General features: G+C 36.8%; 1 protein-coding gene across 1 annotated transcript; it reads left to right on the plus strand.

Moving 5' to 3' along the window:
• Positions 1–12,208: 12,208 nt before the first annotated feature.
• On the plus strand, positions 12,209–56,552 carry MYOZ2 (myozenin 2). The gene is made up of 6 exons (XM_004386806.2): positions 12,209–12,346; positions 12,914–13,002; positions 29,524–29,693; positions 37,100–37,229; positions 43,204–43,387; positions 56,119–56,552. The coding sequence occupies exons 2-6, from the start codon at positions 12,927–12,929 to the stop codon at positions 56,351–56,353; spliced, it is 795 nt and encodes a 264-aa protein (XP_004386863.1). The 5' UTR covers positions 12,209–12,346; positions 12,914–12,926; the 3' UTR covers positions 56,354–56,552.
• The last annotated feature ends 15,537 nt before the right edge of the window (positions 56,553–72,089 follow it).

Raw genomic sequence — 72,089 nt, forward strand, 5'->3', positions numbered from 1 at the left:
GGCATAGTGAAAAAACTATCGCTAGCAAAACTTTGGCTGCCTGGAACCTCCCAGTCCCAAGCTCAAACATCTTTAATATAGTCTAGTCTGTATAAAAGGAAAAATAGGAGAGAAGAGCAAGAAGACTGGGAATACAGTTGCTGCATGCTTGTAACAGCAAAGAATAGAAGCAGCACCTTGTTGTTGTACAAACTCTCAACATGTTGATCATGGTCATTATCCAGCTTGGCCAGATTTGTGTTTTGACATCTAAAAAATCAGATTATTATCTCCCTTTACTTTAGGGTAGTTATGAGTTGGAATCAACTCAATGGCAACTGGTTTGGTTTTGGTTTTCCTTTGGTTGAGAGGGGTGGAATTGAGGTAGACATCCACTCCCTCAGACTGAAAGTGACTTAAGTAAGTGCTTGATTAGACTGTAAGGGGGAAAAGGAGGGAAGGAGATTCTAGGATGCCTTACAGAGGATTCTAGAATGATTCCTGGCTTGGTCAGCTTGTGGGTGGTGATGCCATATTTGGAATGAAGAACATATTTGAGAGGAACGATAATAAGCCGAGTTTGGGACATGTAAGTGTTGAGCTGTTTGTAGGACACAAAAATGGAGGTTCTAGTAGTAATTTGTAAGTACAATAACAAAGACCAGGAGAGAGATCAGGATCAGGCATTTAGGAGGTCCACTTGTGACTTCCTCAAAACCAGTTCCAATGAACTGATGAGGGCACAGCTTCTCTAAAGCTAATGATTTAGGGAAATTGGCATTTCTAGACCTGCCCAGATCCATGTCCCTGGTAAATTTATACTGGTGATAGCATACTGAAATACCTCCTGGTGGGCCACCACTTGTCCCTGATGCCAAACCTCAACACACACTTCCTACTGAACTTTGGGTGTCACGTAATTCCTTTCTATGAAGATTTCTTTCCATTGACTGACCATCATAGACTCACACCTATCTGGAAGTATACCATCTCAAATCTGAAATTATCAGAATTTTTGTTGTTTTATACATTAGTATTGTTTCTCATTTATCTCCAAATAAGTTCAAGTTTCGTCTTTCAAAATACACACACTCAACTTGCTTTCCTTTCTAACAAATGAGCTCTCCCCTTTAGTTCTCGATCAGTCCTTTCATATGCATAGTTTCCATATGATGCCTACATTTTCTATCCACTCATTCTTGTCTTAAATCCTTTCTATCTGGGTTCTGTAACCACCTTGTTACTAAAGTGTCTCTAAATTCTGCCAATGGCCTACTTCTTGCCAAATCCAATGACCTTTTCCATATGTCATTCTCTGTGACCTCTGTGCAGAATTTGACAGTGCCTTAAAATTGTCTTTCCTCTTGAACTTTGCTCTCCTGGTTCTTTTTCCTTTTTACTTTTTCTTATTAACTCAGTCATTTATTCAGCAAACATTTAGTAGTCACCAAATTTTTACTCTTACAATGTAGCATAGTTTAATGAGGAAAAAAATAGGTGAGTTGGGATTCAGGCAAATTACATGGTGCATCAGTAGATTAGTGGAAGTTTGTATGGTGAGCATAGGATCAGAATGAGGACAACACAGATTTTACACAATGCAGATTTTGTTAATGACATTAGGTTCTGGTACACTGATAAATCATCCCCACATGTGATGTCCGCTAATCAAGTACACCAGCCCCTTCACTGTTCATTTCTGGATGCTTTATTTCTTAGCAATCTCTCTTCTAATCATATATGAATTGACACCACTCAAGTTATATCCAGGTCTTTCTCCAATTAAGGAACCATTCTATTTTTTTCTACTTGTGTGACCCTCACATGAACCTCTCTGTCCTCATCTGTAAATGAAGATCAAGCCATTATTATTTAGAGTAACTGTCTTAGTCATCTAGTGCTGCTATAACAGAAATACCACAAGTGGATGGTTTTAACGAAGAGAAGTTTATTTCCTCACAGACAAAGTAAGCTGAAAGTCCAAATTTAGGGTGTCAGCTCCAGAGGAAGGCTTTTTCTCTTGGTCAGCCTTCTTCTCTTCAGTGTTCCCCAGACTAGGAGCTTCTCTGTGCAGGGACCCTGGTCCAAAGGATGCGCTCTGCTCCCGGCACTGCTATCTTGATGGTGTGAGGTCCCCCTGTCTCACTGCTCACTTCTGTCTTTTATATCTCAAGACATTGCCTCAGGATACAATCCAATCTTGTAGACTGAGTCCTGCCTTACTAACACAACTGCCAGCCATCCTCCCTCATTAACATCATAGAGGCAGGATTTACAACATATAGGAAAATCACACAGTACCAGGAATCATGGCCCAGCCAAACTGATACACACATTTTTGGGGGGACATAATTCAATCCATGACAGTGACGTCGTATATTTTAATGATATAATCCTTCACATGATTATACTAAAGTTATATTTTTGATGACAATAATAGAATAATAATAATGGTTAACATTTATTACACACCTAATATATGCCAGGCAATGTCTAGGAGCCTTGGTGGCACGGTGATTAAAGCGATCGACTGCTAACTGAAAGGTTGGTGGTTGGAAACCACCAGAGGCTCCATGGGAGAAAGATGTGGCAGTCTGCTTCCATAGAGGTTTACAGCCCTTGGAAACCCTATAGGGTCACTATGACTCAGAATTGATTTGTCGGCAGGGGGTTGGTTGGTATTAAGCACTGTGCCAAATTCGCTTATTTAAGCCATGCAACAGCCTCATAAAATCAATACGATGATTATCCTTATTTTATAATCACTTTACAGATGCTCTGACGTATGATACATGGCTGTGAGGTCCAGCTTCCATCACTAAATCTCTGGACCATACATTTCTTTTTAAAAATCCTCATAATTTATTTAATGAACTTTTAAATGCTAAGTTTGTATGTAAGAGAAGGGGTAGATTTTCTTGCAGGTGAGATAACTGTCATAGAAAATGTTTCAACAAGCTATAGGAAAAATACAGCTTGGCTAGAATTGTGAAAGGAAATGTGACAAATTCTGAATAAATGCTGGGATTCTGCAAGCAAAGGAAAAAAAAATGATTTGCGGGTTTCCTTTGGCCACTTGTTTCTTAATATTACATCATATAAAACTATTTCTTTCCAAGTTCCTAACCCTATTACGTTAGAGTCTGTCCTTGACAAGCCGGTCTTTAGGCTCCGCTGTTTTCTCCCCAACTTACCCTAAGGCTCAATTTAAGAGTCTAGCAGGAAGTGCTTAAGTAAAAGAAATAAGTTTAAAAAAGAAGACGAGTAAAAACATGGGGCTTACACATAAACTGAGTATTTTGATAGGGTTGGATTTGATACTTATTTTTGGCAATGAAGGTGGTAAGTGTGTTTGTGATGGTGTGGTACTCAGGCCAGGAAAGGAAGGAGAGGTCTGCACAGCAAATGGCACATGTTTCCATTTGTTTATGTTCAGCATTTTAATAACCTTAGTATTTGCACAGCTGAAGGAAAGAAAAGCACCCTGAGAATAGACACCATGAGGAACTCTAGAAGTTTGCAAACCAGAAAAACATTAGTTGGAAAACAGCCGCAAATGTGGTAAGTTAAAAAATACCTTGGCCAAAATAAACCTAGTGTCAGGATGCTAAATTCCAAAGGAAATCAGTAAGGAGCCACACTGAAATAATTATTCTGACAATCTTCAACTCTGCTTCTTTATTTTTGTCATGAAGATATCATTACAGAGATATTCAGAGAAGTTAAGGAAAACAGAAATTTCTGCACAATATAGTAAAAACTGAAAAGCCTTTAGATCCGACAGAACCAATTTTTAATTCCATCTCTGTACCATACAAGTATGATGCTTTGGTGATTTGACTTAGTCTCTCAGAAGCTCAGTTTTCTCATCTGTAAAACAAGTGCCAACTATGGTTAGTAAGCATTAACTAAGTTGTTGTTAGTTGCTGTCGGTTGGCTCTGACTCATGTCGACTTTATGTGTAACAGAATAAAACATTGCCCAGTCCTGCGCCATCTTCATGATCATCGTTATGTTTGGGTTCTTCTTCCAGCACTATATCTAACAATATTCTGTTGTGATCCATAAGATTTTCAAGTCACTATGAGTTGGAATTGACTCGACAGCAATGGGTTTGGGTTTTTTTGAGTTTAATTTTTGGAAGTAGTTTACCAACCCTTTCTTCCCAGTCGGTCTTAGTCTGGAAGCTACACTGAAACCTGTCTACCATGGGTGACCCTACTAGTATTTGAAATACCAGCGGCATAGCTTCCAGCATCATAGCAACACACAAGCCACCACAGTACAACAAACTGACAGTTGGGTGGTATATTAGCTAAATAGTGGCTGTAATCGTTCCTCTTACCATTGTTGTTACCCTTAGGCCTTTATTGTAAGGAGACCAGTTGCAAACTCATCTATTTTGCCTCGTGCTATCCCACCTTGGCTGGTAGGATGATCACCACAGCACTATTTACAGCTATTCTTTTCTTCCTATGGCCTGGATAAGAGATCAGTTGTAAACTGAATCCTCCCCAATATAGGAAAATAAAAACCATGGAAAAAATGCTCCTCAGACGGTAGGAGGAACGAAGTCTTAATACATGTTACAATATGGATGGAGCTTGAAGATATTATGCTGAGCAAAATAAGCCAAATACAAAAGGACAAATATTTTATAACCTCACTTTTATAAAAAGACAAGAAAAGGCAAATGTATAGAGACCAAAGTTTTTTGTTTTTTTTTTTTTCTTTATTGTTGTAGTTTAAGTGAAAGTTTACGTTTCAAGTTAGTCTCTATCATGGATTGAATTATGTCCCCTAAAAAATGTGTGTATCAATTTGGCTGGGCCATGATTCCTGGTATTCTGTGATTTTCCTATATGTTGTAAATCCTGCCTCTGTGATGTTAATGAGGGATGGGTGGCCAGTTGTGTTAGTAAGGCAGTACTCAATCTACATGACTGAATTGTGTCTTGAGGCAATCTTCTGAGATATAAAAGACAGAAGTGAGCAGAGAGGCAGGGGAACCTCATACCACCAAGAAAGCAGTGCCAGGAGCAGAGTGAGTCCTTTGGACGAGGGGTCCCTGCGTGGAGAAGCGCCTAGTCTAGGGGAACATTGATGAGAAGGCCAACAGAGAGAGAAAGCCTTCACCTGGAGCTGACACCCTGAATTTGGATTTTTAGCCTATTTTACTGTAAGGAAATAAACTTCTCTTAGTCAGCTGGTGCTGCTCTAACAGAAATACCACAAGCGGATGGTTTTAACAAAGAGAAATTTATTTCCACACAGGCTAAAAGTCCAAATTCAGAGCGTCAGCTCCAAGGAAAGGCTTTCTCTCTTTGTTGGCTCTGGAGGAAGATCCTTCTCATCAGTCTTCCCCTGAACTTGGAGCTTCTCCACTCAGGGACCCTGGGTCCAAAGGACGCACTTTGCTCCTGGCACTGCTTTCTTGGTGGTATGAGGTCCCTATTCTCTGCTCGCTTCCCTTTCCTTTTATCTCTTGTAAGGTAAAAGGTAGTGCAGGCCACACCCCAGGGAAACTCCCTTTACATTGGATCAGGGATGTGATCTGGGTGAGGGTGGTGTTACAATCCCACCCTAATCCTCTTTAACATAAAATTACAACCACAAAATGGAGGACAACCACACAATTCTGGGAATCATGGCCCAGCCAAATTGATACACACATTTTTTGGGGGATATAACTCAAACCATGACAGTCTCTTATACAAAAATATATACATACATTGTTATGTGACCGTAATTGCTCTCCCTATAGTGACAGCACACTCCTCCTTCCCACCCCTGATTTCCCATGTCCATTCAACCAGCTCCTAACCCTCTCTGCCTTCTCATCTCACCTCCAGACAGGAGCTGCCCATTTAGTCTCATGTATCTACTTGAGCTAAGAAGCACTCTTCATGAGTATCATTTTATGTCCCACAGTCCAGTCTAATCTTTGTAGAGACCAAAAGTTATTAGTGGTTACCAGGGGTGGGAGGGAGGGGAAAAAGAGGGTTAACAGTGATGGAAAAATCACATTGATTAAGGTTATTACACAGTCAGTTATTGTCATTGCTGTCAATAAGTTGTACACCTGTAAAAGCTGAATTAGCAAAAGTTGTATGACAGATATATTTACAATGACAAAAAAAAAAAAAAAAGACCAGCTGCTGAGGCTGCTATGTGTAACCAAATACTTCATAGGATTTAGTTCCTTGGTTTGGAGGTTTAGGGTCATGGTTTCATAGTACTTCCCAGTTAATTGGCCTAATAATGTGTTTCGTGTTTCTGTTCTACCTTCTAGTTCATTGTGTAGTGGCTGGGGTCTTAAAAGCTTGCAAGCAGCCATCCAAGGCACAGCAATTGGTCTCTATTCACCTGGAGCAACAGAATAGGAAGGAGAGTCAGGAATAGGAGGAGGATATGGAATGTGTGGCTAATTGCTTCAGTGAACAACTGCCTCCTTTGCCATGAGACCAGAAGAACTGGATGGTGCCCACCTACCATTACTGAACACTTTGATCAAAGATTTCATAGAAGAATTCTGATCAAAAGGGGGAAAATTCAGAGCAGAATTTCAAATTCTCATGGGCCTTAGACTTTCTGGAGCCATAGAGGGTGGATGAACCCTTGAAACTATTGCCATGAGATAGTCTTTAAACCTTAAACCAAAAATATCCCTTAAAGTCATCTTAAAACCAAACAATAGTTTAGCTTAACTAGTAAAAAATGCCTGCCTTGAGCATTATGCTCTTTTAAGAACTATCTATTTGGGATCAAATTGACAGCAGCAACTTGAAAGATTAGACAGGAACTCTAAGGCACAGTGAATTTATGTTAATGAGGGAGGAACAACTTAGAAAAGGAAATTAAGAATGGTGTACAACTTGAGGAATGTAATCAATGTCACTGAATTGTACATGTAGAAATTGTTGAATTGGTGTATGTTTTGCTGTGTATATTCTCAACAACAACAAACTAAATAAAATCTAGGGAAAAAACAGAGAATGACAAGTCTACCTACAAATGGGGAGAAAGTATTTACAAACCATAAATCAGAGAAAGAGCTGGTTTCTGGAATATCTATAGAACTTTCAAAGCTGAATAGTAAAAATACCAAGCAATCCAACTAAAAAATACACATAAACAAACATTTCACTGATGAAGATATGCAAAAGTAAATAAGTACGCAAAAAATTGTTCAACATTATTAGCCATTTGGGAAATTAAAATCACAATGAGCTATCAGTGCACACCTAACAGAATGGTGAAAACAAAAAATATTAACAGCACCAAATCCTGGTGTAGATATGGAGAAAGTGGGTCACAAGTACATTGCTGGTTGGAACATAAAATTGTACAGCCACTCTATTAAATTGTTTGACTGATAAAAAAATAAAACAAAAAAATATGGAAAACACAGCAAGCCAGTTAGCCATTAAGGAGAAAGCAAAGGGCTTTTGGCACAAACCAAAACTCATGCTTCCATAGACAGCCTTACCAACTATGAGTAGTTTACGCCACATTTGTCACCAAACAGATTATTTTCTCCCAGAGTTAGTACCATATCTGAACCCCTGAAGGCTGGTAAAGAACTGATTGTCCTCAGATTTACCACTCAACGCTGGCTTGGCAGCTGCCCTGTTTGGGTTATCTGTGTATCAGTCCAGAGCTAAAGCTCAATGAGGATGATGTGTTGTCTGCCCACCTAGCAGACAGCCAGTTCCCACATCCTGGGCCTCCCTGGATCTTGTCCTAATCTCTAACTGCCCACAGCCACCTAATATAGACTATAAATGGGACAAGGAGAAACACAGAATTAAAAACAAACACCCAGTTAGAAGGTCATTGTAGACCTTGTTTACCACTTGGCTAAAGTGCTCATGTTTACCATTGGCTAAATAAGGCCGCTTTCCGTGGGTCTCTATGGTGTGGATTTTTATTAGGCAGTAATATGGCAGCAAAATTTACCATATTTAATCTTTTTTTCTCCTTTAGCAAATAGTGAAAGAGCTGGAAATGCAACTGTGGCTAGCCCCAGCAGAGAGAATAATGTGGTTACAGGGGTAGTGAAAAATGCTGCCAAAAACTTCCTCCTCACTGACCTCCCAATGCACAAAGTTCTACCATTATTTTTGGATGTCGTTGTTAGCTGCCATCTAGCTGGCCCCAATTCTTAGTTACCCACGCACAATAAAATAAAATGTTGCCCAGTCCTGCACCATCCCCATGATAGGTTGTGAACTGGCTATTGTGATCCTTAGGGTTTTCATTGGCTGGTTTTTGGAAGTTGATCTTCAGTCTCTTCATCCTAGTCCGTCTTAGTCTGGAAGCTCCATTGTAACCTGTTCAACCTTGTAGCAACACACAAGCTACCACTGACAAACAAGTGGCGGCTGCACATGAGAAAGCAAAAATTCTACCACTGAACCACCAATGAGTAGCTTCATCTTTCCTCTCTAGCACCAATTAGTTTAAATACGCAGGGCCTTGAGAAAGATAAAGTACTGTTGCTGGGTGCTGTGGAGTTGATTCCAACTCACAGAGTAGAACGGCCCCACAGGGTTTTCTTGACAGATTTCTTTATAGAAGCAGATCACCAGGCCTTTCTCCCACAGAGCCGTTGGGTGGGTTCGAACTGCCAACCTTTCTGTAGCAGCTGAGCTCTTAACCGTTGAGTTACCAGCGCTCCTGATAAAGTACTACGTGGCTTAAATTAGGGTTAGGAAAAAGCCTCAAGGACAGGAATGATTAGTAGGACAGGGTAGGAATTGAGTCCCTGAGGTAGTAGAGCAGTTCTGAGGGTGGGCTGGTGGGGGCTGAAGACAAAGGGAGATTGTAATATGACAAATTCGGGTAAAGTCTTAATTTTGTCTAGGGCCAGATCTATGTGCAGATGAAACAGAAATGTGTTAACTATGAATCAATTAAAAATTAAAATGCATTGGCTTTCAGACCACCTGAAAATGCTTTAAAAACAACCACTAAAGTTCTGTTTAAAGTTCAACATTTGTGTCATGAAACACATGGAGAGTATACAACTGTCTTAAAACTACAATACCAATGATTTGTTCTCAACTTTTGTTCTGAACAAATTACTTAGAAACTAGAAAGCTAGCAGGAATATATATCAATGAGCTTTAAAAATAAGGCAAAACAATTTTAAAGTATAAGATATTTGAAAAATAGACAAAAACAAGGAAGATCTTGCATTCTTTAAAACTTTAAAAATATCTCCTTTCATTTTGGAAACAAAAATTAACATAGGAATTTATGGTCTACTAAAGACACTATTTCAACCTTTAGAACTGTACATAACATAAGATGAAAGAAAACATATGAAGATGACCAAATACGATTTCTGAATATATTTTTATTTTTTACTGAATAAAGCAGTTGATTGTTCTGAATTTCTAAATCCTTTCATAATTCAGGAATAATAATAGCAAAAGGAACAATTAATATTTATTAAACTTTTACTAAATATTGGGAAAGTCTAAAATTGTAAAATGTCCTTATCTCTATGTGTCTATATCTAAGGGATCTTGAGAGGGAATTTAAATACATTGACTTTGGTTAAATGGTTTCTCATTAGTAACTAACTAACAAATTCAAGACAAATATCTGCTCAGAAGCAAGTACAGAAAGTCATCTTAAACCTACCATCTACTACCCTGTACTATCAATACTATGATCAGGCACCAAAATGTATAATCTATTTCAATTTCATACAATCTAACTCCCTCCATAAGTGGACACCACCTTCCCATATTCAAGTGACTATTCATTTATTACAATCTTATTTTTCTTCAAGAATTTGACATAACAGGAAGAGAATTCCAAACCCATGCCAAATCTTTAATACATTCCACAATTAACCTCTGACCCACTCATTTTATTCATGAGTACTGAGTGCCTTAGGAAGACAGGCCTGATGATTTACTTCCAAAAATCGGCCAATGAAAACCCTATGGATCACAAGGGTCTGATCTGCAACAGATCATGGAGATGGTGCAGGATCAGCATTTTGTTCCACTGTACATGGGGTCGCCATGAATTGGTGGCCGACTTGATGGTGGCTAACAACAATAAGCATTTACCAGCATGGTTCTAGGTGCTAAACATACAAAGAACAAGTCTTCATATTATTAATGTTTTAGTAGAAAAAAAACAAAGATACCAGATAGATTATATAAGGAGATAGATGATAGATAACGTCAGGTTCTTGTAAAAACTGAGATGTTACCCAGTAACCATTATTTCCTTCTCCAGAAAGTTAACCCCTTAATTTTAATTGGGCAAATGGCCACCCAGAATAGAAACTACATTTCCCAACTCTCTTGGGCTATTTATGGCTATATAACTAAGTTATATAGCCAATGGGCCAATGGAATGTAAGCAGAAGAGGTATGACTACTTATTATCAGGATGTGTTCTTAAAGGGAGACAGTGTGCCTTGCTCATTTCTTTCCTTTTTCCAGCTGGTTGGAATGTGAGCATGCTGACTGGAGCTGGACCAGCCATTTAGGTCCAAGGGTTCTGCATGTTAAGGATAATTGAGCAAAAAGAAGGTGACTGAGCCCCTGATGATTATGTCATCCTCCACCGACCCAGGGTTGCTTACCTCTGGACTAAGTTTATGTGAGAGAGAAACAATCTACTGTTTTTGCAGTTTTTCTGTCACTCCCATTTGACCTTAATCTTAACTAATATACAAAAGTATGAAGAAAAATGAAGCAGAGTAAGGGAATAGACATTGGCACAGTGTGACATTTTAGACAGGATGATCAGGGAAATACTTTATGAGGAATTGAGAGTTGACTCCTGAATGCATGAGGGGATGCTATGTGGGTAGGGGAAAGCGTGTTTCAGGAAGTGGGAAATAGTAAAAGCACAAGCCCAGAGATGGGAACATGCTTCTGTGTCCAAAGACCATCAAAGGGGCCAAAGTGGACTACCTTTCAAATCTCTTATCCTAGCATACCCCCAATAGGAATTTTTGGCTCCAGACCTTATAGAGCTGGTCGACTTGAGTCTCTTCAGCAAACATAACCCATTTATGAGTCTAAGTTTTCACTCAGATAGGTTCATGGCTCAAATGTCTAATTTCAAAATACCTGTCATTACCCTTTGTTGTTGTTGTTAGGTGCTGTCGAGTTGGTTCTGACTCATAGCGATCCTATGTACAACAGAACAAAACACTGCCAGGTCCTGTGCCATCCTCACAATCGTTGCTATATTTGAGCCTATTGTTGCAGCCACTGTGTTAATCCATCTTGTTGAGGGTCTTCCTCTTTTTCGCTGACCCTCTACTTTACCAAGCATGATGTCCTTCTCCAGGGGCTGGTCCTTCCTTATAACATATCCAAAGTATATGAGACATAGTCTCACCATTGGGCTTCTAAGGAGCATTCTAGTTGTACTTCTTCCAAGACAGATTTGTTTGTTCTTTTGGCAGTCCATGGTATATTCAATATTCTTTGCCAACACCATAATTCAAAGGCATCAATTCTTCTTCAGAATATTACCCATTCATTCTTCTTCAAATATTACCCATTTTTCTGAACCTAGCAGAAATTCTCACTCCTGCTTAAGGTCTGGCTTTAATGATCCAACCCACATTGCTTTCTTTCTTCTTGAAACTCCATAGAAATTACTTTCCATGCTGTTCATTTTAATTATTAATAATCTTACTTAATACCAAATCAACAAAACCAAACCTATTGCCATCAAGTCGTTTCCAACTCATGGTAACTTCATGTGTTACAAAGTAGAACTGCTCTGTAGGGTTTTCCTGACTATAATTTCTATGGAAAATCATCAGACCTTTCCTCCATGGTTTCGAACTATCAACCTTTAGGTTAGTAGTCTATCACAAACTATTTGTGTCACCGAGGGATCTTGTTTACCTAGTGCTATTCTGTTCTAATTGATGCGTGTGTCTATTGCCTCCTCAATTCAACTGTCAAGAGCATAGAGCTATATCTTTTAATAACTTTTAAATCACTTATAGCTACTATCTCTTCAAACAAAAGGTGCTCAATAAAAACCTATTGTATATCCAATGAATGATCATTTCATTTAACCACCTCACAAATTAGAAATGCAATGGAGAGAATCTAATCTTTATTCCTTTCTTTCGCCAGGAAGATATGAGTAGTTGAAGTATTTGGTGCTATATATAGTCAGTTGATGTCAGCTGGATGCCAGTCTTTTCAGAAAGGCCCAGTCCCCAGTTTGAGTCAGATCTAGGGACCATGCCGTCCCAGGCTCAAGGATAAAAACAATCAGGCCCAAGCGCCATCCATTTTCCATCTCCGGAGTCTTTCCTACACAAATTGGGATTCATCCCTGCTGAAAAGCAAGGTATAAAAGTAAGGTGAGTATAATGTTTCCTAAAATGTTTTATTAGTCAGTTGTCCAAGGAGGTTCAGAGTTGGGACTCAGAAAATGGGCATTCTTTTCTTTAAAGGGCAGCTGTTGGTGCCAGTATTAAAATGCCACCACCAAAGAATTCTAGTTTAATCTGGTGTCTTTTCTTTATTCTTACACTTGCTGGAAGTGACATACTGTGATGCTGGTACAAATGAAGACCAGCAAGAACTAGGAAACAGTGACAAATTAATATAAATGTGGAAAAGAGAGCGGGAGGGGCAAAGGAGGCCAGCTATTTCACTGTTTCTTACTGCCTGATGATCTTCGTGTTGATGTACAGATAGGAGTGGGTCTGAAACTCCGAGTATCAGCCTATGTTCACTGTGATGTTGCCTATGAATGAATAGCAAGCTCTGTCCCTAGACAAGGAGTGCAAATAAAAATCTTTGTGTAAAATGCAACAATAAATTCTTCCTAAAGCACAAAGATGCTCTCTCTCAAGAGGGTGATTATAAAATACTCCAAATGAGTTCCTCATATCACCTCAATAATGTTCCTTGATTTTTAACAGGGAACAAAAAACCATGCTATCCCATAATACCATGGTGAAGCAAAGGAAACAGCAAGCATCAGCCATCATGAAGGAAATCCATGGAAATGGTATCAATAAAAATCCTTCTTCGCATTAATATAGATTAGATCCTTTCTAACATTATTTAATATTCTATAGTTTACTTCCTCTAAAACTCTTGCTGTTCTGTCATAATTAAGCTGGAGTGCTAGGGAGTGTAGAAACGCCTATGGTGTCTAATCCTTTTGTAGTCATCCTTTCTCATTTGACAGCTATTTTCAGATGAACAACTGCTCTAAAGGAATGAAGCAATCTGACAGCTGATGTACATTCTGTTTGGCTTGTCTTTCACATTATAAGTTAATATCATTCTTGGTTCTTTTTTTTTTTAAGATAGGTCTCATTCAATCTTATCTTCATTGTCCATCCCACTGGTCCATCTTGACTTCTTTCACTTCATATTACACAAATCACTCGAAATATGTTCTATTCTTCCTTCTTTTAAAAAAACTGTTAAGTTGCAATTCATATTCATTGCTTATTTCCTTAACCCTGAAATCAGTCTTTATATGCAGTCATTAACATTGATTTACCTAGGCATTTTTTGGGGGAGACGGTGGAGGCATGGAAAATCTACTTTTAATTTCCGGGGACGTAGAGAATGTTTTTGTAGTGTCAAAGCATTTTGCTAAAAAATAATAATAATAATAATAATATGAATTAGATGCAAGGTGTTCATCCACTGGGTCCTTTTCTTTGAATTCTACCAAATAACTCTAAAAAGCAAAGCTTTTTACATTGCTTTGATTGTTAAAAAGTAAGTTCAACTCTGTACATGAGCCAAGGGCTATTATCAATTTTAAAAGTTAAGAAGAAGACGATCCAGATCCTTTTAAGAGCTGATTTGAGCCATTCCAGATATATTTGTGGGGATTTTCAGGTTGCCTCCTCATTTCCCCTCCACTGACAAGGAATGTGACCTTTCACGTTAACAGAATTGAGATCTAGAGGCGTGAGATCTGGTGGGGGCAGTGGGGACAGGGAGTATATTTTTTTTGTGTTTCACCTTCCAGGAAGCAAGCTGAATAAAACCAATCAAAGTCGGTTTTAGATGCCCTTCTGTCCCCATACACACAGTATAGTCTATCTAAAAAGTCCTACTGTTAAGTTTTCTTTTTTGGAATGCAAAATTACCATACTGAATTCAACTTTGTTCCCATGTTTTACTGCGATATCAAACTAGCTTGGAATAAAATGAGAAGAATTCTGAACAAGATCCCAGAACTGAATTAATACTAATCCAAAATTTCAAAATTCATGTTTCCTTTTAAGTATTATTTATTCATTTTGCTTTTTAATTTTTGTATTTCCTGTTTCAGATAGTTTACCTGAAAATTGCGTTTATAGTTTTCCTCATCAATAAAGCAAAAATCAGATAATTAGTCTGATTTCAGACTAAATTGTTTACATTAAGACTGGACTTTGGTTATCATTTTATAGTTGCCAGAACCATAAGCCTCATAATTATAATCAAGTAATACATTTAATTCCCAGTCTAAATCAGTTGTTGGATTCTAGTCTATGCAGGTCCTGACATAGACCCATAAGGGTAGAATAGCTTTTATTTAAAAAAAAAAAAAAAAACTGAAAACTGCTATTTTTATGAAATACTAAGATAAAATATTATTATATACTTGGGGGCAGGGGGAAGCTACTATCTCACCACAGCAAGGTCTGGCCATGTAAAGTCTGTGGAAGCACTCCCTCCCAAGCCACTGGAAGACTTCCAGCCCCTTTAAGTAGAGTCACATGCTTTGCCTTTGTTTGGATGTCAAGTATTCCAGATAATGCAGGGATAGTCACAAAGTCTTTCTTAATTGCTCTCAGATAAAATGGTTGTCGCACTTTCTGAAACAGCTCAAATGTATCATTTTCCTCTCTTATTTCCTCTAACATGTTGTGTAGAACTGCGTAAGGCATGGCATTTAGAAATCTGGAGCTAGAAGGCAGGTCGTTGTTTCTAATGATGCATGGACTTCAGAGACATCTTTCTGGAAATCCTTCAAACTCATAAGCACATCACGGCAGTAAACATCTGGATAATTTAGAATAAAGCATGCAACTGTTTTGATCTTATTTATGAGACTCAGTCAAATTTGGACTGGATTGTTCTTCTTAAAAAGGAACTTACAAGGATATTTTCAAACCTCTTTTCCCATCTCCCTCTTCACTTATGTATCACGACCTTTTTTCAGTATTATAACACCATTAGATAATCTTTGAACCTTAAACTCTGAGCTGAAACTGGTCTCCTAAAAGTACCTTTTAAGTCAAACAATATCCATTGCCATCGAGTCAGTTCTGACTCATGGCGACCCTACAGGACAGAGTAGAACTGCCCCATAAGATTTCCAAGGCTGTAAATCTTTACAGAAGGAGACAGCCACACTTTTGTCCCACAGAGCTGCTGCTGGGTTCGAACCGCTGACCTTTAGGTTAGCAGCCAAGCGTTTAACCACTGCGCAACCAGGCCTCCTTCAAGTCAAAGAATAATAAAAAAAAAAAAAAAAAAAAATCCATTGCCAAGAGTCGACTTTGACTCACAGCGACCTTATTGGACAGAGTAGAGCTACCCTGTAGGGTTTCCAAGGAGCGCCTGGTGGATTTGAACTGTAGACCTTTGGTTAGCTGTGGAGCTCTTAACCACGCCGCCACCAGGGCTCCATAAATCAAAGAATAGTCTAGCTCAATTAGCAATGAACATTTTATCTTACCTTTATAGAATTATCTATGTGCAATCAGTTTTGACAAGCAGCAAATCCAAAGGTCAGACTGGAAGCTATGCTAAGGTAAATCAGTAATTGTTTTTCAGGACAATGCTGTATGGAATCCTGCACAACCACAAATTGTTTCTTTAATTCTATTCCGGCCCTGTTTCCATGGCAATGTATAATTACTAGTGATAAATTGGAGTATAAAAATCTGTGAAAGATCTTTCTTCTTTGGAACATTTTTGACTCTAGTTGGAAATGTTGCTTCAGTTTGCAAATCATATATCAAATAAACTTCAATCAATTTCTATTACTGGCTTAATATCATTTTTGTTTTAACAGTATTAACTAGATAGAATGAACAAAAGGGTGGATAATTCTCAGCTGCCATTAAGTTTACCCTAAATTGTTGCTCATTATGGAACCACTGAAGCCCTGCTGGTGCAGTGGTTAAGAGCTACGGCTGCTAACCCAAAGGTCAGCAGTTCAAATCTACCAGCTGCTCCTTGGAAACCCTATGGGGCAGTTCTACTCTGTCCTATAGTGTTGCTATGAATTGGAACTGACTTGACGGCAATGGTTTGTTTGTTTGTTTATGAATTCATTATGATTTGGTGTTAGGAGTCCCTGAGTGGCACAAATGGTTAAGTGCTTAGCTACTAACTGAAAGGTTTGTGGTTAGAACCTACCCAGAGGCGCCTAGGAAGAAAGTCCTGGCAATTTGTTTCCAAAGGTCATAGCCTTGAAAACTCTATGGAGCACAATTCTACTCTGTAACACATGGGGTCAACATGAGTAGGAATTGGCTCGACAGCAACAAGTATGATTTGGTGTCAAATTATGTAACAGAAGCAAATATACCTCAGTTCTAAAAATATAAAAAAGTATCCCCCAGTATTGCTCTCAGATTTACTATCCTCATCATCATATCACGAGCATGGTCATCATCATCATCATGATCAGTATTAGGATGGTACCACCAGATGTCTTATGTTACTAGTGTGACACAAAGCTTCTATGCTTTATACAGAAATAGCTGAAGCATAGTTGCTGCCATCTAACAAAGTGGTATTCTAAAAGACAGGCAAAAACATTTTATCATTATCTGTGCATGAATTAGGTGTAGGCACAAGAAAAATGGCCTATACTTGTACTCTATTCACTAGCCCTATTCAATTTAGTCTTGAACCTGTCCATATTCTCTAGCCCCAATCACGTTCCTCTCTCAGTAACTCATTTGAAACTTGAAGAGTGAAGGAAGAGGGAGAGTTAGGGAAGGCTAAAAGGATAGGAAGTAATAAGTTAATAGAAAAAGAGAAGAGGGGATTAAGATTGGAATAAGGAGAGGCGCTCTAGAACAATTGGCACCTGTCCAGAAAGGGTGGGGAAAAGGAATTGAAATTAAAATAACCATAAGAGAACCGGGAGTTTGGTGTCTCCTGACCTCATCCACAGCTACTGCTGACAGTTCAGAATAAAAGCTTCACCAACAGAGGAGACCACGGTGCTTTATAAGGCTGCTTCAATCACCCTAAGTTTTCCCATCTGGGCTTTGGGAAGGATTTTTTTGGTATGTTTTCTTTCTTTCTTTTTTTTTTTTTTCCTTTTCATGACTGGTCAACAGCTTTCCCCAGCACATAGAGAAAAATGGGGCAGATTGTTTTTGTGATTTCAGGAAGAGAGTTAGACTTTGTGGTCTGAAAACAGGAAACCCAGGTTCTAAATGGAGTGCTGTTTCTGATACCATACCAGGAGAGGTGGATTCCAGACTAAACATCACATTCCTCCTCTGAAAATGAGGAAGGCTGGGTTCTCTGACATGTCCAATTCTAAAATCCCATGATTCTAATTTACTCTGCTATATGCCAAAGTCAGACATCAGTTTATTTCACTTCTCCACCAATAATAAAGGAAATAATATTGATGTAAGTAGCAAGCACACTCTGAAAAGCAGAGCATGAAGTCTAGACTTTCAGATGGGTTTGCTAAGACCTCTTTTATTTTTCCTGTATAAGCATCTTAAATTGTAGTTAATTAAGTCATCAACATCAAAATTAGGACTCCAAGAAGGCTTATCTACCTCAGATCAAGTGCAAAAAATTTGCATGAGAAAAAGGACTTAACCTAAAGGTTAAGTGCACCAATTTTTTTTGTTAGTTTTCTTTAAACTTTGACATTAATATTCTTATTATGGAGGGAGGAAATAGAAGAAATAAGATCAAGCTGGATGGGTGTGCTAGAAAAATTGAAATGATAATTACTGTGGGCGTGGGCCCCCCCCAAATATCTAAATTTATCAAGTGGGAGTTACCAAGTATAAAGATGATTCTTCATAACTCCCACTCACATAATTGTTTACAAATGTTAGATAACATGCATGAGAGGGGTGGGGGAAAGAAATGAATTACATGCATTAATTTCGGGCTATCCTTTAAATAACTTTATTTTCCCTTTCTTTGACTGAACCAGAAACTCTTACATATTCTCCTGGAGCCATCATTTTAATACTGAAATTTCTTGTTTTGATATATAGTATTGGATATCTTTATGAATAGAATGCCCAGATAAAGGATCATTCGCATAGAGATCCAATGATTCACAAATGCTAACTACTCTTGAAAACAGCTTTGTAAGTAAGTTCTCTGTAATGTTTGGAAGAATTATTTTGTGATGCTTTGATGAAATCTTAGTGACCTCAAGTGAGCTTCTAGCCATGAACTAGCTAGAAGATGACTTAGATTATAGCCCTTGTGTTTGCGGTGGTTTCACTGGCCTTGAAGAAAAGAATAGTTTTTGTTTTCTCTTCAGGTTGTTTAAATTAAATTGCTTATTTATCATATTATATTTTGCTCCAAGTAGTTAAGACCTGGTTGAAAATGAACATACACAACAGTTAAGACTATGACTAAATTAAATCTTGCTTATTCCAGAAGGATCAGGGTACAGAAAGGGATAGAATGCTTTCACGATATTTCCTTTTATGTAATACTTATAATAAAACTTATTTACTTACCTAACTGCAGAATTCTAGCTACAGATGTGATTCTATATTATTGAAATGACACTCTTCTAATTTTTAGTATTATCTTAAATTTATATGGGACTTTTTTAAAGGAATGTATTATGGATTGAATTTTATCCCCAAAAAACGTGTGTTGACTTGGGTAGGCTATGATTCCCAGTATTATGTGGTTGTCCTCCATTTTGTGATCTTATGTAATAATCCTATGTGTTGTAAAACCTAACCTCTATGATGTTGATGAGGCAGGATTAGAGGCATTTATGTTAATGAGGCAGGACACAATCTACAGGATTAGATTGTATCTTGAGTCAATCTCCTTTGAGTTATAAAAGAGAGACACAAGCAGAGAGTAGAGGGACTTCCTACCACCAAGAAAGAAGAGCCGGGAGTGGAGCACATTCTTTGGACCTGGGGGTCCTGAGTTCCCTGAGCCGACAAACTCTTAGACCTAGGGAAAGATTGATGACAAGGATTTTCCCCCAGAGCTGACAGAGATAGAAAGGCTTCCCCTGGAGCTGGCGCCCTGATTTCGGACTTTTAGCCTCCTAGACTTTGAGAGGATAAATTTGTTTGTTAAAGCCGTCCACTTGTGGTATTTCTGTTATAGCAACACTAGATAACTAAGACAGAGGTGATTTTCCTATTCTGTGTCTCCTCTCTGTGAACTGTTTGGAATACCCAGCCACCCTAGAGAGTAATAATTCATCACATACTTTGTGTTTGAGAGAGAGGCAGAGAAAGGAAAAGAGTGATGTTAAGGAGCCCTGGTGACATAGTGGTTAAGAGTTATGGCTGCTAACCAAAAGGTCAGCAGTTTGAGTCCACCAGCCTGCTCCTTGGAAACCCTATAGGGGAGCTCTACTATGTCCTGTAGGGTCACTATGAGTCGGAATCGACTCATCAACAAGAAGTTTCTTTTGTTTTTTTTTTTAAACATAGTAGAGGGTTTATTAGTTATACCTCTTAAAATTCTGTTGAAAGATATTAATGATTTAAGTTTGTACTGAGTAGAAGTCTATCAGGTTTAAAATCATTCTCTTGGTCTTTATTATAATAGTTTTATTAAAGAATGTGTGTGTGATAAGTTTTATTTCCAGAAAAATTAATAGATGAACTACAAAAAAATTAGAGCAAGGAAAGTTTACATATTTTGTTTTGTTTGAAAAATGCTATACAGTCAGATTTTGTATATTCATAGATTTTTCTAAGCATGTCATCAGTTTCTAAACCTCTCATAAGGCCCTCCAGAAAAGTAGCAGCAGAGAATAAGGCTAAATTCTATTTCACACCAAATTTGAAACTGCCAACTTTAATTCTACCCATACTATTCTGTCATCTTAGTTTTATTTTTTACCTTTTTCACTCTAATATGCTCTAGATGTACATATTGTAAACAATAGTAGATGATTCTTCCAATTTGTGTAAGTTTGGTCGTGTTATTTCTAAAATGTTATTTCTTAAATGTTTATAGATTCTCACAGCTATTAAGTGATAATATTTTAATTAAGAACACATTTTGGAAATGTTTATAAAATAATCTTAGAACCAGAATCAAAGGAAAGAGATATGAAATAGGAAAATAAAGAATCCCAGATAGGTTTCAAAATCAACTTTTTTTCTGTAGTGACAATAAACATTTTATCAACTGTATATTAGACTAAATTAAGTTTTAAAAATTCACAGGTTATTTAGTGTGAGAAAGGTTATTGATAGTGTTTTGGTCTTTTCAGGCATTATTCAAAATAAATCTTCACTATCATCTTTTATGTGATATGTATGCATTACGGAGCAATGCATGTTTTATGAATTTATTCAGTCCACAGAGGCCAACTATTTATAAACAGGCAGAAGAGTCCTGTACAAGAGCACAGAAAATCTCTTTGCTAAGTCTTCTAAGTAAATAGAGTTGACTACCCTAAGCAAATAAACCTCAGCTAGCTTCCCTTCAGTCGTTTTGCCCATTTTACCAGAATTGCAGTTGCCAGTGATCATGGGGAAACAGTTTCAAAATAATTTTTATCACAATTATTTGCAAGTGGGTATCTTTGCAAACTATGTATGACATTCAGTGATGCAACCAAATATGTAACTTTGGCAGGATCAAAATTTCAAATAAAAAATGCAGGATTACCTGTGCACACATTTTATAGCATCAAATATCCTGTCACCAGCAGATCATTGCCTTATTTCTTCCAAATTATCCAACTCTGATTGAGAGTCTTCTTTCCAGAGGTACTTTGTCTATAATTCACTCATCCATCACCCCAATTAACTATAAATTCTTGTAAGTAGGGATTTTTGTTTCATTTTTATATCCCTGGGACCTAGTAGAGTCCCCAGCACGTTGTAGATACTCAATAAATATTTTTGAAAGTATTTATTAATTTCTTCCTTTGCACATGGAGTAGTGGGAGGGGGCAGAGAATGAGGGCTAACAATAGCCCTTCAATGATTGAGCATAAAGACTTCTTTCTTGTTCACCCTTTTCTGTTCTCCTTAACTGCCTTGAACAACGAACAAATGGATTCTGGCAAGCAGCTCTGGAAGCAATATAGCAGAACTCCAGCTGGGGAACACAATGTGGGGTTACAGTTGTATGCATGGGCTGGGCCTGTGATATCTTTCACTTCTAGTCAACCATTTTGAAAGGCTCCACGTATATAAAGCAATCTCATAAAACTCAACCCATCTACCTGTTGGGGAAAAGCGGATATATCCCACTTTATAAACATTTGTCCCTATTTCATGGAGATATTTTGCTCTAATAATTATTGAGAATTGAACAATTGAAATCTAGAGTTGGTACTTAGATAAGTAGATTATAATAAAAAGATGAATGGATGGATAAATCTTTGTTGGCTAAATATTAGAATACTAATCTATGAAATAAATGTGAAAAAGTGTGTTTCCTTTTGGAGGACTTTAAGTCCAATTTCTGCTCATATGAATACACAATGAAGTAAGGTTTGAAGACAGAACTGATCTCATTTTCAAAGATCACTATTCTCCAAATAAAATGAAAATTTCTGTATGATTTCTATTAATTACAATATGGCTCCACAGTATGAAAATGGAAGAAAAGTACATTCAAAAATTGAAATAATTGTGCTTGTTAATGTATGTTTTCACATTCTGATTTAAGTATTATACATTTGAGAAAACTGAGAAGAAATACTGGTAAAAATTATTTAATATTTCTAGTAGATTAAAAATTGTGAGTTTTTGTGGAAATTAATTTGATTATGATCAAGACCCTAAAGTTATGTCTGTATTGCTCTCTAGTTAGATATTAAGCTACTTAAAAACAATCATTGATTTTCTTGAACTAGCAGCAACATTTAATAGATTAATTCCTATAAGATCTTAATTCCTATAATTAAACGAAAAGTTCTAGATCACTATAAATGACACCAATAGGAAAGTATGCCTAGCAATATTATTTTCAATAGATGATCTAATATCACAGAGACAACCTTTTAAGCCATGAGAGCAAGGATATGTACCCTGAATAAGACATATCATTTATCAGGCATCAAGAGTAAACACACAGTTAAGGCTCTGCGCAGGGGTTTGCAATAAACGACAGGGAACAGCTGAACATGGATTGTATGTGCTCAGTTGACAGCATTCTTCACTCTTGAAGTTTAAGTAATGAAAGTCATCATACATTAGATTCTCCAACTCATACAAATGGTTCTGGAACTCCTGATCCAGTTACATCATAGATTTAACTACTGGAAAGGAAAGAAAATAAATCTTGAAGAATTTAGTTTATGTCTTTGTTTATGCAAAGAATGTTGACTTAACATATTCTTGGCACTGATGGAAGCAATTTAGATGTGTCTAGAAGTATGCGTAGTGGTTAAGAGCTATGGCTGCTAAACAAAAGGACGGCAGTTCGAATCCACCAGGCTCTTCTTGGAAACTCTATGGGGCAGTTCTACTGTGTCCTATAGGGTTGTTATGAGTGGGAATCTACTTGACAGCAAAGGGTTTTTATTTATTTATTTTTTTTGGAGTAGTGTGCCAGTAAATATTTAACAACCAGATCATCAGAGAGGAAAAAAATACCTTAATTTGTAGAATTTGCCACTTTTCTATGGTGTAATTTCAACTTACCATGGTCAATCTCAAGTTACCAACATGGAGTCACTGAATGCAGGGTTGGGAAGAGATGCACGGTAGGATACTATTATATATTATTTCCACCATACAGATATGATACATGTTAATAACCTTAAGAGCATAGATAATAGTAAAAAGTAGTAAAAGAATGCGAGAGTGATAAGTTTTGAGTATTTGTTGCTTTTTAAATATAGTTAATTATTATGCCTATATAATTTAATTTTTATAATGGTTGTGTTGGCTATGTTTGACTTCCAGCTCACAGAATTCCTGAAAATTTATCAGTCAGCTCTAGCGATCCAGTACAAGCCAGCTCCAGCACATCACTGGATTTAGCATCCAGTGCTTCTGGCCCCAAACCAAAACCCAAACTCGTTGCCATTGAGTCAATTCCGACTCATAGGGACCCTATAGAACAGAGTAGAACTGCCCCATAGGGTTTCCAAGGAGCAGCTGGTGGATTCGAACTGCTAACTTTTTGGTTAGCAGGTAAGCTCTTAACCACTGTGCCTCCAGGTTCCCTTCTTGCCCCAGAGATTGACTATACCTTCAGATGATCACTCAAACTATTACCTAGGGAGGGAGAAAACTTAGGCTTAAAGGAGATGGAATGGAATCTGAAGAATTAAAAAAGAGGTTGAGGGTTGGCCAGTTATTTTGAGCATCTTCTTCTCCTTTTCCTTTTTGCCTTATTTCTCCTCTTTGGTGGTATAAATATACTAGTGACAGTGAATTGTACCAGCTGTTTATTTCCTTGTATGCCCAGCCATTGAGGGCAGGTAAGTTCCCCATGGCTCTCATTGCACATCTATTCCTCATAGCAGCTGGAGTAATGGTTGTAGTGCTTTGCTAAAGAGGAGTAAATGTGCCTTATGAACCCAAATGAGTCTGTGGCCAGGGGCATATACATTTGTTTATACTTTTTCTGTCTTCTCGCTTTGCTCTTTGAGATCCCCACTCCTAGGCTTCTGGGCTTGCCTTCCTCACCCTTCTCTTTGACTTGTATTTCAATATATCTTTTAGATCTAAATTAGTGGAAAGATTTGGAGGAAATAACTATATTAAGTTAGGATGCTTTTGTTGAAATTAACAGAAAACAAAAAATCAACTAAATTGTATAATAACAGGAATTTACCAGATCATAAACTAAAAAGTTCAGAGGTGATCTGGTAAGGCTTGATCCAGAGGCTCAAATATGCCACCAAGGATCTGGTTTTTCTCTGTCTCTACTCTGATTTCCTGGGGGTAAGCTTCATCCCAAGGCTGGTTCTATCATTATCCCAAGAACTTTCTACCGGTTCCCTGGGCAATATACTTGTTTGTTTTCATCCAGCAGGAAAAGAGAGCATCTTTGGCACAACACGCCCAGAGAAAATTCCTTATATTTACTCTCACTGGCCTAGGTCAGGTCACATATACGTTTGTGAATCAGTCACAAAGGTGATTAGCTCCTCTCAAACACACTCCAGAAGACTGTTGTAAATCTCAGGGATCAGGGTGATGAAATTCACTTAAGTCACATAGTTATTTCAGAAATGTTGGTGGAGCCAGCTGATACTGGGGTCATTAGGAAAAGGGAAGGTATACAAAGAACATGTTCTCAAATTTTTGTCTTGGGACCCAGAAAGTAACCTTATGTCACAGCTTGAAATTTAGAACTTATAGAAACTGACATGCAATTACTGCTTCCTAGTCCTTCTATTTTCATTTAACTTCATAATGACTCAAATTACTCAAACTGGTAACCAAAAAAAGGAGGAAAAGTTGCCTTCGTGTTTTGCTTTGCTTATTGAAAACCTTTGCCATCTTAATTGTTAGGAGAAAGATTCCGTTACTATGAAGACTGTTATCTCTGCATTAACTAGTGGCTGCTTGCTTTGGGACTTCTGTATTTCCAGAAAATGTTCGGTAGAAAGGTTTTCAGGAAAAACCCAAATTTGTTTTAAAAGATTGACCCGTTGCCATAGAGTCAATTCTGACTCATAGTGACCCTGTAGGACAGAGTAGGACTGCCCCATAGGGTTTCCAAGGAGTGGCTGGTGGATTCCAACTGCCAACCTTTTGGTTAGCAGCCAAGCTCTTAACTACTGTACCACCAGGGCTGCTTTAAAAGATTACTTGTGTGTAATTCTAAAAAAGGTTTGATAAAGAAAATGTGTAGATTTTGATTTTCACTGTTAGTGTATTTTGTTTTTGTTTTGTTTTGTTTTGCATTGCTAACTGAATATTTTAATGTGTATTTAAAGGAGATTTCCTCTCCCAGATATTATACCAAATTATTATAAGCAATAATGTGTCCCATCTATCCTTTGTGATCTAAAGAGTGCTTGCTATTTTGATTCCAGAATCATAAGGGTGAAATAGCCCATCCCTGTCACCCGTGTATGTTGAGGAATATTCACAGACGCACTGAAAAATAACTCAGTTTCTCCTTTCATGTTCCAAAAACAGTGACAGAGACTCCAACACTTGCAAATAAGCGAAGATGAATATTCCCTATAGAAACTGTTGTAAGCTACCTTCATTTACTCTGTTCTGTTCCTCCTATTCCTTTTCCATAGGCTATTCTACCATCCCTGGAGATTGTAAAGCAAGCCTTTTGGCGGGGGGGAGGAGGAGGAGGAGCATACAAGGAAGCCAGACAAACCTGATCTGCATTGCATTAGGAAGGGTTATAAATTTTTTTGTTTGTTTGTTTTTTTAAATTAAATTTTTATTTTAAGATCATTACAGTTTCATACGCAAGGTAAAAAAAAAAAAAAAATGCAACGCTATGCCATGTACGTTTTACCCAGTTTCCCCCAATGGAAACATGCTGCAAAACTACAGCACAATGTTACAACCAGGATGCTGACATCGACACAGTCAAGACACAGAACATTTCCATCACCACAAGGATCTCTCATGTTTCTCTCTTACAGACACAGCCAGTTCTCTCTTGCCCACACCCTCTCCTTAATCCTTGCCAACCACTAATCTGTTCTCAGTTTCTATAGTTTTTTTTATTTAAAAATGTTAGATAAATAGAATCATACAGTATGTTACTTTTGGGGGTTGGCTTTTTCACTCAGTATAGTTCTCTGGAGATTCATCCAGGTGTTGTATGTCTTAACAGTTTTTTTCCCTTTTTATTGCTGAATAGTGTTCTTTGGTATGGATGTCCTTAACCACGGACATCTGGGTTGTTTACGGTTTTTAATTTTTTATTCTTTATTAAGAGCAAAGCTGCTATGAACATTCATGTACAGGTTTTTGTGTGAACATACATTTTCATTCCACTGGAATAAATGTCCAGGAGTGTACTTGCTGATAGTTTCATTTTTAGTTTTAAAGAATCTATGAAAATATTTTCCAGAGTAGCTGTACCATTTTATATTTTAACCAGCAATGTATGAATGATCCGATTTCTCCATATTCTCACCAACATTTTGTGTTGTCACTATTTTTTTTTTTTTTATTATTTTAGCCATTCTGATAGGCGAGTAGTGATATCTCACTGTGGTTTTAATTTACATTTCCCTAATAGCTAATGGGAAACCCTGGTGGCCTAGTGATAAAGAGTTTGGCTGCTAACCAAAAGGTTAGCAGTTCAAATCCACCAGGCACTCCTTGGAAACCCTATGGGGCAGTTCTACTCTATCCTGTAGGGTCACTATGAGTCAGAATGGACTCGACGGAAATGGGTTTAGGCGTTTTGGAAACACTAGTGGTGTAGGGGTTAAGAGCTACAGCTGCTAACCAAAAGGTCTGCAGTTCGAATCCACCAGGCACTTCTTGGAAACGCTATGGGGCAATTCTACACTGTCCTATAGGGTCGCTATGAGTTGGAATCGACTCGAGGGCAATGAGTAATGGCTAATGATGTTGAACATCTTTTCAGATGCTTATTTGCCTTCTGAAAATCTTCTTCAATGAAATGTTTCTTCATGTCTTTTGCTCATAGTCTGACTGGATTGTTTGCTTTTTTACTGTTGAGTTTTGAGAGTTCCTTTTATATTGTAGCCTTTTATCAAAATATGGTTTGCAAATATTGTTTCCCATTCTGTAGCTTGTCTTTTCATTCTCTTAACAGGGTCTTTCTTAGAGCAACAGTTTTTAATTTTGATGAAGTCCAATTTATCAAATTTTCCTTTATGGATTGTGCTTTGGATGTCAAATATAACAACTCTTTGCCTAGCCCTAGATACCAAAGATATAATCATGTGATTTTTCTTCTTTAAACTGTTAATATGGTAGATTACATTGATTAAGTTTTCAGTACTGAACCAGCTTTGCTTCAACCATAAAACATAATTTAGAAAACTTAAGAGGAGAAAGGAAGGAAAGGTTATTGTATTTGGCCATATTTTTGCTTACTGTATTCTTTCTTCCTACCTGATGTTTCAAGTTTCCTTCTTTTATTGTTTCCTATCTATTTAGAGAATTTCATTTATCCAGTCTTTTAGGATGGGTCTTCTGGCAACAAATTCTCCAAATTTTCCTTCATAGGAGAATGTCTTGATTTCCCCTTCATTCCTGAAATATATGTTCGCTGGGTATAAGGATTCTGGATAGACAATTCTTTTCTTCCAGCACCTAAAAACTATTGTGCCACTTTCTCCTGGTCTTCATGGTTTCTGATGGAAATCCACTATCATTCTAATTATCTTTCCCCTACAGGTAAAATGTTATTTTTCTCTGGCTGCTTTCAAGATATTTTTAGTTTCCGAAAGTTTAATTATGATTTGTCTTTTGGAGTTCTTTGGGTTTATCTTGTTTGGGAAACACTCAGCTTCTTGGATCTGTACATTTATGTTTCTTGTCAAATTTAGAAAGTTTTCAGCCATCATTTCTTTGAGTACTTTTTGAGTAAGTCTCACCTCTTTCTCTTCTCCTTTTGAGACTTTGGTGACACAAATGTTGTTTCTTTTGTTATAGTCCCAAGGGTCCCTAAAGCTTTGTTCATTTTTTTTTTCAGTCTATTTTCTCTCTATTGTTCTGATTGTGTAATTTCTGTTGTTCTATCTCCTTGTTCACTGATTCTTTTTCCCCTTTGTTCCTTTCTGCTATTTACCTCATCCACAGAGCTTTTTATTTTGGTTATTACATTTTCAGTTCTAAAATTTCCTTTTGGTTCTTTTTTATATCTTTTATTTCTTAGACTTTCTATTTCTTTACTAAAGCTTTCTGTTTTTTTTTTTTTATTTGTTTCTAGCATGTTTGTAATTGTTTGTTAAAGCATTTTTATAATGGCTGTTTTAAAATCTTTGCCAGATAATTTTCACTTCTCTGTCGTCTTGGTGTTGTTATCTATTGATTGTCTTTTTTCTTTCAGTTTGAGATCTTCCTACTTCTTGGTATGATCAGTGATTTTTTATTTAAGCCTAGTCTGCCTTCTTCTCTCTGTCTTTTGGAATATTTTATGCTTGCTTTATACATAATGTCCAGGATTTTTTTTTTTTTTATTTAGTGGATAAATAAGGGAAAGTATATCTACTCTATCTTCCAGACGCAGAAGTCTTGATATTATGATTTTTATGATTAGTGAAGCCCCTTTCCATGTAACACCAAAACATGTAAACAAACTGATTTTTTCAAAGCAAAATAGAGAGAAAATTTAACAAGGAATTCTATTGTTTTACCCCTAAGCACTCAGAAAGTCTAGTAATTATGGTTAATTGTCACATCATCAAAGAATGTTGCCCCAATCAATCAAAATTATTATTTATTTCACTACTGGCCCTTTTTTTCTCTGTATATATTTAATAGCAATCCACAGTGGAAAAGGACCCAGTTGGTTACAGAGAGTAATTCCTAATCCTCACCTATAGTAAAGGAGCAAGTGGAGGAGTTTCTCCTTTTTCTGACTTTGGAAAAGAATTCAGTGCTGGAAATAGAAAATAATACTCATTTGTTAAATGATTAAAAGATTAATGCCTAAAGTAAAATGTGAGCCATAAAACAGAATTGAGTAATTTTGATTCATTGCTATGGAAATATAGAGAAGGACATGAATAATTATGAGTAGAGATTTTAGGGACAGGATTCACAGAAACGATATTTGAGCTGGATTTGGAAGGATTTGTTCATTTATTAGTTATCACCTGCCTACCATGTACTGGCTCCTTGGTGCTGGATGCATAAGGAATAGTATTTTGTCAGACATAGGCAATTGGGGTGGAGTAGGGTGGTAAGATAGGCTTTCCAGTAATAGGGACAGCTCAAGCTGAGACATGAAAATGTGGGGAGCAAAACAGAGCTTACTAGGGTAACTGACACAGTGCTGTTTGAAAAGTCACTCAATATGGAGCTCTTAACTACTGTGCCACCAGGGCTCCATGAAAAGACTAAATATTGTTAATAATAATGGCAGTTAACATTCATTCACTCTTTCTGTGTGCCAGATATCATGGTAAGTGATTTATATAAAGCCTTTTATTTTATCCTGATATCAACTCCATGTGGTAGGCATCATTACTATTATTAGCCACATCTTAGAGATAAGGACATTGAGATTTAGAGAAAATAAATAGCATTATCTATAATCAGGCAGTTAGAAAGCCGTGGAGCCAGGATTCAAACCAAGGCAGTCTGACTAAAGAGCCCCATCTTATTGACCACACTAGCAAATAGCATGTAATACATTATGAAATTTAGAAAAGCATAAAAATGCTTTCCTTGAGGTTTTCATGCACATTGATATTGTTTTACAGATTTAGATGGCATAGACCTGGGCAAAAAAGTCAGCATCCCCAGAGACATCATGTTGGAAGAATTATCCCATCTCAGTAACCGTGGTGCCAGACTATTTAAGATGCGTCAAAGAAGATCTGACAAATACACATATGAAAATTTCCAGTATGAATCTAAAGTACAAAAGAACGTAGGTATAACTTGACCATGTGATATCTAAATGAATGGGCCGCATTTCTAAATTTGTATATTGTACTAGAGCCCCAAAGAAGTATTTTACATATTTTCTTTCAGTTGGCTCTGTTAGACAATTTTTTTTCATGATAATGAATAGTTTAGGTGGGCAAACAAAAGAATTATTACATTTGATATGAGTACCCTTTTAGTTCAATAGGGACATGGTAAGCTTGCAGATTTAGCACTAAAGAACTGGTCTGTTCTGCTAAGAGGAGGGAGAGGGAGTGAAGAGAGGTGGTACAGAATGTTTCCATGGTCTTATCACCACTAGTTAAATGTTTGGGATGGAAACACTTCCAAAGCACACAATGCGCCTCAAAGTAAAAAGTGCAAGTATTTCATTGGCTGAATACATCCTGGCATTGAAATATGCCTGGGAACTACAGACACTGTTCAATCTCCTCACAAAGCATTTATTCCACATTGTGTGGAGAAATCTGGTACCCATTAACCACAGAGCCAGTGGACTTAATACTTTGGACAAAGGTTTTGCTCAAATGAAAGCTAATAAACAAATACATAAATTCATTGTATTATACACATTGTATTCATATTGTATTCATTTAAACTGTCATCTAGAGAGACCTTAGAGAAGTTCACCATAGAAAAGCAACCAGCTTTGGGAAAATGGATTTAAAAATCAAACACAAGTCATGAAGAATCAAAAAGAAATAGAGCAGTATTTCTAAACCTAAAGAGATGGTAGAGATGGCAACAAATATTCTGTTTATTTACTGAGGGTTTTTTCCTGTAGTTATAAAAAGTCTGTAAGTTTACTTAAGAATTTAAACTGGAAAACTTACCAGCTGCCATTACTAATAAGCTGTTTTGACTGGACAACTAACTTCTTTATAGAAAACAGACTTGTTTCACTCAGATAGTCTATCATAGTTACTAAAACACATCATAGAAACTAATATCCACACCTACAAACACCAACATTGTATTCATTCCCAAAATTTTAATTTCCTTTTTATTGTTATGTTTTTGATTAACAGTAAATGTTGAGAGAACATTTTAAATTAAATATTTTTTCACATTAATGGGCATCCTTCAACATCCGTGGATTAAATCTAGTTATAATCATTAATTTGGTTAGACATCAAATCTTAGTCCATTGCAATATTTACGTTTGTGAGAGTCGGTTTTCTATTTGAAATCATAAATAAATAATGTTATGTTACCTGTAGTTATACCCAATATCCTCTTAGCAGAAAAAGTCTTTGGCTAATACAGTAAAAGCCTAAAATAATCCCTACCCCATCTCATGGCATCTGGTTATGTAATCATATTCTTTCAATGACAACAACAGAGAAGAATTAAATAAGCTGGCTCAAGGAAATTCTTTGAGAAGTCATCTGCAAGTCTAGACATCTGAAACGAATGAATATGCCAGCTTTCAAAGCTTCAGTTTCCATTTAATATTGTCTAAGAATAATACTTTAATTACAGTTCTGGGGGAAGATACAATGAGACTTTAAATGTCCTCCCTCATGAACACAACATATCCTTTCATTACCAGTATTTCAAATTATTGTCAATAATCTTGTATACCCATGGTTGAATATTCTAGTTATACATAAAGCCTATGAGTATATGTCTTCACAATTTTTCAGTGTTCTTAAAAGATTAACCCGTTGCCGTCGAGTCGATTCCGACTCATAGTGACCCTACAGGACAGAGTAGAACTGCTTCATAGGGTCTCCAAGGCTATAATCTTTATAGAAGCAGATTGCCACATCTTTCTCCCACGGAGTGGCTGGTGGGTTCAAACTGCCCATCATTAGAAGCCGAGTGCTTAACCACTATGCCACCAGGGCTCCTTCCTAAAAGAGGGGGCGTTAAATAAATAAAATAGTGCAAAAGACGCAGATTGAAATAAACAATTTTGTTGTTGTTGCTGTTGTTAGTGGCCGTCAAATCGATTCTGAATCAGGGCGTCCCCATGTGTGCAGAGTAGAACTGCTCCATAGGGTTTCCAAGGCAGTTACCTCTCAGAAGCAGATCACTAGGACTGTTCTCCTAGGCGCCACTGGGTGGGTTGGAACCAACATCCGTTTGGCTAGTGGTCTAGCGCTTAACCATTTGCGAAACCCGGGGACTCCTAAATAAACAATTAAATGCTGATAAATAACTCAGAGCAATAAACAACAATAATGTATGCAAAGAAGTCACATTTCATGGACTTATATGGTATATCCTAAAGTCTAATAAAATTTACTTTCTCATCTTTAGAAATGAGGAAAGTGGTATTTAAGGAAGTGTGTTGATTTGACTTATGCAACATCATAATAAAGAAGACTGAAAACTAGCTTTCAGAATTTGAGAGTTCTTGGCACCGACACCTATGATCGTGTAATTGAAGAAAACTCTGGCCTGGGAACAAGGAGACCAGGGTTCAGTCCTGGCTCTCCCACTGGCCATGTGACTTGGAACCAGTTTCTTTGCATTTTGGACCTGTTTTTTTCATTTATAAATTAAGGGCATGCACTCAAATACTGTCTAAGGTGCCTTCCAGCTCTAATGATCTATGTTTTCTCCAATCTTAATTCTCAAGATTACCTGAACAATAAATCATTGAGAAAGATGGTTAGCCACATTACATTATGATGCATTCACCTTGTCAAAGCATTAGATTGAAATCTGTAGAATTCCTAATGTGACAGGAATTTTAACAATGATGTCGGGTCCAGCTCTATTTCCAGTCATCCATTTATATTTTTGGTAAATATTTATTGAACGCCTACTGTATTCCAGATACTATGCTGGGAGCTCAATGATAAATACAGATTCTGTTTAGTGATGGAGAGATAAAATACTATTGAAAGATATAGAGGAACTATTTACTTGTAACAGCTCTACAGTCATCTTTATATGATTTATACTCTATTAACCTAATTTATTGACTATATTTTCTAGAATGAGCTGTTACTTGTATTGATTTCCTTGAGCTATAGATATTGTCAAAATAATTAATTTATCTTTAGGTCTTTCTTATTAGAATATTGAGGACATCATAAAGATATAAACCACTTCTCTAGTAATGGATGCCATTTGTTCAAATGTTAAGTATTATTTTTAAAACAGAAAAAATAAGTGGGGAGCTTTGGCTAGCATGCATAATAGATGTGGGCTTATTTTACAGCTAAGGGTCATTGGCAAATTCAAGCCATACAAATTTCTGACACAAACAACAACAAAATGAAATGTGTTTTCTTAAAAAGAAGTAAAGAAACATTGCTTGCTACGCAAACCAATTTTGAAGACTTAGGTCATAAACTGATTACATATCTGTTTATTGACTATGGGCTTTTTAAAATACCTAGCACTCTTAAAACTGTATAAAGTATACTACAAAAAGAAATTCTGAAATAAGACTAAATAAACTTTAGCTGGACATACATTTGGACATATATTTTTTATATAAATATTTATTGTATTTATTTTGTTCAAAAAGTAACTTCCATTGTGTATTTAGCATGAATGATAAGACAGACCTAAAAATCTTTTATTTGTATTGATATTTCAACAGAAATCATGTAGCTTATCTGTTTAAAACCCATAAGATACTGCTCTAGCTTTATTTTCTTTAGGGTCCGCTTAACTGCAATAAAAAGAAATACATTTTCTTTTGTCTTTCCAACCTTTCCTAAAGAGAATCAAGCATGATGGAACACTATAATTTAAGGCTACGTCATAACTAAAATAAGTCACCACCTAACCATTATAAGGCTTTGTTTGCATACCTAACAATAACAACAGAGGTGCTGGGTGTCTCCTGAAAATTAATGACCAACCAGAAAGAGCTGATTTTCCTGCTCATCATTAGTCCCCAGAAAAAAAGGCTACACAAGTCACTATTACAATTTTTTTTAAAAATTAATGTAGGTAGAACAATTTGTAAGTGTAGGTAAAATTCATTGCATGGACACATTCTAGGAACTTAGGAAAGATAATTATGATACATTATACTTTTAAACTTTCTGTATCTATCTCAAGTGCTTATTTATTTATAACTAAATTTGGCAGGAAATTCTTCTTTAAGAGGTGGTATAGATTTAGAAGTAAAATTTAAAGATACAAATCTAGTCAATTATTATGTGAAACACTCAAGATAGTAGCTAAATTCAAATGAAAAGCATTGAAATATATCTTCAGCAATCAATTCTTGAGAATAGTCTTTAAATGTAATATTATCTTCCAAACCAAACCCACTGCAGACGAGTCAATCCCAACTCACAGCGACCTTATAGAACAGAGTAGAATTGCCCTATAGGGTTTCTAAGACTGTAATCTTTAGGAAGCAGACTACCACATCTTTCTGTCAGGCTGGTGGATTTGAACCACCGAACTTTCGATTAGTAGCCAAGCCACGAGGGCTCCTAATATTATCTTAGAACTAGAGAAAAGTTATGCAAAAAGAATGATGCAGTCCAACTAGATTTAAACCGGATTATAAACCAGTTGGGGACCCAAAATAACATCAATGGAGCAAGAAAACACAGTTAACAGGAACAAACAGCGAAGGTCATGAGAAGGTTTATTGAAGGGCTGAGATAATACAAAATATGGCAGACCTTTCCAGGAGGCTAAGATAGTCAGAAGGAAGAGGGAATCTTTAAGATGGGTCTTAGAGGAAACCTACGGTTTGGTTTGATTAAGAATAGGAAGGAGGGTATTCCAAGCAGATGAAACAGCATGGGCCAACTGATGGTATAAGAATGAATAGGGCATATGTTAGCAATGGTGAGCTGGCTTGTGGAAAGGTTCAAGAAAGCATGAGATGTAACATTCATTAGGTGAGTAGAGGGTATTGATTACTGGGCATGAGTTTCAGTTTTATTAAATATGCAATAGGAACAATTTCCAAAGTCGAGTAATTTTGTACTCAGAAACACTGAAAGGGAAATGCTTAATGGAAAAGGAACAGAAGGTAGACTATTAAGAACAATGAGGACATGCACAGAAGAGTAAAGTGAAAAAGAAAGATAAATTGCAAGAAATATTAAAGTAACAAAAGAATCAGCTGGAATTGGTGATTTACTCACTAAATTTTCTGCAAATATTCACTGAGTACTTGTTCTATATAAGGGCATCATATTAGACTCTATAAGAGATAAATAAGACAGATAAAATTCCCTGTTCTCATGTATCTAACAAGCTAGTAAGTAAAATAGGACACAAAAGATGATTAAAAAGGCAAACTATGCCAAATGATATGGGAGTGCCAAGAAGAAAGAGAAAACTTTTGATTTAGGGAGAGGGATCAGTGAAGGGGTGGTTTTTAATACAGATTTGACCATGGTAATGAGGGGACTCCCATGATCAAAAAATCAAAGGTAGGAAAGCACACAGGTTATTGGGGGAACTGTAAGTGGTTTAGTTTGACTGAAGCCTGGGGTGTAACTTAAAAAACTGATGAGAGTGAGACTAGATAGGTAGGACTGAGTCCAAGGCTAAAGCATTTAGGCTTGATTCAGTATGCAGTCAAGTGTAAACATGATAGTGGGTTTGTGTTTGGATATGTTGAAAAATTTTTAAAGTTTAAATATTTTTGCTATAAATTAAACCCCATTCAGAGACAAATATTAGAGAGGTCATCCCCAAAATACTTCTTTTTTTAATTCTATTACAGACTTAATTCTTTAGTTAAAAAAAAAAACTGTTTGAGAATATATATATATGTATAGATACATAATATTTACATATTTTTCAAACTATTCTTTGAAAATATATATTTATTTATTTATGTATGTTTTGGAAACACTGGCGGCGTAGTGGTTAAGTGTTATGGCTGCTAACCCAAAGTTTGGCAGCTCGAATCCAACAGGCCCTCCTTGGAAACCCTGTGAGGCAGTTCCACTCTGTCCTATAGAGTCACTATGAGTCGGAATCGACTCGACAGCAATGGGTTTGGTTTGTTTGTTTGTTTGTTTTTTAATACATATTTTATATTTAGCCTTGCACTCAGACCTACCTATCTAGTAGGAAGAATTTGTAAGTATTTGCAACGAATACTGGAAGGTTTGCACATCAAGTCAGATTATCAATGTTTTACAAACGTAATTTATTCATGAAGATTTCATGTTATCATTGGCATTGTCTGCTCTGATTAAATGAGGGTTTTGATAATGTGGGCAAAAGAACAAAGGGATAAATTTGGACTATGATTTAGTGGTTTAAAAGCAGACTTGTTTGGAATGCTGCAGAGTAGTGTGGGTGCAAAAGTCACATGCGAGTTGTTGTGTGTGCGTGAGGCCAGAAAATGGGGATAAACTTTATTTCCTTCATGATTTTATCAGGTGAGGCCCTGGATTTATGGAATGACAAGTATTTGAATTTTAGGACATAATAGTCTTTTATCCTCAAATTTCTATAAAGTTAAATAAGTGTTAAAATGTAAAGTTGTGCTTCACCATAATACCTTAAAAATATAGAAATGAAAAAGCATTAATAAATATTTTCTGCATATGTCACACAGAAAAAAGTCAATTGGTCTTTATTTGCTGTTCTTCATTAAATTTTTTCTGAATGCCAAAAGATAATTTGACTTTACATACTTCTTAAATATACTGCCTTGTTTTAAAATAAACACATTTCTCATGTATAATTAAAGCAAAGTTTTATCATAGGGGTAAGACCTAGCCATACTTCTAAGAACATAACCTATTATAACATCCATTTTTCTATTTTAAAAATGTAAATTGAATGTTCTATCTGATTTTTTAAGTCCTATATTATTGCTGTATAATAAACCCTAAATTATAACAATAAGACACATTCACCTAAAACTTAAAAGACAAATGCTTCTTCTAAGCATTTTATTTTCTAGAAATCACAAATTTTTCCTTCTACAAGCCTGTGAAACTTAAAATACGAAAATTCTTTATGTATGCATAACTGCTGTTCAAATTGTCAGATTAAATTGTAAAACCTTAGACATATTAAGGAATCTAATTAAAGGCCAATTATAAAATAAAATGGTAATGTAAGAATGACTAAGGCAAATATGTGGGTCTATATTACTAGATTAGTAAAAATTTAATAGATTTATCTCATAGGGATGTTGTGAACAGTTAGACACAGTGCCCAGAACACATTAGGCTTAATTAATATCAGCTGTAATTATCATTAAGTCGATTGTCATCATAAAACATTTCTTAGATTGATATCAGTATTATTTCTTATTCAGCGGCTCAACCATATTACCAAGTAAATTACTGAGTCTCCATGAAACAATGAAGTGGCATTGTAGTAAAATTTCAAATATACAAATAAAGACTTGCATAAATGATATCTTCTATTAGTGTGCCTAACATTTTTGAGTTTTCAGTGGAGTTTCCTTTTGATCAAATACAGCACAGGATTGCTATGCAGAATGAGAAACTGGAGGAAAGCAACTTGGAAGGTGGTTCACAGCAAGCCCCACTGACTCCTCCCAACACTCCAGATCCACGAAGCCCCCCAAATCCAGATAACATTGCGCCAGGTAACTAATAGCTTACAAATAAAACAGTAAAATTGCCGTGTACCTAAAGATATGATTCAAGTCATTTGAAGCCTTTATTAAATTCTATTCACAGGATATAGCTTTTCTCATTAAATAACTTTTTTTTTTTAGATAAATTCAAGTAAATATAAATAAATAAATTCTAGATAAAGACCTAGAGGAGACACGTAAAACATTTATTTAAAAAAAAAAAAGAAAAAGAAAACCTCACTGCCCTTGAGTCGATTAGGACACAGAGCGACACTCAATAGAATAGAGTAGAACTGCACCATAGAGTTTCCAAGGAGTGCCTGGTGGATTCGAACTGCTGACCTTTTGGTTAGCAGCCATAGCTCTTAACCATTGTACCACCAGGGTTTCCAAAGCATTTATAGTAGCCATATAGTCTCTCAAATGGCCCTTTGTATTTGTGGGCAATCACCTCTTATTTTTTAAATTCAGTCATTTGTAATTATATTGAGAGTATGCTTATATAGGCCTTCATGAATTGTTTTGATACATATTGTCTCCTTTACTTTCACAATAATTCTGTGACATAGTTATTACAATCCTCATTTTACAAAATAAGAAACTAAGGCTATGAATGTCTATGAGGTCATAGTAATCAATCATCAAACTCTGGTCTTTTGGTACCAAATTTAAGATACTTCCTGTGAAGTAAACTTGTGGAGATTGCTTTGGTTAGTATCTGTTCACCATGAGGACTTAAAATGTAGTCCCTTAAGAGTATATGTTTGTTTATTTCCTTAAAAGAAAAGCAAATCCACACTGACCAAAAAAAAAAAAAAACAAACAAGAGTAGTGGCTGAGCCTGCTTACGTACAACCAAAAACCCCGTGCGGTTTGATTTCTTGGTTTGGAGGTTTAGGGTCATGGTTACATGGAACATCACAGTTAATTGGCTTAATAACATATTTAGTGCTTCTGTTCTACCTCCTATTTCGTTGCATAGTGCCTTGGGTCTTAAAAGTTTGCAAGAGGCTATCCAAGGCACAATTGTTCTCTATTCGCCTGGAGCAACAAAGGAAGGAGTGTCAGGAATAGAATGAGGATATGGATTGTGTGGCTAATGGCCTCCATGAACACTGCCCCCTTTGCCATGAGACCAAAAAAACTGGATGGTGCCCAGCTACCATTACTGAACGTTTTGATTCAAGGTTCTATAGAAGAATCCTGATCAAAAGGGAGAAAATGCAAAAGAGAATTTCAAATTCTCATGGACTCCAGACTTCCTGGATCCGTGAAGGTTGGATGAACCCCTGAAACTATTGCCCTGAGATAATCTTTAAACCTTAAACCAAAAATATCCTGTGAAGTCTTCTTAAAAAAAAAAAACCAATAGTTTAGCTTAACTAGCAAAAAAATGTCTGCCTTGAGCATTAAGGTCTTTTAACAACTATCTATATGGGATCAAATTATCAACAGCAACTTGAAATATTAGACAGGAACCTTAGGGTGCAGTGAGTTTTTGTTAATGGGGGAGTGAGTTTTTGTTAGTGGGGGAGGAACAACTCAGAAAAGGAGGGTGAGAATGGTTGCACAACTTGAAGAATGTAATCAGTGTCACTGAATGGTACGTGTAGAAACAGATGAATTGGTGTGTGTTTTCCTGTGCATACTTTCAACAACAACAACAAAATAAATAAAATAAAAAAGGGAAAGCAAATCCTTATCTAGTCCAGTCAGTATACATTGTTTGGAAATATTGTTAGACTTTAAAATATGATATCTTTCAAAAAAATTATCTGATCTATTTAGATAATACCTTTTCAAAATAACTTGTAGAAAATGTCTTTGAAAATTGATGTATTTCCTCAAGAGTAGTGTATAAAGTTGATTTTTAAATTTAAAGTAGTACTTTTACTTTGAAATCAGCAATGTCTATATAATAGTTTTGTATAATAAACAGTAAATTTAGCAAAAATACTTATAGAAATCTTCTTATACACCAATATTGTTTTTGAAAACATGTAAGTGAAGCAGCTACGTAATATTAAATCTTATTTAAAAGTAAGTTGAATGTCAGCTATTGCTGAACTTAGATTTATAAGGGCATTCTTATAGAACACAGTGAGAAAAATATATTGATAGGTCTAATAAATTATCACTGAAGGAGATCATGCACATGATTAGAATTGACAGAATTCTAAAATGAAGTATTATAATGAAATTCCCAAATAGCTTTTGACCAAAGATTATGGCAAAAAAAATAGGTAACAGGTTCTACATATATAGCATTAAGCATATGAGGAGAGAAACAAGCTTTAGAATCAGACAGATCTGGGTTTAACCCTCTTGCTCTTCTCAACCAACCCTCTTTTACTACTGGGTTGGGCAAGAAAATAAATCTCTTTGGGCCTCAGCTTCCTCAGTCTATAAAACGTGGAAAACAAATCTCACTGCACAGGGTTATTGTGAGAATTAAATGTGATAACATTAGTTCCTAACATATAATACTCAGTTAAAGTTAATCCTTTCCCCATCCACCCTGACATCTTTAAAGTATAATAGAATACATACATTATCTTTTAACTCTAATCACTGTGCTGCAATCCCTTGCTATCTAATTTTGTGGGTTTTTTTTTTTTTTAATAGGAGAGAGAACATATAGAAAAGTTTATGTTGATACAACCTGGTAATCTCCTCATTTAGAATTTGTTTTTTATATGATCATCATTATATACAAAGAAATTCGAAAAGGAATAGAAAAATTCATCTCTGCCCTCAAGGAATTCAGACTATAAGAAAGGAGATAAGACAAATGTCCAAATTATATTCATAGTCTCACTTTCTCTCTGTATATATAATTTAATATCACACATTATATTTACTGTAAAGAATATGTTTGCACATATATGTATATTCATATCTATATATAGAGAGAAATTTTAAAGTACAAAATCGTACAGATATTTAAAGATAAATATCAAATTCTTAAATATTAGCACATGTCTTGTAATATAATACTGAGAAAAGGAAGAGTTAGTATTTGGGATTAACAGCATATCTCCCGTTGCATTTTATATAAAAACTCCAAAAAAAGTTTGGGGGTTATCGGGTAGTTTGCTCTGAAGCAAAAGAAATGGATCCTTCCTTCCTTCTTGGCTGCTGAAAGTACAACAAATTCAGGAAGCAAACTATAGCTTCTTCTAATTTCACCAAATATTTATTAATAAACCAAATATGCATCCAAAAGCCATCTTTTCTTAGTGAGTATTATGATGCCATAATACTGTAGGAATGTAGTTCCTTTGAACTGAAATCAGTTATATTAAAATATATATTTAAAATTCAAGCAAGAAATGTTGACATATAGCGATGCTGAATTGTAGTACTTCTGAGAGTTAGATAATAAATACATATTTATTTAATAAATAATAAATAGATAATTCAACATATCAAAAAAGCTAAATGTATGAAAAACTTATTAGTAATGGTACCTATAATAATGAAATTGGAAAATCTTGAATATTTGAAATGGGAAAAGATTACATAAATATAGCCTTTCAATTCAATAGATTATTATAAACCCTTAGAATGATTATGAATGTAATGTAGAAACATTCAAAAGCATTTCAAAGTTGGAGAAAAATAAAATACAAAGTTGCATGTACACTAAAATTAAAGTTATGTAAAGATTATGTTTGTGAGTGAAGAAAATACACAAAAATAAAAATAATTGTGTTACAGATTTCCAGGAATTAAAAAATATATATTATAAAATTTAAAAATTTCCAGTTTCTATGTTGCACCCCTCAGATCAATTCTAAGAAAGGAATAGGACATAAAATGTAGCAAGTATGATAATGGAGTTATGTGTACAGGCATTCCCCGGGTTACGAACGTCCGACTTACATACAGCCGGTAGTTACAAACCAACTCCCGTAAGTCTATTATATTAAAAATTTGAGGCACATACAATAGTTCATAACAACAAACAGGCGCTACTTTGCAACACGCATTAAAACATTATTATTATTATTATGTTAAAGATGTTTTAGTGTATCTGGAAGTGTCTCTTTAATGTTTTTTATGCATAGAAAAGTACACTATATGCTATATAATAAGACAAACATTTTTTGACTAACTGATGTTAGATATGAACTGTACCTAACTGTTCCAGCCTACGTACAAATTTGACTTAACGATGGACTTAGGAACGGAACTCGTTCATGCTCGGGGGCTGTTTGTAATGTACAAAGGGGAGACACAGGAAAGGAACTCTGATTTCCTGGGGAAGACAGGAATGACTACATAGAAGCGGTGACCTCAAGCTAAGACTTGAAATAGGAATTCAAAGACGACTGGAATTAGGGAGACCATTCCAGGTTCAGGGAACAAACAACACGGACCAAGTAGGGAGGCATAAGAGATCATAAAACATAAAGAAAGCTACAAGTAGATTCATACTCCTGGAGCATAAAATATGAGGCGAGAATGGCAGGGGATGAGGCTAGTCAAGGTGGGTAGGGCCATGTGTGTTGTGCTGAGTACTGAGGTTTCATCTTGGGGAGCTATGATAGCAATGTGAACAGGGGAAGTAAGTGGCATAATCAAGTTGGCAGTGAGAAAGGTCACCTGGCCAGCAGTGTGGAGGGTGGCTGGGAGAGGGGCTGATAGCTAAAGGAGATTCATATGAGGCCAGTGTGAAAGGCAGGGAAGAGCTGGACTGGCCTGAACCAGGGCAGTAGTAATAGAAAAGGAGAGGAGAGAAGGAATTCAAGAGCAATGTCCAGTTTGCGGACTACCTGCATAAACTTTGAATGAGAGTTTTGTTAAAAATTTGGATTTGTGGGCCATACCTGAGACTTACATAACAATATTTAGGAGCAGAGAAAAGAAGCCTATCAAAAGGAGATTACCATTGGAAACCAGAGGCAATCAGAAGAATACAAAATAAACCTCAAATAAATAACTACCTAGAGGTGGAATTTTCAAGAAAGATTTTTTTGGAGGAGATACACTTTTTAGTGTAAAGAGAAGATAGGCATGGTCTGACAGAAAAAAAATTGAAAACATTTTAGAGAAAGGAAAGAACACCAGGGAAAACTAAAAACAGGACAGATCAGATAGCAAGGGGTTTTGATACAGTGGAAGGGCAAATTGCAAGGCAGTACTTAACTAGATGCTGTAGGAGTATAGGTGGGAAGTAGATAGCTGCGCCTTAGAAACACTCGAAGAGTTTTCACTTAATAAGCGTGAAAATGTTTTAAAGTTCTGTGCCAGGACTTTGGGTGATTTTTAAATGGTACTTTCAGAAAATTTCTAGCTCTTGTGATGGATGAATTGAAGAGGTGAGACCAGACGCAGAAAAGCTAGGTAAGAAATCATCAGGAACAAAGTAAACAAGGGATGGACATATCAGGGAATAAGGAGGCCAGGGGCTGAATCAGGTATGGAAAACAAGTTACTTCACCCTTTCCAACCTTAAATATTTTACAGACCACTAAGCAATTTAAGATGGGCAATGTGCTCACATATCTCTAACAAGTCAGCTCCCAGAGGAGAAAGATTTTATCTTCATTGCTATTTCCCCAGAGCCTAGACCACAGTAGGCACTCAATACATATTTTTAAATTACCTAATTAATAGTGGTATCTAAAGTCTCGTATAAATAAATGTAAAGGACATATATTTTTAAAAATGAGATGAACGTAAGTCTTAGTTTTACATGAAGAAATACGTACTAAGATAGTCAAGGAAGAAATAGCCATATACTTTGTAAAAATTAAACGTTAAGAAAAGTGGTTTCTTTTTAGCATTCCATAAGCTTTTTAAAGGGGTTTTAAAATGTCTAACTCCTTCAGCTTATTTTTTTTCTGAGGGACTATAAAAAGAATGCAGTCTTCTTAAGTTTACCCCAGACTGAAAAATTAAACATGGTAAAATGTTAGGTGGAGTCTAATAACTCTCAATCACTGTGTTTACTTATTCTTGTTATATTTTTCCAAAGGATATTCTGGACCACTCAAGGAAATTCCTCCTGAAAAATTCAACACCACAGCTGTCCCTAAGTACTATCAGTCTCCCTGGGAACAGGCCATTAGCAGTGATCCAGAGCTTTTAGAAGCTTTATACCCTAAACTTTTCAAGCCCGAAGGAAAGGCAGAACTGCCTGATTACAGGAGCTTTAACAGGTAATTCAATTACCCTGGGTGACACTGTTGGCATGTGATACCAAGTTTTGCCATCATGCTACAGAGAACACAATCCTCTGGTGCAAAACACTTTAGTTTTTAATGAAAAGACTCCAAATTGCAATAGAGGATTTTAACCTAGGTAAAGACTCACTTTTGCAATGTTATTAATATACCCAATCTGGGGAATATGTAACTTTGGGCAAGTCACTTAACCTCTCCTTATATTAATTTCCTCATCTATAAAATAAGGGGTTGCACTAAATTCTATGATTATATGGTTAAGTACCTTTATATACATTATGTACATTACCTATTAGTACAATAAATTATTTTAATTTCACTACAATCATTTAACCTACTCCTTTACCTTACAGAATAATCTGTTATTACTGATGCACTATATGTTCAGAACTATTAATTTTTACATACGTAATCCCCATTATTGATCAATCAAAATAAACAAAAAAGCATCTCTTGATTGTGAGTCTGAAAAAAACAGGTTTACCAGTCACTACAGAGACAACAAAGGGTGAAAATGTTTTAAGTCTAATCTATCTTTTAAGAATTTATGTTAGGAATTAGAGAGATGCACAATTATCTTTCAGTAGCATATTCCAAATCTTACAGTGGAAATTTTTTGCTTCACTAATTTTGGCTAAAATGTGAAACTATTTTCAGTGATCTTAAAATTTTACAAGCTGTCTCTCACTTTGAATGTTTAACATCTCTATTAATGGACTCTGTTTAATTTGTGTGCTGAGGGCAATAAAAATTCAAATAAACAGGATACAGTCCCAATGGTGCCAAAGAAAAGAAAAGAAAACTCTTGCCAAACAGCAGCCTTTCAGTGGATCAGCAGGAGGAGGTAGGGGATAGGTGGTGGAAGGGAAGGAAATGTTTTCATTTTCAAGAGAAGAAAATGACCCACCAATTGGGAGGAAAAAAATAAAACAGAACTAGATAAAATGAGAAAACATAATACACTAAATGCCAAACACAAATATTAAATTTCAGTGGCAGAAGTACATATGTTCTTTGATTTAATTCAGGGGAAAAAAATATGTGTGTGTGTGTGTGTGTGTATGTGCGTGATTAAAGTTCATTTCTGGAATTAATAAATACATGATTAATTGACCAAATTCAGCTTAAATCTAGCAATGTTGAACTCCAGCCTCTTGAATCTAATGGATAACCATTCTAAAACCCCAACAATGAACATGCAACTTGTGCAGTTGAACAGGGCACCACACTTAAAAGGGCCCTGTCTTTGGTTTAATACTCTGCTGTCACTATCTTAAAATTCTTAGTGATTTTTGAACAAGGGGCCCTGTATTTTCATTTTGTACTGGGCTTTCCAAATTATGTAGCTGGTCCTGATCAGAGGCTCTAACTTTAAGAAGCTTTCTCTGACCCACCAGGCAGACTAAGGTGCATTACATCCAAGGCTCCTCTGCACTCAAGACGTTCTTCCCTTAGAGTACCTACCTTATTCCATGACGTTGTTTCTTCCCCCCCAAATTTCCCTCTTCACTTCTCTGTGAGTTCATTGAGGTTAAGATCTACTACAGTCTTTTGTCTCTTTTTTTTTTTTTTTTTACTATGGTAAAATATATATATAACATGTTGTCATTGTTAGGTGCCATTCTGACTCACAACAACCCTAGGTACAACAGAACAAAACAATGCTCGTTCCTGTGCCATCCTCACAATCATTGCTATGTTTGAGTCCATTGTTGGCAGTCACTGTGTCAATCCATCTTGTTGAAGATCTTCCTCTTTTTTGCTGATCGTCTACTTTACCAAGCATGATGTCCTTCTTTAGGAACTGGTCCCTCCTGATAACACGTCCAAAATACATGAGACAAAGTCTTGCCAACCTCACTTCCAATGAGCATTTTGCCTGTACTTCTTCCAAGACAGACTTGTTTGTTCGGAAGTCCATGGTATATTCAATATTCTTTGCCAACACCATAATTCAGAGACATCAATTCTTCCTTGGTCTTCTATATTCACTGTCCAGCTTTTGAACATGTGTGAAGCAATTGAAAATACCATGGCTTTAGTAAGGCGCACCTTAGTCCTCTAAGTGACATCTTTGCTTTTCAACACTGTAAAGAGTACCTTTTGCTGCATATTTGCCCAATGCAATATGTCATTTGATTTCTTCCTTACTACTTCCATGGGTGTTGATTGAGGATCCAAGTAAAATGAAATTCTTGACAACTTCAATCTTTTCTCCATTTACCATGATGTTGCTTATTGGTCCAGTTGTGAGGATTTTTGTTTTCTTTACGTTGAGGTGTAATCCATACTGAAGGCTATGGTTTTTGATCTTCATCAGTAAGTGCTTCAAGTCCTCTTCACTTTCAGCAAACAAGGTTGTGTCATCTGCATAACACAGGTTGTTAATGAGTCTTCCATTAATCCTGATGCCTCGTTCTTCTTGATACAGTCCAGCTTCTCAGATTATTTGTCAGCATACAGGCTGAATAAGTATGGTGAAAGGATACAGCCCTGACATATGCTTTTCCTGATTTTAAACCATGCAGTACCCCCTTGTTCTGTTCAAACAATTGCCTCTTGGTCTATGTACAGGTTCCTCATGAGCACAATTAAGTGTTCTGGAATTCCCATTCTTCATAATGTTATCCATAATTTGTTATGATCTACACAGTTGAATGCCTTTGCATAGTCAATAAAACACAGGTAAACATCTTTCTGGTATTCTGTGCTTTTAGTCAAGATCCATCTGACATCAGCAATGATATCCCTCATTCCACGTCCTCTTCTGAATCCGGCTTGAATTTCTGGCAGCTCCCTGTCGATGTATTGCTGCTACCTCTTTTAACTGATCTTCAGCAAAATTTTACTTGCATGTGGTATTAATGATATTGTTTGATAATTTTCTGCATTCTGTTGGATCACCTTTCTTTGGAATTGGCACAAATGTGAATCTTTTCCAGTCTATTGGACAGGTAGCTGTCTCTCAAATTTTTTGTCATAAATAAGTGAGCACCCCAGTGCTGCATCCATTTGTTGAAGCATGTCAGTTGGTATTTTGTCAGTTCCCAGAGCCTTGTTTTTTGCCAATGCCTTCAGTGCAGCTTGTACTTCTTCCTTCACTACTATCAGTTCTTGATCATTTGCTACCTCCTGAAATAGCTGCACATTGACCAATTCCTTTTGGTATAGTGACTCTGTGTATTTCTTCCACCTTCTTTTGATGCTTCCTGTATTGTTTAATATTTTTCCCATAGAATCCTTCAGTATTGCAACTCGAGGCTTGAATTTTTTCTTCAGTACTTTCAGCTTGACAAATGCCAGGTGTATTCTTCCCTTTTGGTTTTCTAACTCCAGCTCTTTGCACATTTCATTATAATACCTTGCTTTGTCTTCTCGAGCTGCCATTTGAGATCTTCCGTTCAGCTCTTTTATTTCATCACTTCTTTCATTCACTTTAGCTACTCTACATTCAGGAGCAAGTTTCAGAGTCTCTTCTGACATCAATTTAGTTTTTTCTTTCCTTCCTGTCTTTTTAATGACCTTTTGTTTTCTTCATGTATGATGTCCTTGGTGTCATCCCACAACTCATCTGGTCTTTGGTCATTAGTGTTCAGTGCATCAAATCTATTCTTGAGACTGTCTCAAAATTCAAGTGGGATATACTCAGGGTCCTACTTTGGCTTTTGTGGACTTGTTATAATTTTCTTCAGCTTCAACTTGAACTTGCATACGAGCAAGTGATGGTCTGTTCTGTAGTCAGTGCCTGGCCTTGTTCTGACTGATGTTATGGGGCTTTTCTATTGTCTCTTTCCACAGACGTAGTCAGTTTGATTCCTGTGTTTTCCATTCTGTGAGATCCACGTGTATAGTAGCTGTTTATGTTGTTGAAAAAAGATACTCACAATAAGTAAGATGTTGGTCTTGCAAAATTCTATCATGTAATGTCTGTGTCATTTCTATCACCAAGGCCATATTTTCCAACTACCAATCCTTTATTTCCAACTTCCTCATTCCAATCACCAATAATTATCAGTGCGTCTTGATTGCATGTTTGATCAATTTCAGACTGCATAAGTTGGTAAACATATTCGATTTCCTCATCTTTGACATTAGTGGTTGGTGCATAAATTTGAATAATAGTAATATTAACTGGTATTCCTTGTAGGTGTATGGATATTATCCTATCACTGACAGTGTTGTACTCCAGGACAGATCTTGAAATGTTCTTTTTGATGATGAATGCAACACCATTCCTCTTCAAGTTGTCCTTCCTAGCATAGTAGACCATATGATTGTCTGATTCAGAATGGCCAATACCAGTCCATTTCAACTCATCAATGCCTAGGATATCAATCTTTATGTGTTCCATTTCATTTTTGATGACTTCCAATTTTCCTAGATTCACACTTTGTACATTCCAAGTTCCGATTATTAACGGGTATTTGCGGTTGTTTCTTCTCATTTTGAGTTATGCTACATCAGCAAATGAAGGTCCCGAAAGCTTTACTCCATCCACATGATTAAGGTCAACTCTACTTCGAAGAAGCAGCTCTTCCCCAGTCGTATTTTGCGTGCCTTACAACCTGAGGGGCTCATCTTCCAGCACTATATCAGACAATGTTCTGTTGCTATTCAGAAGGTTTTCACTGGCCAGTTTTTCAGAAGTAGACTGCCGGGTCCTTCTTCCTAGCCTGTCTTCGTCTGGAAGCTCCGCTGAAACCTGTCCCCCATAAGTAACCCTGTTGGTATTTGGAACACTGGTGGCATAGCTTCCAGAATCACAGGAACATGCAGACCTCCATAGTACAACAAACTGGCAGACGTATGGTGGATGTATAACATAAAATATGCCATTTTAACCATTTTTAAGTGTGCAATTCAGGGATACTAATTACATTCACGACGGTTGTGTAACCATCACCACTATCTATTTCCAAAACTTTTCATCACCTCAAACAGAAACCCATTACTCATTAAGCAATAACTCCCCATTCCTCCCTCCTTGCAACCCCTAGCAACCATTAATCTGCTTTTTTCTGTATGTATCTGCCTATTCCATATATTTCATGTAAGTAGGGTCATACAATATTTGTCCTTTCATGTCTGACTTATTTCACTCAGTGTAAGTTTTTCAAGGTTCATCCATGTGGTAGCATGTATCAGGACTTCATTTCTCTTTATAGCTGAATAATATTTCATTGTATGTATATACTACATTTTGTTTATCCATTCCTCTGTTGATGTGCACTTGGGTTGTTTCCACCTTTTGGTTATTGTGAATAATGCCGCAATGAACACTGACGTACAAGTATGTTTGAGTCCCTGCTTTCAACTCTTTTGCATGTGTACCTAGCAGTGAAATTGCTGGGCAATATGGTAATTATTTGTTCAACTTTTTCAGGAACCGCCAAACTGTTTGCCACAGTATCTGCGTCATTTTACGTTTCTACCAGCAATGGATGGGGGTTTCAATTTCTTCACATCCTTGCCAATGCTTATTAGTTTTGTTTTTTTATCATAATATCCATCCTAGTGGGCAGTAAGTAGTATCTCATTGCAGTTTTGATCTACATTTCCCTAGTAACTAATGATGTTCAGCATCTTTTCATGTGCTTATTGGTTACTTGTATCTCTTCTTTAGAGAAATGTCTATTCAATTCCTTTGCTCATTTTTTTAATTGGGTTGTCTTTCTGTTGTTCAGTTTACAGTCTTTTAGTCTTTGAGTCCCTAGCACACAGTAAAGTGCCCAGACATACCAAGCAATCAGTAATTTGTTGTATGAATAAAAGTATGATTCAACAAATGAACAAAAACTATTGATATATGATGGCAAGTTTCTAAAATGATAAAATATCTTCTGTTGTGGACATCCAAGTATAAGAAGTGTTAATTATGTACTGAATCACATTTGAGTCATAAAGACACTTCAGTGCACTAAATCAGATGATAAAAGGTAGGATATTCAATCCGCTAGTTTTGTCATGAATGTGGCAGCAACCTGGCTTAATATTATTCAGACAGTTCAAGTGGGTTGAGATTCCTAAACACACTGTTCTACTTAGAAAGTGATTTGCAGTATAGGGTGGTGACTAGGGAAGCAGGCCGCAGGTGAATCTGGCTGCCTGATCAAATCCTGATTCCACAACTTGAGAGGTAAATGACTTTGAGCAAGTCATTTAACTTATCTTTGCCTCAGTTTCATCTATTAAATGCCTCAGTTTAAATAGAACCATCTAATAGGATTTTGTGAGGACTTACTGAGACAGTCTTGTAAAGCTTTGGTACGTAAAGTGTGGTCCACAAACCAATAGCACATGCATCACCTAGGAGCTTGTTAGAAATGCAGATTCTCAGTCTACTCTAGACTGACTGTATTAGCATCTGCATTTTAACAAGAACTCCAGATGATTTATATACCGGTAGAGTTTGAGAAGCACTTAAAATAGAGTCTGGCACTGTAAAAATAGTGTTGTGGGGACATCTGACCTCCTCTAACTTCAAGAGGGGGAGAAAGAATCACCATCAGCATCAGCCCAAAGCCGATTCCTATGAAGCAGTGGTCAGACATACCTCCTCTCTTCAACCTTTTTACTAATTCTGACTCCAGTGATCCCTCCCATAGCACTCTCTACTTCTCTGCTGGGTTTGGTAATTCATTGTAATGGCCACACTGAACATACCTCTTCTCTTCAATCTTTTTACCAATTGTGACTCCAGCAATCCCTCCCATGGCACTCTCTACTTCTCTGCTGGGTTTGGTGATTTGTTGTAATGGCCACACAGAACTCATAGACAATACTCACAATTATGAGATTTATTTGGGAAGTAACAGGTTACAGGTTACAATTCAGGATCAAAAACAACTCAGGATACAGTTCTTCAGTTGGGACAGCTTCTCGGCTGTGCCCACAGGAAGGCCTCTCCCTGGCCCTCGGCCCCTCAGCCCCTTGGACCTCTTGGGCTGGGCCGGCCTCTGTCCTGCTCAGGCAAATGTTACAAAGCTCTTTAGTGCCACTGACAAGTGGCACTCCACCAGCAAGCTTCCTGCCCTAAGGCCTCAATTCTCTAGTTCCATGGGTCAGCAAGCCTAGCTCTGCTGATAAGAACCCAGAGACACTCCACTCTGCCAGCAAGCCTCCTGCCTGAAGGTGCTCAGTTTTCTCTCTTCGTGGGCTGTGAAGCCCACTGCGCCATCTCCTGCCAGACTCCTGTTCTGCTGCTGTTGGTTCTTTGCTGTGCTGGCCTCCGCTTCTCTCAATCTTGTGCTGTCTCCTGCATTACAACTCTCTGTCTCCTGGGTCTAGGAGGTTCTCAGCATAGAGACCCCAGGTCCAAAGGATGCATTCTACTCCCAGCTCTTCTTTCTTGGTGATAGTGATGTCCCCTTTCTGCTCTGGGATTGGCTATCTTTTAAGCCTAGAAGACGGCAAAACTAACCAATCCCCTCATTAGGGTTTCATATACCTGATTTGCATGGTCCCACCCCCACAAGGGTACCATGCACCTTATTTGCATTATTAGCAAGCTGTCCAATCCCCTTGGTGGACCACAAGCACCTTATTTGCACAGTCCCACCCAATCATTTGCTGGTAGTTGCAAGACCGTGGCTAGAAAGGCCCTATAAAAGCAATCCATCACATTGTTGTCACACAAACCCATTGCCATTGAGTCGATTCTGACTCATAGTAGTACCCAATATATATTAGCTTTCATCATTACTATGCTTTAGGAAGTTAAGTAATCATAAAGTACCTGAATGATGTTCTAAGTTCTTACAAGTTCTTTTCCAAATTTTTCTCTCTTACCTCCAGAATAATGGTTTTAGGCCCTGGATGTGAAAGCCTGTGCTAATTTGATTGCTAAGATATCACATCAGATTGAGGTTGCTGAGCCAGTCAGTGACCTATTATCACCCACATCTTCCATAGCAATTAGGGGGGAATATGACAGGGTCAGTCATACTGAGAAGAGATTCAACAGAAAATGAAATATACTGCTATTCAGAGGGGAGCAAACTACTGAAAGACAATAAAATGATGGGCCAAGGAAACATGAGATTCTATACTAATATGATACAGTTCCATCTGCTACACCCATTGCTGGAGTAGTCTATCCACTCCACAGTCACTCTCCTCAGTCATTGAAGATTTTAATATCTGCCTCACTTGAGAATACTCCTCTGGTGTATATTGCAAAAGAATACTCCTCTCCAGCAATATTCCTATAATCACATTTTGGTGGCTGCAACATCCATTTAAATAATCCACTAAACTCTTCGCCCTTTCAAGTCCTTGACTGTCTCATTTTTAAGAATCATTTTTTCAACCTCTCCTCAATCACTGTTGGCTTTCCTTAAAGTTTGTCACTATCAATACCTGTGCAACCTCCAAAATCTCAGTTTCAAGCGTTCTATTCTTTATCCCCTTATATCTCTACTTTTCATTGTTACGTACTTCAGTAATGCTTTCATTCCACCCACTAACCAACCCAAACTCATTACCATCAAGTCGATTCCAACGCATAGTGACCCTAGAGGACAGAGTAGAACTGCCTCATAGGGTTTCCAAGGCCGTAATCTTTGTGGATGCAGACCGTCACATCTTTCTCCTATAGAGCAGCTGGTGAGTTTGAACAGTCAACCTTTCAGTTGGCAGCTGAGTGCTTAACCGCTGTGCCGCCAGGACTCCTTTCCAGATTCCACAGTCCATCACTATTATTACTCCATTGTACACATCCTCATGTATCTTGCTCTTCTCTTTAACCGTTGTACTCAAGTGATAAAATCCCAAGTCTGGTCAAATCCATCTATCTACTCTGTACCTGCATCTGAGCAGCTGAATGTGGCTAGAGAAAAACACACAATTTTGTTGTCTCACCTTAATCTCAGCACTGCCAAGCAATCCAACAACATTTTCTAGCCAATTCCTTCTTCCAATCCCCTAGAAGACAATGTCATACCTTCTCCTTTCTTCCCAAACTTCCAGTACCCCACTACAGTCCTCAATCTCAGCTGATGACCACCTTTGCTATTTTTCAGAGAAACTGTAAACATCTGGAAGATACCTATTTCATCTACCCACCACTGAATCTACCAACTGATGTGCATCTGAACCCATATTCTTTTGTCCTTTCTGTTTTAACAGCTGGTGAATTACCTGTCCTGTTCCTAAGTTCAGTTCCTCCAATTATTTACTGATCCCCATCTCCTCTCAGCCAGTCCAGAACTTTTCATCAGTTATCTCCTTTCTTGCCTACATTATTTTTTTTCTCTCTCTTTAAAGGATTATTCCTATCAGCATACTGTTAGGAGCAGTCAAGTCAGTTCTGACTGATAGCAACCCTATGTACAAAAGAATGAAACACTGCCCAGTCCTTCACCATCTTCATAATTATTGCTATGTTTGAGCCCATTGTTGCAGCCACTGTGTCAATCCACCTCGTTGAGGGTCTTCCTTTTTTCTGCTGACCCTCTACTTTACCAAGCATGATGTCCTTCTCCAGGGACTGGTCCCTCCTGATAACATCTCCAAAGTACATGAGATTAAGTCTTGCCATCTTTGCTTCTAAGTAGCATTCTGTCTATATTTCTTCCAAGATAGATTTGTTCGTTCTTCCGGCAGTCCATGGTATATTCAATATTCTTTGCCAACACCATATTTCGAAGGCATCAATTCTTCTTTGGTCTTCCTTATTCATTGTCCAACTTTCTCATGCATATGAGGTGACTGAAAATACCATGGCTTGGGTCAAGCGCACCTTAGTCCTCAGAGTAACATCTTTGCTTTTTAACGCTTTATAGAGTTCTTTTGCAGCAGATTTGCTCAGTGCTATATGTCATTTGATTTCTTAACTGCTGCTTCCATGGGTATTGACTGTGGATCCAAGTAAAATAAAATCCTTGACAACTTCAATATTTTCTCCATTTTTCATGAGTTGCTTATTGGTCCAGTGGTGAGGATTTTTGTTTTCTGTGTGTTGAGGTGTAATACATGCTGAAGGCTGTAGTCTTTGATCTTCATCAGTAAGTACTTCAAGTCCTCTTCACTTCAGCATATAGATATATCAAAATGTCTCTTATCCTAAATAAAAATCTTTCTTTTTACCCAGACCCCATCCATTATCTTCAGTTTCTATGCTTTTCTTGACAGTAAAAATATCCACAAAAGACTTGGCTGTATTCATTGTTTCTATTTCCTAATGTCCCATTCTCTCTTGAATTCATTTCAGTCAAGACTGCATGCCATTGCTCCACTCCAATGGTGAACTCTCAGTTATCAATTTACTCAACATCTCACCAGTATATGATATGGTTGACCATTCTCTCTTTCAAGAAACACTTTTGTAACTTGTCTTTTAGATCATCAAGCTCTCCAGATGTTTATCTTTCTCAGCCTTCATTGCTGGCTCCTCCTCTTTTTCCAAACTCTAAATGCTGGAGTTTGTGGATCATACAACTGTGTGGATCATTAACAAATTATGGATAACATTGTGAAGAATGGGAATTCCAGAGCACTTAATTGTGCTCATGAGGAACCTGTACATGGACCAAGAGGCAGTAGTTCAAACAGAACAAAGAGATACTCCGTGGTTTAAAATCAGAAAAGGTGTGCATCAGGGTTACATCCTTTCATCATACTTAATCAATCTGTATACTGAGCAAATAATCCAAGAAGCTGGACTACATGAAGGAGAATGAGGCATCAGGATTGAAGGTTCATTAACAACCTGTGATATGCAGATGACACAAACTTGTTTGCTGAAAGCAAAGAGGACTTGAAGCACTTACTGATGATGATCAAAGAATACAGCCTTCAGTATGGATTACACTCCAGCATAAACCAAACAAAAATCCTCACAACTAGACCAATAAGCATCATCATGATAAATAGGGAAAATATCGAAGTTGTCAAGGATTTCATTTTACTTGGATCCACAATCAACACCCATGGAAGCAACAGTCGAGAAATCAAATGACAATATTGCATTGGGCAAATCTGCTGCAAAAGACCTCTTTAAAGTGTTGAAAAGCATATATGTCACTTTGAGGACTAAGGTGCACCTGACCCAAGACATTGTATTTTCAATCACTTCAAATGCATGGGAAAGCTGGACAATGAATAAGGAAGTTCGAAGAATAATTGATGCCTTTGAATTATGGTGTTGGCAAAGAATATTGAATATTCCATAGGCTGCCAGAAGAATGAACAGATCTGTCTTGGAAGAAGTATAGCTAAAATACTCCTTAGCAACACGTACTTTGGGTGTGTTATCAGGAGGGATCAGACCCTGGAGAAGGACATCATGCTTGGTAAAGTAGAGGATCAACGAAAAAGAGGAAAACCTTCAATGAGATAGATTGACACAGTGGCTGCAACAATGGGCTCAAACATAGCAATGATTGTGAGGATGGCACAGGACTGAGCAGTGTTTTGTTCTGTTGTACATAGGGTTGCTGTAGGTTGGAACCAACTTGACAGCACCTAACAACAACACATGCTGGAGTGCTACCTTCTCTATTTACACTCATTCTGAGCTGTGATTATATGTAGTTCCAAAGTTTTAAGTGTCAGCTACTTGTTGATGATGCCAATTATATTACCAACCCTGACTCTTCCCTGAATTTTGGTCTGTCCATTGGACATCTCCCATGAGATGTCTAACAAGCATACAAAAATTAACATGTCAGGATCGAACTCCTGATTTCCAGTCCCCAAACCAGGTCCTTCTCCAATCTGCCTCATCTCAGTAAATGGCATCTTTATACACCAAGTTGCTCGAGTAAACAATCTAGGACTTATCCTTGATTCTACTGTTTGCCTCATACTCCATACCATCAGCATAGTCTTGTTCGCTCTGTCTTCAGTATATGTTCAACTACTTCCCAACACCTCCAGTGTTACCGCCCTGGTCCAAACCAACACCTTATCTTACCTGATTACTGCAAGAGCCTTCAAATTGGACTTTGTGCATTCATTCACTGCTACCCACTTTTAGGCTATTCTCCATAAAGCAGAGAGAGATTTTTTTTATAATGAATCAGATCCCCTTTTTTTCTATAAGCTCATCTTACTTCAACTCAAGAAAGTTGTCTTCTATCTTATCTTTGGCTCAGGATTGTATCCCTAATGTTGAATAAATAATGAGTAAGTTAATGCATAATCAAACAAAGCTACAAAGTTATGTTGGGCCTTGAATCACAAAATAAGGAGGTTGGACTTTATTCAAAAGATGAACAGAAAGACTTGACAATACAAAGCACCATAGCATAAGCAGCAAATGACTGACATAAAACAACTGATGCTACATGGATTTGGCTAAGAAAATGTGAGCTGGGATAGTTGAAGGGAAGTTAGAATCTAAAGCCCACAAGACATATACAAGTGGAGAGAAGTCAAAGAGGACATATCTTAAGCAGGAGAAACATTATTTGCAAAGGCACAGAGACAAGAAATGTTTGTGATGAGCTTAGGGTACAGAGAATAGATTAGTTTAGTCCAAAACTAAGAGTTCAAACAAAGGGGCTTTACACTAATTTGCTAACAAATATCTGTTTTATCATAAAGGCATGATCCTTAAGTAGAAATGTTCACCTCGGAAGCGAAAACTAATAACTATACTAAGAACGTAACAATATGACCATAAAATCATGAATTAAATTGTTTTCTATTTCCTGATAAATAAATGTTTTAATTAATTAAAATTTCTTTTTCTTTTTATTTCTCAGAGTCGCCACCCCATTTGGAGGTTTTGAAAAAGCATCCAAAATGGTTAAATTCAAGGTTCCAGATTTTGAGCTACTACTGCTAACAGATCCCAGGTTCATGGGCTTTGCCAATCCCCTTTCTAGCAGAAAGTCCTTTAATAGAACACCCAAGGGATGGATATCTGAGAATATCCCCATAGTGATAACAACGGAACCTACAGAGGATACCACTGTACCAGAATCAGAAGACCTATGAAAAGGAAGTTGTGAGTGTATATGCCACAAAACCTCTAAACATAAAAGTTCCTGTTTTATTATTCTATTTACTGGCAAAGCCACTTACACTCTTCATTAGTAGCTATAATTTAGTAGCAATTTAGCAATTTTCCTTTTATGGCATTTAATTTCAATCTCAGATAGTGTTCTAATAAACAATTCAGAATCTTATTATAAAAAAACAAACTTTTAACTAATTTGTCTTCAGTCATAATTTTGTTTTCATCTGGTATGGACAAGAACAAATATTCCTGCAAACAAATATTTCATTGTGGAAACTGAGAAGAGTAACTTACAACAAAGGGTTTCACCTTTGTTTCATTCAATATAATTTATTCCTGCATAAGTGTTTCAAATGGAGTCTAGAATCAAAATGCAGTGTCAGGTGTGTAGACTCATTCAGAGTTTTATCTAAGGGAGGAGAGCTATGAAAGACGATATATGAACATTACCGATGGAGAAAAGGATTGAATTCTTTGTTTCTGGTGACCACGATAAAATAGAATGGATAAAGTCTTTTCATTAGTCATTCTGAGAATTTCTGAAGCACGTTGCACTCTTTGACGTGTTTTAAATCATTAGGTAATTACTCCAGATGACATTATCCAGAGTTCAATTGGGTTATTATATTCATTGAGTATTAAGTCAAGGAGCCCTGGTGGCACAACGGGTAAGTGCTTGGTTACTAACCGAAAGGTTGATGGTGCAAACCTACCCATTCAGCGACTCCACAGGAGAAAGAACTGGCAATCTGCTCCATAAAAATTACAGCCTAGAAAACCCTATGGGACAGTTCTAATCTGTCACACGGGGTTGCTATGAGTCAAAATCCAACTTGATGGTACACAACAACAAACAGTATTAGGTGAAGGAGAGTTAGAGACAATGACTTAAGGGACTTCATGCTACTACAGTTTTAGTGACTAAGGTGTGTTCAGAATTTAAGTTTCATAAATCCCAATTCTGTGTGTTAAGTTCAACTTTGTTTATGCATTTTAGAAGAGCAAGAACAAATAAAATACACAATCATACATATAAAGAAATGAGGTATGAGAGAGAGGGTATAATTTAAATTGTCAGCTTTCTTTGCTGAAATCTTTAAATTTTCTTCAACTCCTTAAGCACTAGGGAGTACATGCTATAAAACACAAACCAAAGCAAGAAATAGAACAAAAGCATCTGAAAGTAATGTTGCCACATCTATCATGAGGTATGTAAATATATTGGCATCAATGATTCAAACTAAACTAATACGAAGTTATAGATATGTCTTAAAAGATGATTGAGGAAGTATACATGATTGAACTGATGAGGAATCAATTACAATTCCTCCCATTTCAATTCATTTAAAAGTTCTGATAGATGTTTACACCAGTGACGAAATGTCTGATCCATAGAAAACTACCTATCAGATTAAGTTCACAGGTAGGAGGAAAGAGAGTGTACAATAGAGTAGTTAAGATGCCATGAAGTAACATTACATATTTACAAAACATCTGTGTATGCAGCATTGGAATTGGTGGTCATTTTTATCTCACTTTAGACTTTTAAGTAGAGATTTTTTAAAAAAATGCATATGAAAAATACAATCCCTACAAAGTAACAATGTCAAAGTATTGTATCTATACCTACTATCATTGTAGAGAATTTGTATAATTTAAAATGTATCTTTCAGACACCTTAGTTTTACTTTTAAGTTTTGGTGCTTACCTATTTTAAAATAATGATGTTGGCACCTGTGATAAATCCTAGGTATGAGGCTCTTATCTTACCAGTTTTCATGTATATCTGAGCCACAGAGAACTAAGGTGACTTGAAATAAGCCTAGTTTATAAAGGGAATAACTTAGTGAGTCTGGCTCCAAAATATACGCTCTAAGAACTCATGGTTCATAATTTCTCTTTCAGAATAAAATTTAGCTTTAAACTATTTTATTACATCTAGATAAAATAATAAAAAAAACTCCACTGTCTTAATTTGAGCACATACAGCTATAAATTGAGTCATTTTAGAATCATTATCTAAAGTCATATAAAACCAAAACTCATTGCCATTGAGTCAAGTCTGAGTCATAGCAACCCTATGGGACAGAGTAGAACTGTCCCATTGGGTTTCCAAGGCTGTAATCTTTACAGGAGAGGATAGCCACATCTTTCTCCGGTGGAGTGGGTTGGTGGATTTGAACTGCCAAGCTTACAGTTAGCAGCTAAGCGCTTAACTACTGTGCCTTATACTGAGTATAAGGGCTCCTTATACTCATATAAACCCCAAAACCAAACCCATTGCCACTGAGTCAATTCTGACCCACAGCAACCCTAGAGGACAGAGCAGAACTGCCCCATCAGGTTTCCAAGAAGCAGCTAGTGCATGTGAACTGCCAACCTTTTGGTTAGCAGCTGGATCACTTAACCACTACACCACAAGGGCTCCATAGTCATATAGGCATTCATAATTATATAAAGCTTAACTTTCAGACTGTGTTGGAAATGAGTTAAATAAAACAAGCAACATGCATGTGTTTAATTTTGAAGTTAGAGAAGCACAAAGTGTACTTGGATTAAACCTTCTCATTTCTGTTTAGCACTGGACACTCTCTTGAGCTATGTAATCTTCCCTCTCTTTCCCCTATAAGAAAGTGTGACACTAATAAACAATAAAACTAAAAAGAAAACATCCAGAGTAGTATCACACCAAAATCATTCCTTCAAATAAAAATATTTTCTACTTCTCAAAACTTTAGAGAAAAATCTCTCAGTTTACGTTACACTGTTCAACAGACATCTGGGTCATGAAATGCTCTTTATTTAGGCCAATTTTCTCTTATCTTATTGGTAGGACCGATGATCAGCTGGCTGTCTTCGAGATGATAACTTGTTGTTAGCTGCTGTGGAGTTGAAACTGACTCATGGTAACCCCATGTGTGCAGAGTAGAACTGCTCCATAGGGTTTTGAAGCTGTGACCTTTCAGAAGCTGATCACCAGGTCTGTCTTCCAAGGTGCCTCTGGGTGGGTTCAAACTGCCAATCATTTGGTTAGTAGTAGAGCACTAACCATTTGTGCCACTCAGGGACTCCAGATGGTAACTAGAGTTACTTTAATAACTAGAGTCATGGTTAAAAAGACTGTTATTCTTGCCTTGTAACTCTTCACTTTCTTGAGTGTTTTCTCACATTCCTCATTTTCCATCTTTTAACTCAATATTTTAAAGGATTTGATAATTAAAAAGAACTAATTATTGATTGGAGCCCTGGTGGCGAAGTGGTTAAGAGCTCAGCTGCTAACGAAAAGGTTGGCAGTTGAATTCACCAGCCACTCCTTGGAAATCCTATGGGGCAGCTCTACTCTGTCCTATAGGGTCACTGTGAGTCAGAATCGAATTGACGGCAACGGGTTTAATTATCGGTTATTGCAAAATCAAGGCAAGTATAGATGACAATTCTTGGTCAAATGACCATTTATTGCATCACTTACATGTTTACATTTTTCTAAATAGACTTGTTTATAAATATTTTAGCAGCTTGGAAATGGAGGGAGCCAATTATTCTTGCAAAAGCTAATGTGTAGCTAAAAGTCCAGTCGTGAGTATGAAAAGAACATCCTGAACTTTCCAACTCAGGGCACAGCTGTACCAGCAGACTTATTAATTCTGGAATTTCCTCACTCTGCTGCTTATGCAAGATAAAACTTACATGACATCATCACAGTTTTTCAGCAACAACTGCTTTTTATTTAGCTTAGCAAAGTATTGCTCTGAACACCCCTTTTCTTATGAAAAATAGTTTTGACCTCCAAATGTTCTATTATGTAGGAAGAAGGGCATTTCAATTTCTGTGACGGGTGGAAGAGTGCCAGGTTTTTGCCAGAAGAACAAGCAGGAGAAATCCCTTTCAAATTAACTGCTCAAAGCACATTGTGAATACATCAAATATTTTTTTTGAAAATTATAATGTTTAAAATAGTTAAACTTTCCAGAACTAAGAAAAAATTAAGTAAAATTGAACGAGGATTTTAATGAGTTAAGCTGAAGCGTTATCCCTATTTGAATTCCTTAAACAGAGGAGCAAGATTTCAACACAGGATATAAACTTCCCCTGGCTTCTCAACATAATGTGACTTCAGTAGGAATATCAACTACATATGGGAAAGGGAAAAGAAAGCTGTTCCTAAGAGGTTTTAGTTCAGTCCAAATAAGAACATGCTTATTATTCTGTATGGTGTAGTGTTTTGAAATACACTTCACTTCAATGACGGCATAGGCAGGGTAGAAGATGGAGAGGTTTCAGGAAACTGGACCAGAAAAATGTCAAAAGGAAAATAAGAATTTGTAGATAAATTAAATGTCATAGCTTATCTTGAAACTGCTGACTGAAGAATTAGTATAGAAGCTGCAGCATTAGCATAATAAATATAACACAGGGAAAAAGTCATGCCAGAATGAAGCTGGCTGAAAGGAAATACAAGTTAGGCTGTACAAAAGGATAAATGTGTTCTTCTATGGCTTTTGAAGCCCACTCCTCACCCCCTTTTAAGTAGTTTTTTTCTACATATACACAATTATCTAATGTGGATTGTCACCTACATAGATACTCTCATTACATTTTCATTATAATCACTCACAAATACTATATAAAAGCAGTTGTATTTAAAGGTGCCAGCTTTGGAGTAAGAAATCTACCTGCTGATCTATCATAAATCAATGATATAATCTCAAGCAAGTTACTTCACACTCTAATGCCCAGTTTTCTCCAACTATTTATATGGCTTGTCCCCCACTCCTACTCCCATTCAGGTCTCTACGCAAATGTCACCTCCTCCTGACACCTTCCTGACCAACTTTATTTCAGATAGCACACCTCTAATCTCTTATTGTGCTTTTATTTTTCTTTATAGCATTTATAACTCCCTAACATAATGTTTGGAAACCCTGGTGGTATTGTGGTTAAGTGCTACGCCTGCTAACCAAAAGGTCAGCAGTTCGAATGCACCAGGAGTTCCTTGGACACTCTGTGGGGCAGTTCTGCTCTGTCCTATAGGGTTGCTATGAGTTGGAATCGACTGAATGGCAACGGGTTTGTTTTTTTCTTTCTTTCTTTTTTTTTTTTTTGTAACATAATGTATTAATTCAGGTCCTCTGAGAAATAGATGCCAGAAAGTTATTAAAGATGGAAGAATTTCATTAGGAGAAACGCCTGTGTGAGAGAAAATGGGGAAGGACTCAAGAAAGGCTGTGAGAGCCAGTAGACCTCAAATGGAAGTGCCTGGAAGTGTTCTAGACCTGCCTTGCCATCCAAGAAAGGTTCAGCAAGTCCTTTGGGGAGTCCTTGAGCCAAAGTCACTGATCCAAGGGGTCCTGTGTTTTGTAGAACGACCATGCTCAGTTGTTGGCTAGGAGCGGCTTGTGGAAGGCAGCCTCAGCACAAATGCAGAGTGCAGCACAGCCAAGACCCTCAGTCAGTTACGTAGTTGGAGGTCTGCAATGAGCATTTTTATGGCCGTCATGCATTAACACCCCCTTGCCATAGAGTCGATGCTGATCCTATAGGACAGAGTGGAATTGCCCCATAGGGTTTCCAAGGAGTGGCTTGTGGATTCGAACCGTCCACCTTTTTGGTTAGCAGCCGAGCTCTTAACCACTGCGCCACCAGGGCTCCATCATGCATTATACATATATATATATTTATTTATTTATTGTTTATCTCCCCCACAAGAATGTGGGGCAAAACCTTTGCCTTTTTTATTAACTGCTGTGTCCTCTGTGCCCAGTACATATTAAACAACAATATTTGTTAAACAAATCTGAAAAATATTAGCATCTATGTTAAAAATAATGTATTATAAAGTACCTTACCTGACACGTGGTAAGTGCTCACTGAATGTTAGCTGTTGTTATTAATAAAATAAAAACTTATTAAGATCCCACAGTAAGCAAGCAAAGGCATTTAGAACTAAGAGGTGACACTGGAACTGCTTTGGGATAAATGTACTTGGCTTTGATTTGAACTAATATATATAGGAACAAAGAGTATAGTAAGTGTACTCTCAGAAACAACTGAAGTAGCCTGACCATTTTTTAGGATAAGCCTTAGTGTTAGCCCTATTCTCGAAACTCAAAATTGCCATTAAAATATCCTTTTTAGGGGCTTTCCAAAATAAACTTATTTCTTGTGAGCATTCACATATTTTGTCATTTGAGAATAAAAACATCAACATTGTCAGTACTTTCCTCTATCAGTCACCACACCACTTCAGAACATACATTACTGCAATCAGAAGGGAGTTAACCATGGGGCTGAGGTCTCCATCTTTTCATGTCTTATTTTTCTTTCTTTTTCTTCTTCCTTCTTTTTTCCCCCATTAACTAAAATGGCTTTTCATTCAAATACCTGCTTGGAATGTCTCAAATCAAGAAAAAATATTACGCTCAGATTCTAATTCTTTGGTACAATAATCTCTATAGAACAATGAAGAAAAACAACCACTTCAAGCCCCTTGCTTTGATGTGTCTCCACCTTGCTAAAGAAATTTAGGCATCTGGAAGTCATAGCCGTGGAAAGGAGATGATTCCTCTATTAGCTGATGCTGAAATAATGGAAAATTCACCTACATACAATTAACCTAAAATAACATTTCCCACCTTACCTTGGAAAAGCAAATAGGAATACTTTGAATTTCCATATATATTCCCACTCTCAAGCTTAATTTTTAAACTCTGTTCCTAATATCCATTTTACCTATGTAAAAAAAAAAAAAAATGGGATTAATGAAGATTCTACAACACAGCTGATTAGCTTCAGGTCCCAGACCTCCTGGACAAGGCTCTCTTCTGGACCCTATAGCACTCCAGGTCAGCAGCTATTTTGGAATCTCAAGTCAAATGTGAACATGGACCACATTTATTTAAAGAAACCATGTTTTTACTTCCGATACATTGAAAGAAATATAAATGTAGTATATAGTTAATTCAGTAAATTTCTTCACAAACTCTTCAAAACCTATTTTTTTTTTAAAAAAAACACTACATTAAAGCACTACACATTAAACTTATTATAATTACAGAGAAAAATTAACATGTTTTCATATGCATGTATCTATAAATGTATCAGTTATGGCTAATGATCATTTGTTATCAGAATGGATTAGACTATGCTATCTGTATAATTCCATACCCTGCTGTTTATTTAAATGTACTCTTGGTAGCATAGCAAAAAGATATTAAAAATTTAGATACAGTAATAAGAATAAACAAAATACAGGTAATTATTTTGTCAAGTTTAATACACTAGTAGTATGTTAATGGCATCATAAAACATGCTCTCTGGTTTAAATAAATAACCATTTGCATAGAATCAAAGTACTTCAGAATTAGGCATTATCTTGAAATATTCTAGACCGATCTTCTCATTTACAAAAGTGGAAACTGAGATCCAGAGAAGTTAAGAACCTAGCCCAATCTCACACTGCTGGCCTAAAATTAGGACCCACATATCTTGACTTCTGATTCAACAGTCCTTCCACTATGTTATTCTCTCTTCTATTTCACTTGAGAACACTATCATCTACATGACTACAATCTACATATCTTCTGTGGACACTGTAAATGATTTCATATCTATACTAATATCTAATAAAAACCAAACCCATTGCCATCGAGTCAGTTCCAACTCATAGCGACCCTATAGAACAGAGTAGAACTGCCCCATAGGGTTTCCAAGGAGCGGATGGTGGATTCGAACTGTCAGCCTTTTTGGTTAGCAGACCATCTGTTAGCCATTGTGCCACCAGGGCTCTCTATATCTAATAGGCTTAGATAATTTGTATACTACATGTATTAGCCAAAGGAAAATAAAACTATGATAAAGGAGTAATTATAACTAATTTGATAAAAATTAGTTATAATTTAATTAGAATTCTTTTAATTAGAATTAAAAGAATTTGAAATTTTAGCAGGACAAAACTTGTAAAATACCAGTTAAATCAGAAAACTTATTTAAAATATACAAAACGCTTTACAACACACTAGGGATATTACTTGCCAAAAGTTAGTTTGTTTGTTTCTTCCCCCTGCACAATTTCAGTTTTAGGGCTTGTTTTACAGATGAGAAAATGAAAGACTTAAGAATACTTAAGGTTAAGAATTAGAAATAAATTCAGTATTCTAGTATTTCTTCTTTTTTATATACTTATAGTTCTTCAAAATAGTTACTATTTTTACACCAAATATTCTCCAACAATTTTATTATTCTATTAACAAATCAGTCTTTATTTCCCTCTTTTCCTTTGACTGTGAAGTGAATTTCAACAAGGAAGTTGAACCTGAAAACACTGGTGTCCTGAATATTTTTGTCATCTTTACAAAGAAACGTGCTCTCCAGGGCAACTTCCTTTGGGTTCAGTGTTTCAGCCAATATGAGCAAAAGACACTGGTTTTTTTACTATTGTATTTTTTAAAGAGAGCTACTTTAAAAACGAGTCAGCTCAAGATAAAAAGTGTGTACAGAGACTTAGGTTTGATAGGCTCCCAAGAGATGTGAAAATAAGCTCATAAATGTCCCAACAGTATAGTGTTTTTCTTAAAGTCAGAGTACTACCATGGATATCATAATTCAGAAAAAGAAAGTATTCACTTGTGAAATACTCCTGACCAACTCCTTATGTTTATCTTCTCTTGTCTTTCAAGAGTACGCAGATGCCAAGTATATTTATCACCAATATTTGATTATAGAAGGAATTTTACTGCATTTTAAGAAACAAAAGAGTACCATTCCCTATGAAATTTCACAATATTTCAGGGAAAATTTTTCACACCATGCAAATTCCAAATGTTTAGGAATTAGATTCCAATCCTTGTTCTAGCAGTGTCTAGCATGAGCTCACATAATTTACTTCCCTGAGCTTAAGTTTTCTCATCAGTACACTGAGAGATTTTAACAAACTAATTTCTGAAGTCCTTTCAATCTCTAAGATTCCAAAGAATCTTATATATAAAAAGTTTATAAGCCTGTTTTATAAAACATTAAAGAGAAGTAATATTTACTGCAGAAAAATCCTAGTGAATGGTTTTAGGACAATTAAAAACTCTAGATATTTTCAGCCTTTACATATGGATCTATTACGATAGTACATATTGTCTTTGCTAATTTCTATTAACTGTTCTACATATTTCCACTAGCTACTCAAGGTCACACAAACAACAAACGGCAAAGACAGGATTTGAACCTAGGTCTGTCCAGCTCAAAAGGCCTTACTCTGCTTATTTCCACTAACTGCCAAAAAAACCAAACCCATTACCGTTGAGTCGATTCCAACTCATAGAAACCCAACAGGACAGAGTAGAACTGCCTCCATAGGGTTTCCAAGGAGCGGCTGGTGAATTTGAACTGTCAACTTTTGGGTCAGCAGCCATAGCTCTTAACCACTGTGCCTCCAGGGCTCCAACTGCCCAAGGTCACACAAACAACAAATGGTAAAGTCAGGATTTGAACCTAGGCCTGCCCAGGTTTGAAGGCCATGCTCTTTAACAACACCATGTTGCCCTTAAACATTGTCTGGTTTTGGCTTTCTAAACTTTAATGCTGCTTTTAGGGTTAACTTAGGCTGCAACTGGAACTGAATGTGAAATCTAGCCTTCTTCAGCATTTTCCTTAATGACTTAGCTGAAAACAAAGAAGATACCATTTATATGGCAAAACAAAAATCTAGGAAGAATAGTGACTCCTAAGAGACATGGAATAAAACTTCAAAACCTAATAGGACATTTAAAAGGAATGAAGGAAACAAATGGTGAAGTTGCTTGTTTTCTAAAGCAGTATATATATATTTGTGTCCAAAAAAAAGAAAAAAACCTAATGGCACCGAGATTTGGGAAACCTGGCTTAATAGAAATTCATAAAAACAAAATGTTGTTGTTGTTAGGTGCTGTCAAGTTAGTTCCAGTCATAGCAATGCTATGTACTACAGAATGAAACGTTGCCCAGACCTGCACCATCCTCACAATCGTTGCTATGTTTGAGCCCATTGCTGCAGCCACTGTGTCAATCCATCTCATTGAGGGTCTTCCTCTTTTTCACTGACTCTCTACCTAGCAGGATGTCCTTATCCAGGGACTGGTCCCTCCTGATAGTATGTCCAAAGTATGTCAGACGAAGTCTCCCCATCCTCGCTTCTAAGGAGCACTCTGGCTGTACTTCTTCCAAACCAGATTTTTTCGTTCTTCTGGCAGTGGTATACTCAATGGTATATTCAGTATTCTCCAACACCACAATTCAAATGCATCAATTCTTCTTTAGTCTTCCTGTTTCACTGTCCAGCTTTTATATGCATATGAGGCAACTGAAAATACTATGGCTTGGGTAAGGTGCACCTTAGTCATCAAAGTGACATCTTTGTTTTTTAACACTTTAAAGAGGTCTTTTGCAGCAGATTTGCCCAGTACATCATTTGATACTTGACTGCATCTTCCATGGGCATTAATTGTTGATCCAGGTAAAATGAAATCCCGGACTTCAATATTTTCTCTGTTTTTCACAATGTTGCTTATTGGTCCAGTTGTAAGGATTTTTGTTTTCTTTATGCTGGGGTGTAATCCATACTGAAGGCTGTAGTCTTTGATCTTCATCAGTAAGTGCTTCAAATCCTCTTCACTTTCAGCAAACAAGGTTGTGTCATCTCCAATCCTGATACCTCGTTCTTATTTATATAATCCAGCTTCTTGGATTATTTGCTCAGCATACAGATTGAATAAGTGTGGTGAAAGGATATAACCCTGACACCCACCCTTTATGATTTTAAACCAAAAAAATTTAAAAAATTGAATATTTTGAACATAAACATATTGGCTAACAAAGTAGCACTGTTGCAAATAAAAAAAATTAAACCAATCTTAATGGTTAAGCACCTGACTACAACTAAAAGGTTGGTAGTTTGAACCCACCCAGAGGCACCTTGGAAGAAAGGCCCGGCAATCTGCTTCTGAAAGGTCAAAGCCTTGAAAACCCTATAAAGCACGGTTTTACTCTGCACTGAAACACATGGGGTCACCAAGAGTTAGAACCTACTCGGCTACAACTAGTTTGGTTCCTTTTTTTTCTTTTGTTTTTTATAAAAGCACAGAGTCTAAACCAAAGGAGAAATAATTTCTCTGTACCTTACTCAAGTTAATTGCAAAAAAAGTTTTTATTTCTGGGTGCCAAATTGTTTCAAGCAGTTGACAACAAAAGTGCATCCTGCAATCATTTATGTGGATGGTCTATGAAGGCCGTTAACTGTATTTGCCAATGACATGTTGTTAGGCCCATTGACAGTAGACATAGATAAAAGCTCCTTTCTTAGATGAAGGCCCATGTAGGGGGAAAAAAAGTTTAGATGATGACAGAAGAATGTTTTCTTCCTACTGATAACTTAAATAGCTTATTCTCTTTTGGTTTTAGATCAGAACCAAACTAAAGGTTAAGCTACAGGCTCATGCATATTTCTGTTCTTCTGCATTTCCTGGTTTTTCTTTTTTCTTTTTTTCAGTCATTTTTTTTTACTATTATTTTAATTTCCTATAGGTCTGATTCTTTATTCTTGTTTGTATTTTACCACTATTTCATACTATATGCTAGAATTCACTTTAAATTCTTTTATAGGGTAAGTGAAGTATAAATGTACGATGAATACAGTAATTGATTAAAAAACCAAATCATTGCCTTTGCTTCGATTCTGACTCATAGAGACCCTATAGGACAGAGCAGAACTGCCTCATAGGGTTTCCAAGGCTGTAAATCTTTACAGGAGCAGACTGCCACATCTTTCTCCCACTGAGTGGCTGGTGGGTTCGAAAAAAATGACCTTTTGGTTAGCAGCTGAGTGCCTAACCACTGTGCAACCAGGGGTCATTAGTAATTCATTGATTAAATATACATTAGGCCTTCAAAATTTATTGAGAGAACTGGGTATTTTTGGCTTAATAATACAAGGGATGTTTTCAAAGTTAAATGGTGTCTCATGGAAAATGGATTATAGATTTCTGTTGCTACAAATGACAGTGTGGAAATCACGGGGAGGTGGATTTCAGATCACTGCAATGAAAATTTTTTAACAATTAGAGAAGTCTTAAAAAGAAAATAAGCTGCCCCCAAAGCATCAGGTTCTCTATCACTGTCACCATATTTGAACAGAGGCTGGTAGTCCCCTGGTGGGGATGATGCTGGAGTAGAAGAAAAACAAAGCTTCCTGCGTATTTGAGATTGTAATAAAATATATATTACAGCAAGGAAAAAAAAAACAACATACAGGTCCTTATTGCATCACATTATCATTGATGACAACAGTATTGATAATTATAATAACAGCATTAATAGTCATAATAACACAGTATAGGACTTTACAGTTGCTTTTATCTGAGGCATTATCAAAAGACATCAGATGTAAGTATTATTTCTCACCCCAATTTTACAGATAAGAAAATTAGGATGCTTCAAAGTGAAACAATATACAAGGGTAATGAAACTGCCCAAGCTGACAATAAGTCAGCAAAAATTAAGAAGGCCACTAGTTAAACCATTAGCTCTGATTAACTAGCAAACATTTACTCTAATATAGCAGAGGCTTAATAAAGATAGAGATGTATGGCCAGTAAAGCTTTAGCTAAGGAAGAGCTGACTAAGATGTCAAAGATACCGAATTTAGTCTAGTGTTTAATAAAATGTCACACTACAGAGATTTGAGGAGTCCAATGAACACTATTTTCTAAGATAATAGAGAACCCCTCAGGATCTCTCCTCTTTTATCCTCTCCCCTATTTTTCTCTCTTCCTCTCCCCATCTCTCTCCATCTTATCTTTGCTTTATCCTCTCAGAACAGCTACTCTACGTGGCAAAAAACACATGGCCATAAGCAGCTCTGGGCTCACATCTTTATAGCTTTGCGATCAGGTAAAAACGGAATCTTTCCAGCAAACTCCAATTTGAAAACTTGTGGCAAGGATGCTGATTGGCCTGAATCATACACAGATCAATCACTGTGGCCAGAAGAGGGTGAAATACCCCCCTTGAGGTCATGGCCATCCTGTGGTTAAGGGGCACAGGTCAATTACTAAAAGCAGGAAAAGACAAAAGTAATACATAACCATAACAGACATTTTCTCATTTGAAAGAATTTAAATGTCTATTAACTAGACACTTCCAAATATACCTTTGAAACAGCTTTTAAAAAAATGTGTACATATTAAAAAATCAGGTTTTCTAACCATCTAAGAGATCACTTGATCAAATATATTATAGTTTTATCTCATTTTTTGGTACCATTCTCTTTTATACTCTTTCCAGTTGTTGCTGTTAGGTGCTGTCAAGTCAGTTCTGACTCATAGCGACCCTAGGTGCAACAAAATACTGCCCAGTCCTGTGCCATCCTCACAATCGTTGCTATGTTTCAGCATTGACACATTGTTGAAGCCACTGTGTCAATCCATCTTGTCAAGGGTCTTCCTGTTTTTTGGTGACCTTCTACTTTACCAAGTATGATGTCCCTCTCCAGGGACTGGTCCCTCCTGATAACATGCCCAAAGTATGTGAGACAAAGTCTTGCCATCTTCGCTTCTAAGGAGCATTCTGTCTGTTCTTCCTCCAAGACAGATTTGTTCAGTTGTTTTTTTTTTTTTTTTTGACAGTCTATTGTACATTCAGTATTCTTCACCAACACCATAATTAAAGTGTGTCAATTCTTTAGTCTTTCTTTTTCATTGTCCAGCTTTCACATGCATAAAGGCAATCTTCTTTCTTACCTGACAAATTTTTTTCACCTCACAGACAGTAGTTAATTTGGTCATAATGCTACTCTACTTCTAGTTCCTCTTGTGAGAAGCTGGGAACCCAGGAGTATTCCTAGAAGGTATTTTAGTACTGACAGTAGACCAGCAGCCTTCCAGAGGATGCTGTCAGCCATGACAACTTCTTTACAGGTTTCTTCACTCAGATCTCTTGGTAACTGTATGCTTTAATTTTACAAAAATAAAGAATAAAAACAAAGTCTTATTGCCAAGTTTCCATTCAATGATATATTCTGGTTATGTTGAACATATTCTTTCAGGTGTTGAACAACACTTTATTGTTGCCTACTCTGTGCCACTGTACCAGACTTTATGGGCAAAATGATGATCAAAAGAGACATGCCCTTCATGGAATTTCTTCCTAGTGAGAAAGACAATAAACAAGCAACCAAATAAAAAAGCTGAGTAAGCATAGGGTGTGACAAATGATATGAAGTGAATAAACAGGACACTGTGATAGAGATAAACAGGGCATTGTAAGTCAAGGATGGCTTTTCTAAGAAGGTGAAGTTAAAGCAGAGGCACAGAGAATGAAAATGAGTCAGCCACCTGGAGACCCAAGAGAGGAGTGTTCCATACCGGGGTTTCTCAAACAGGCACTACTGACATTTGGGGCTGGATCTTTCTTTGTTGTTGGGTATTGTCCTGTACATTGTAGGATGTTTAGCAGCATCCCTGACCTCTATCCACTAGTGCCAGGAGCACTCCCTTCCCACCAAGTTGTGACAAACAAAAATGTCCCCTTGGGGACACAATCATCCCCAATTGAGAACCATAGTTCCAGGCACAAGGAATAAAGAATGCAAAAGCATTGAATAGTATGAAATCCTGTTGGAGGGCAGGGACAGATCATTCGGAGTCTGGAAGCCTTGGCAAGGATTTTAAATTTTATTCTATGTGAATAGTAAGTTATTGAACCATTTTAAATTGGGGATTAACATGTCTACATTTTAAATAGATTGCTTTGGCTGTTGTGTGAGAAATGGATTTAAAACCATTTGGATGGATGAGATCTCAGGACCAGGCACTGTGGCAGTCCATCATTTAGAAAAACAGATTGAAAAGGAGCAACCAATAAGTAGACAGAGAGGATGCTGTCATAGAAGCTGAGACAAGAGTGGGTCAAGGAGAGAGTGGTCTACTGTGACTAGATTCTCCTGGTCTGACTCATCCTCAAGTCACAGCCTGAAGATTTCTCTGGAACTGAACTGGTTTGGCTCATTGTGTTGCCTAACTTTAGCCTCCCCTGCAAATCTTTTGTATGTTACTCCAAACTAGTCATCCTGTTTAAGAATTTACAAAGGCTTCCTGTTATAACCCTACATTGGCCTTCTTCATTTCTGTTTCTAAAACTTTGCTCTTGTAACAAACAGTCCTGTTTCTTCCTCAATGCCTTCAAATAAGCCTGCCTATGAACTTTCCAAGCTGAAGTTCATATCTGATCTCCTACAGCTTTCTCCAACAATTTTGACCCACATAGACATCTTTTCTCTAAAAAAAAATCAACAAAACTTACAACTTTTCACATCTGTGCCAGCCATTGTGCTATGCCCTACAACGAAAAAAATTAGGTCCTGCTGTTTAGGGGCTTAGCTAGTGAGAAAATATATTTGTCAGCCTCATTTCCTTAAAGCACTTGAGAAAAAAAAGTTTGGTGTCTAATCCTGAGTCAGCCATTCAGCTACTACTTCTCTATGCTGTATTCTCCTCTACCCTACCCAGTTCATTTATGGTTTGCAATACCTTTTGCTGTTGATTATCTCTTGGAACTATTGGATTACAGCTCCTCAGGATAGAATGTTGGTACTCCTATCAGCCATCAATGATAGAATAAACGTGGAGCAAGCCCTGTTACCTTTCAGTATCCCATACTATCACCACATGAAGTGTAGTGTTATAACTATGGTGA

The sequence above is a fragment of the Trichechus manatus genome, unplaced genomic scaffold (genome assembly GCF_000243295.1).
Source record: "Trichechus manatus latirostris isolate Lorelei unplaced genomic scaffold, TriManLat1.0 scaffold00171, whole genome shotgun sequence".
Classification (NCBI taxonomy): Eukaryota; Metazoa; Chordata; class Mammalia; order Sirenia; family Trichechidae; genus Trichechus; species Trichechus manatus.

Excerpts from the sequence above, each read along its gene's own strand:
- MYOZ2 (XM_004386806.2), top strand. The coding sequence starts at position 12,927 with ATGCTATCCCATAATACCATGGTGAAGCAAAGGAAACAGCAAGCATCA. Across the intron at positions 29,694-37,099 it reads AATCTAAAGTACAAAAGAAC|CACAGGATTGCTATGCAGAA; the intron begins GTAGGTATAACT and ends GATCAAATACAG. Across the intron at positions 43,388-56,118 it reads GATTACAGGAGCTTTAACAG|AGTCGCCACCCCATTTGGAG; the intron begins GTAATTCAATTA and ends TTTATTTCTCAG.